The following is a 72,089-nucleotide window of genomic DNA, read 5'->3' as shown; positions in this document are numbered from 1 at the left end:
ACATTTTTACTCTTGCAACGAAACCCAAAAGGTGGTTTTTTGTTTTTTCCTTCTTTGGTTGAAGAGTGGCTCTTTGGTAAGATACTAAATGATGACAACCTTATGACGCTGGGTTTCAAGATGGTGAATTGATGGTGTTTGTGTAGGCATGCTTTGCTTCTGTGCTACCATATCATTTTGGATACACATAGGAGTAAAAGTCTATAAAATTAAGTCGTACTTGTATATAACAACTCCTTTTTAAATTTTCAATATGGATAGGTTGTCCTCGGTAATAATGATACGTTCACATTTCTGGAAATCTCAGGTTGCTAAAGAGACTGGATTTTCCAGAGATGAAGTTCAGCCTGTATTTTTTGGGCTATGAGGTAATTTAGATAGCAATGCATCTAAAAGAGCTAGTGTTATTTATGGGGTGTGTTTGAGTGTTAATATTTTGTGAATTTCACCACATTCCTTTCCTTCTTTTGGTGCCATATATTTAGCTAAAAAAAAAAAAAATCATTATGCTCTGCAGCTTTTACAGTGGACATATCTGTTTGATGTAGGATCATGCATCAGCTCCAGGCGACTCAGTTGAAAGAACAGTTTGGACTTTTGGTCGGAAGGCTACAATTGAATTAACACAGTTAGAATGATTGATGCACTTCTTTCTCTTTTTTCTTATCTCAAAACACAATGTTTTTTTTTTCTCCTTTCTGTTTTTCCTTATTAGTGTCCTGTGTTTGATATTTTCTGACAACTAAATGCTTCCAACAGTAATTGGGGCACTGAAAGTGATCCTGAGTTCAAATATCACAATGGAAATTCAGAACCGCGTGGCTTTGGTATGTAAGATCTTATGATTCAGGAGGATTTTGTCTAGATTCACCCTTTGTAGCAGTATGATAATTGTAATACATGTAACTTCCATGTAATTGTGGCATATATGAAGCGGTATCATATAGTCAAGAATGATGATTTTGATATGTTGATCTCTGGCACTGTGTACCACTTGAATGCAATTTGGCTGGCAAAACTTTCTAAAAAACACTTTTATTTTGGCCACTTTAGTGATATCATTTTAAACTAGAGGCATGCATATAATTAAATATGACATGCTATTATTGTGTAATCCATTAACTGTGTCTCTGTATATATTTTCATGATGCAAGACCAAATAGACTAGGGTATATGAGGTATGAGTTTTTCTCGAGGAAGGTATCAATGTAGTTTGGGGTCTGTGGGGCTGGTTTTTTGTGTTGTTGGTGGTTTATTAATAGGAATGGAACAGAAGCTGTGAACAAGATCTTTAGAGTTTTTTCAGTGGCGTATATGGTGTCTTTGAATCACAATGAAAAGTTGCTTTGAATCAAAATCAATAAGTTATTCTAGCAAAATGCTTCAAGTTGAATGAATATGTGTTTGGCAACGATGCTATAATATATGCTTTAAAATTCCCCTTTCCTTATGTCTCTTTTGATAAATGATTCTGTCAATTTTGAGTCAAAATCAATAATCACTTCAGCTTAAAGAAATGTTCAAACTTAAATTGAAAAACTTAAATGAAGAGTTGGTGAATGCAGTCTTGCACCCTAAAGCACCTCAATGAACCCTCGGAAAGGAAGGGTTACTTTCTTAATCCAGGCTGTCATAAGAGTTTTTGATTGCTTCACTTAACAGTTGCATTTTTACAAAACTTGCCATAAGAGTTTTTGATTGCATTAACAGTTGGCATGGCTCAAATCAACAGTCGCATTTTTACAGTTTAGTTTCTACCTGACATCAAACAAGGGGGGCTAAGTCATAATGCGCTGCTCTTTCATTGAAATTTTAATCTACATCTCCTGTTAACTAACATACAAGATCAGTTCCTTCTTTTTCTTTAGATTTATGGTACTTTATTTGTAAAGGATGATTATCCCAAGCAAGAAGTAATGTTGACGGTTTTTATTTGCATTTCAGGACATATTGGTGTTACTGTTGATGACACATACAAGGCATGTGAGAGATTTGAACGCCTAGGGGTGGAGTTTGTCAAAAAACCCGAGGATGGTAAGTCACCTCTTTTAGATGATAAAATAGTTTATCGTTAATTACATGAACATCTGATTTGCACTTTGTAGCTGGTAGTTTATATGTAATGTAGTGATCAGGTTAAATGGTTTGCTATTTGGCTAGATAAAACGGATGTTAATTTTGGGCATGGGTTCTGTCCTATACATGGCATCAATCAATGGTTTGACCTGCAAGTTGGTCTACATATTTTTTTTTAGTTTGAAATAAGAGGTAAATTTCTGGATGATGTACCCATCTGCTTCTTTTGTGCGCACGTGCACATGTCAAGAGGACGAGGGAAAGAAAACAGCCACATATAAATCCTGGAGCAGGATGGTACGGGAATGTCGATTCATCACTGGTCCATGAGTGGTGAGGATTTTGTATGGGTTAAGAATTAGGTTTAGATTTAGGACTTGAGACTGTTCTCAATAATCATGCTCTGGCAAGAAACTTCTAATTTAGCAAATTGAGGTGGTATATGTTTAGAGAATAAAGGAGGAGAATAGAATGTGTGCCATGGTTTCTTAAACAGTAATATGCTAGGTGATATGATATTGTGAGAATGAAACTTTCTGCATGAACTGAGAAATCATATTATCATATTAGCTAAGTTCACGATGCCATCAACAAATTCTGTGCTACTGATTCATGGACCATAAGTTTACATTGTGTCATAGAATCAATGGTACAAAGTGTGGTAATTTGCTGCAATGTTTGTGGTCAACCTATTTGACTATCTCAATGGACTTGATCATTGATGACTCTGCCCTCATCCTCTACAGTTGTCTTTATATGAATCTCTTGACTAATCCATAGTCCAAGGACGGGAATTGATATAAATTAGTTCTCTTTAATAAATTTAACCATTAAGTTATATGATTTCTTGGTTGGAGTAGTACCATCTCTCAAAAGCTTACCTTTATAGTAGTAAACATAGAATGTGTTTTGGTAATGTGGCTGGAAGTGCTTTCCAAAGTGCTTGTTGCTTGGTGCTTTTCGAAGGTCTTGACATACTTTATCTCAAAACCATTGAAAAGCACCTAAAAAAGCATTAATTTGGTGTCTTTTCTTTTCAACCTGAAAAGGACTTCCAATGGAATTACTGAAGACACATTTATTGACATTCAACCAAATTTATCTTTGCACTGTGTACTTGTCTTCTGTTTTCCTTTCTTATTGCAGGCGTAATGACTTAAGGAAAATAGTTGTTTTATTTGGGTTTATGGTGCAACAAAGGAATTTATTGCCATTGGTGCATCATTTATTTTATAGTTTATATTTACTTGGCTCAAATCTGTGAGTCTGGCTGCAGGAAAAATGAAAGGGATAGCATTCATTAAGGATCCTGATGGCTATTGGATAGAAATCTTCGATCTCAAAACTATTGGAAAAATAACTGAATCTGCTGCTTGATATCATGTGAGACACTATACAACTTTTTTTATTGTTTTTGTTGTTGCTATTGCTTTATTTTTATCTCTTCCATCTTTCATGGATTGGCAACAGAATCAACTTTATATTGTTACTGTTCATGATGCAAAATTGTTTTCACATGGTACGGACATCCATTTTTATTGTAGATGTATTTTTTTTTAACTGGGGAATACATGTTATTGTTAGTAAATAAGTTTCAGTTCAAGATTACATCACCTTTGGATTTTTTGACCTGTGAAGACTTGAGTGTGTCACTAGTTGATGGTGAAATGTTCTCTTAACTAATTGTCGAGGATATGAATGTTGCGGGTGTAGGAGCTTTTAAGGGTGCAAGTTTCTAGGGTGTTTGGTTGCATTACAAGTTATAACTTTATGAAATGTTATTGTGATGGTGCTGGTGGTGGTTGCTTTATTCATTTTAACCTCCAAATAACTTTACCCTGCTAGGCCAACATTTAACTCCTTTGGGGAATTAAGGATTAAACATGCCTAACAAAAAGATTGTCTAACATGGGTAAAAGCTATGTTGCTTGAATGACCACATTGACCATCCTTGACCATGCATGCATGCCTTTTGGCCTCTCCCATACCTCATTATTCTCTGAGATATGTTCACATGAGTTGCTTGAACATTAGTGGGTGTTCCTTTATCACGCTCCATATATTTTGCTAGGAAACTTGCAATTCTGGTGCATGCGATATCTGTCTTGTTCCATATATTATCGGGAGAGAGCCCCATGAGTGTATGATGAATTGCCCAGTCACGTGTGATCTCCAAAAATTAACACTCAACTCTGGTATCAAGCCTTGTATCTAAGTAGTGTGTAAAGCAGTGCATTCCGAACTGCCTCCTTTATGTCTACCCCATGCCCCAGCCCCCCAAGCAAGATCTTAGCTATGTTTAGCTGGAATCTCTACTGTGTGCACGAGGGAGCAAAGCAGAAGGGATGGGGTGTAAGGGTGGCCTGACTGCAGTTCATTTTGTTATCCATGCTTGTTCTAGGCATTGATCTTTTTGTCAATTTTGTGAGGTCAATGGTTTATTTGCTGGTCTTGATAATTTGAAACTCAAATGTCTTGATGCAGGAAAAGGGGCGTGTTGCAGTTTTGAAGGTTTCTTTCCTCTGAAGGATTCTCCAAAGTAGACTTGCAACGGTGACAAAATTATGATGGGAAAGTTGTTTTCAATGCATGCATTTCTTGTGTTTGTTAATGCACCTATAGTTTTATTTAACAAATAATTTTTTTATTGCTTACTCTTCCCCAAAAGGTACTGCGGATGATAAATGAATGACAACGTTTGTGTTGGTGTTAAATATTTTTCCAGCAAACGAGATCGACAGGGGAGAAATAGATGAGGAAACCCCCCCTCCCCCCCCCCCCTGTTTTCCTAGGAAAGAATGAGCTATTGCTATTGTAAAATAGCATTCTGTGTGTATAGATTAGAGGAGACGAAATTCGATCAGTGTGGAGTGGCATTCTCGACGAAATTTGTTGAGCAGGAAATTTAGGTGTCACGCCATTGTTTCAAGGGAGCTCTTGATGTTGGATGCAGGCTGCCCTTTATGGTGGAATTCATTCATACGATTGATGGCTTGGATTCTCATGGGCAATTGTTCGAAGTAAATATTTTGGATTAAGGTTATCAAGTATACAACTATTAGAACATATACAACTAGATTATGCTATTATTTTCATCGAAGAATGCTCAACCCAATTCTTCCAATTCTTGAACTAAAAACGAGAATGCTGCAGGTCTCCCATCTTTCTCCTATTTTTCTATCCAGTTTCGTTCTTCTCTCCACCCTTTTTAGTTTTAGCTTAAACTAGTTTGATTTCCTGTTGTGCAATGGGATGTAGCATTTGTTTTATCAAAGCAAAAAAGAAGAAAAGTTGCTGATGCTGTTAATGTTTTTTTTTTACTTTTAGGAAATTTTAACTGCAAACTGAAAAGCTATTATGTGCATTTAATAAAATAAATTAATAATTATGCGTTAATAAATGATAATAAATATATTGATTTTAATTAAGATAAAGATGCATGTTGCAAGTTAGAAAATTCATGATTGTCAATGCAAGTTAAAAAAACATATATCAACATAATATGTAGTATCTGATTGAATGTTAAGAAAATAAATGTGATGAAATCATGTAAAAGATCAATTTAAAAATATTAAAAATAAAAATTTGATTATAAGCGAATATTCATGAACAATTTATTATTACTATTATATTTTTACATATTAGGTACATAATTATTTAAGAATCATATCACAATTGAAGGGTATATGGATTGTCATGGCATGCATAACATTGAATGTTGGATCTGCCTTCTGGATTGATGAGAGTTTTGAATGTATTGGGATTAATTATAAAATCATGATTTAAAAGAGTCGTCACCTAGTATTATGGTTACTAGAAAACCTACAAGTATGCAAGAGTCTAGGCAAAAGGACTAGTTTTGCATGGAAAGACGCATCACTCTTGATGCACCATAGCTATGATAAAATGTATTATTGATTGATTTTTTTTTTTCTAAATCATGTTTATATTCATTGGTTTGTCTAAAGTTCAAGAAAAGATTATTCTCAGTAAGAAGATATCTATCTTATCATACTAAAACCTAACTATTCTAAGGCCCAAAAATTAATGGTGTTTTTGAAATTTCAGTCAAATCTTAATGGATAATCACAAACTTGTCATAATACCCATTAACTAATTTTTGTATTTTTCAAAGTATGAAAAAAAATGCAATTTTTTTTTTTATAAAATATGCATGAATTGTTTTTTTTCAAAATTTGGTTGTATGCACACAAATAAAAATATATTTTTGTATTTTTTAAATAAAGAATTTATTTTGATTTTTTCCTAAAATTTTGAAGAAAAATAGATAAATTTAATATCAAGTCAGTATCTTATTGTGTAAGTTCACATCCTAAACATTAAATGAAAAGATTAGAAAACATGCAAGACCCATAAATAATTTTAAAATGTTCACTAAATTTTTTTCTAAAGTTTTGGAAATAATTTAGGATTTATTTGGCAAAAGCATAAAAAAAGAGAGAAAAGAAACATTGTTGGAAAACTAGCAGGGTGCTTTTTCTAAACATGTCCTTAACTAAAAATCAGAAGCTTAGAAATTGTTTTATGACCACATTTGACAAACGTGCCCTAAGGATAAGAAAATGCATTTTTTTTCCTTTGATAAAAACTAGACATGTGAAACACATCTTTAAGTTTGGAAAGGGCTCAGCCCAACTACGTGGGCTGAGCTTCTTGGCCTAAAGCTCAAGCCCAAAAACACAATCCAAAAATAGAAACGAAGAAATGAAAATCAAATGAGGATTTTTGCTTGAAATTAATGAAGAACATGAAGAGTACGATGAAGAACCCATGAGTATGGATTCAATTTGGCCCTTAATTGATATCTAAACTTTGATTTTCTTGTAATTTCATCCATGATTCCATCTGATTAAACTTCTAAAAATTAAATTTGATCTTTCAAAATTTCAATCTCAATTAGACCCAAATTAAGTTTTCAAACTTAATTTTTCACCAATTAAGTCTTTAATAAAATTAATTTGACCCATTAAAAGTTTAATTAAGTTCTGCACTTAATTAATTTTTTTAAATTTTTGCCTAAATTAATCTTTAAACTTAATTAAATATTTAATTAAGCCCATGATTAAATCAAGCCAGCCTATTAAAAATATAATTAAGCCCTCAAACTTAATTTTTATGCAAATTCATCTAATGTTCATTTAAGTTAATCTTGAATTTGTATTGTCTTTCACATTTAGTTTCTTCAAGGGTACAATTGAGTTTCCAATATTGCAAAGATCTAGCTTGGTCTTTCCATCTCTCATTTATGCATTTAGATCCCTCTTCAGCCTATTCTTATCAACCAAATCGCTTGTACTTCTAGAATTTTTTTATTTTATAAAAGAAAAATGATGATTTTAGGAACCTAAAATTGAGTTATGACATGGATTATTATGTTAAAAAAAATTAAATTGAAAAAAATAAAGAAAAGGGCTAGACGTAACGTCTGAAAAAAAACAACGTCAAACACCCCTGGGTCTACAAGCTAGACCCACGCATTCGAGCTTTTTTTTAAGGGTGGATGACATATCATTTTCTTTTTTTTTCCTAAAAAAAATAAGAGCAAATAACTCGTCGTTTGCCAACCCATATTTTGGCCATCTAAGGGTGGCTGAAAAATTAGGTTATGGTGTTTTTGGATTTAAAATTCTATCTTTTAACCTATTTTGAAACAAAAACACATAAGAAATACCCTAAAAACCTCAATAAACTAATCTCTCAACTCAAAATACTCTTAAATTGATCAAAAAAGCACAAAAGCAAACGAAAAAAAATTCTCTCTCGAGCTCAATCTACTTTTGTAAAGCAAGAAGAAGGTTAAAAACAACCATCATCAAACTCCTCTCGTCAAATATAACCATTAGATACCAAGTTTGGCCATTTTGGTTGCCTAAATCGTGACAACCAATAACTTTTCGACGAGTTTCCTTCTTCTTTCTCAAATTTAGGGACTATAAAATGAACAAATTGAATTTTTGGATTAAAATGAAAATTATTATGAATTTGAGATTAGCCATATATTTTAATTGTATATTACAATTAAGTTTAGGTCTTTTAATTTGGTATTTTTTTTTACCATAAATGCACACCTAATTTCATCTAAATAGGCCATAAAAATATTCAATTGAAAGAGGAAAAAACTATGAAAAAGAAAAAAAGAAAAAAGAAAAGGGGCCAAGTGCTTTTTTATTTATATGAACAACATAGAAATTGAATTGACTCCTCAAATCTTTTAGTATATAGTATAATCATTTTTAAGAATCTTTTAGTATATACATTCTTAAGATTGTAGACATGGTGTCTTTTGCTTGGTATAATAAATTTTGAGATTTTGGCCTAATCTTCTTATAAGCATGGTATCTATACCAAGATTAGTTTAATATAAGTTAAAATGTGCTTTATGATTATCACTAAGCAGAGACATGGTTTGAGTTTCATGTTGAACTAGATTTAGAGCTAATCTGGTTAAATTCAATCAACCTGGCGAGTCAAACCAAAACCTAATCAAAATCAAGATGAGATCCAGTTTCATTTTTTATCTAATTGTTTTTTTCTAAAACGACTTGTTTAAATTGTTTTTCTTTAATATTAGTACGATGTTATTTTAGATTGACTCGTCCAACCTATGATTTAGATCTTAAATCTAATTGCAAACCAGACAAGATTTTACAACTACGGTCAAAGCGGATATTGGTTTTACCACATGTAAAGTTGGTAGCTTAAATAAATCCTTGTGCCAACTGTTCAAGTTTGATAATTGTGGGATACCCCTTCCATGGTCCATAATCGATCGAGGAAGAAAGTTTGGTATGGAAAAGACAATGTTATTAATACCCATCACTATGTGGGTGACCATTCTCAAGGCTTAGGCTTCGAAGTTTGGTAGACGAGGAATGGACTTAGTTAATATTTCATGAAATGGTTGAGATTTGGGAGGCTATCCCAAGGTGGGTCAGTCTACAAATTCAAAGACATAGCCCTTTATTGGGTTTTCAAAACACGAAAACACAATCATAGACATATGATTTTCTCTTCAAGACTTTGCATACATCTTTGGAGTGCCTTGGGCACGCCTTACTAGAGTAAAAAAAAATAGAAAGACCCGTGAGCAAAAAGCAGTCAAATTAGTAACCCTAAGTCCAACCTACCTCATAACCTCTAAATTCACACCTCATGAAGCTGTGATTGTGCATTGTTTATTGCCAAAATAAGAACTCTTCATGTGAATGGCATTAATCGCTAGTAGAAAATCTTGGGAGGTAGAAAATTTGTCTGTGTTGTCCTATGTGTGATTAGAGTGGTTTCTTCAGGTCATAAACAATAGTCAACCAAAGTCCCAAACAAGACTTTAGAGGTTCATATACAACGATGTCATACTCAAGTGTCTGTATCAAGTCATGAAAAGGGCCATTTACTTAATTCCTTGCCCTTCTCAAAATATATTAAATTTTCTGCTACAGTTATTTGCTCAAACTGCCAACATTTATCAATGTCCTTAAAAGGAATGGTTCCAAGTGTTGGTTTAACTGCCATGACTTCATGTGATCACCGTAACTTTAAAAATTGTTTTTTTTTTCATATTTTTTTTTATCTCATATTGTAGTCAAATCTAGCTATTTATAACTTTTTTTTTAAATCTATTTTTTTCAAAATAATAGTCGCAAAAACTATCATAATACTAAACATGCACTAGAGCTTTATTTAATAATGATTCTAAAATGCATTTCAAAGTATTTATCAAAATACATTTGAATTGAAAAAATAATAAATTAAATTATTTTTAATATTTTTGAATATGGTAAAATTGAAAACGTTAAAAAACATTTAAATTTTTCTTACAAAAATATTTACACTACATTGCCAATCACACTATATAAACATTCTTTTATATTAGTCTTGGCAATAAACATACAATATATATATATATACACACATTCCTAATGCGAGAGACTTGTCAGGAGGTGCCACTTGCCTTTTGACCTTTACACTTCACTAGAAAAGACATTCCTAGAAATAGATATCCGGAGCATGGCCATCTGCTTTCTAGCAATCAAAATTGGAAAACTTTTTTTATTATTAAAGAAAATCATATAGCTGGCAGCCTAGTTAATTTTTATTTAATGTTATATTTTTAATATTGCCAATCCGATCCATATATACAAGTAGAGGTGTACGAAACAAGGCCAGAGAGGCACATATATAGAAAAATGGCACTGCCTGACTGAGATCTTTGGGTCATGGTAATTTGGACCTGTTTGGAGTAATTCCCGATGGGGATTCCCTGTCGCTCTGTGTTTGCTTGCATAAAATTTACAAACCCAGATCAGGTCAGTCACTGGTGACCGAAAAAAAAAAGAAAAAAAATGATTATATTCATGTAATTCAGTTGCAGAAAATCAGTTTAATCTGACCAAAGTCATGAGAAAAATCCAAATCTTTACATTATAATTATAAGTATTTGGAATTTTGAAACATTGGTTTTGTAGGGATACTATTATTCGTAAGTATAGTAATTTGATCTACGTACCACGCTAGCTTTGATTTTTAATTTTATTCTTTATATTATGGAGAAATTCTTGTTGATGTTATGGGATATATAGTTATTTGAATCAATTAATTTATATATATGATCATATGGAAACAGCAGCTAGAGCATATTCTACAAGAAACTCCAACAACTATTCCTCAACATATACAGTGATCTCTACCTATATGCATTAATTAGAATATTAAATACATTTCTAGATATATATAACAAGTTGTAAGTGGTCGATATTTAGTATTTATTTTCTCCCCCCTCCCCAAATAAAATAAAATAATTGAATCCAGACCTCTTTTTTTGTAATAAAAAAACAAGATGTACATATGAACTTTGCGGGTGTGCATGCTTCAATTTCGTCCACTCTGGGGCCTGGAGAAAACATTAAATTGACACCGAGATGCTTTTAACTATCATATCAAGCCCATCTCTATTAGGTTAAAATAATAATTTATGAATTAATTAGTGGTGAGAATCAACTGGTTGTCAGCAATGATCATAGGCTTGGATTTTAAAAACAAGACGGTACACTTGTATGTAGAGTTACTATATACACGTACGTACTTGAGATTATATTGAAAAGAAATGCTAGCTAGCTATGTCTCATTACAATAAGTGTGTATAGAAATAAAAAGACGGGACCATGCAAAGATAAATAAACGGGGGGTTGTGTAAGGAAAGACTGAGTTCTTGATAATTTATTACTCCATTTTTAAAGCTTCTGCCTCCACAAAAATCCAAAATCTCCACCACCATCTTTCCTGTTTTAAAAAATTATAGTCAGACCTTAGCTAGCTCTTTAATACTATAAGATATTTGGGCTCTTCGATCAAAATCCCTGGCTAAAAGAAGTGCACAATCTATAGTGATCACCGCACTTACCCCTTCAGACACCATAAATGAAAATCACATTTTGAACGATAGAATTTGTTAAAAAATCATTTTAATTTAAAAGCTTAAGATGTTAATTAGGTGAGATTTTAAATAATTTATATTATTCTTTAACATACCCCATTAAATGAAAGCTTTTTGAACTTGAAATTTGCACAAACTCATCCTTATGTTTAATTTTTATCAAATAAATAAAAATAGTGAGATTTAAACTCGTGACCGTTTGATCATCAAGGTTCTGATACCATGTCAAAAAATTATCACTTAAATTATTAAATAAAATCTCAAAATATAATTTATATTATTTTCTAATATAATAGTCATAGCATTAGCACTGACGCATATAGAAATCAAAACTAGAGGGTGCTCAAAACTCACCGCCCATATTATTTGAAGTTGGATATTAAAACGAGATTAAGTTTTACAAAGGGAGAAGCGCAATGCATGGTTGGTTTACTGAAAAGGTTGCATTTTACTAGCGTGAAAAAATATTAAATTAATATTTTTCAATGGTTTCGAGTGAGTTACAGATATAAATAATTAAAAAAAAAATCTAAAAACTTATTATTTTAATATACTTTTTTTTTTTTGCTAGTTTTATAACTCTTAAATCTGACTGAGAGACCGTACAAATTAACACATAACTATGATCATCATCGTCAACTAGAAAGCTAGATCTATCACCCTACCATAAAAAGCACAAGGAAAAAATAGAAAGAAAAGGAAAGCTTTACAAAACAATGTACTGTCAAAAGAAGAAATGTTACATGTAATCATCAGAGGAAACAACACAATCCTCCAGGAACTCAAAGTCTTGTCTGAAATCTCTCCACCTTACCCCGTCAAATCTTTCTTGATTTTACTTCCAGTCAGTCCATACATATCATTTCATTCAGTAGTAGTACATGACCTTCTCTTGCGTCTTGTTTTCATCAATGAGCAGGCTGTCATTACACGGAATAATATTATTATTACTGCTGCTGCTAATCAGTTGCTTGACATCCTCAACGAGGTCATAGTCCGATGGGGTTTCTCCAGTATTTCCATTTGGCTTCTCTACCCATTGATTCAGATTTTCAACTCCGTGGTTGCCATAACTTAGCATGAACTTTTGGTTCTGATAATTTTCATACCCATTATTTGACATCAAGCTGTGAAATCCCATATCTTCTTGTTTGATCTCATATCTGCCATAGCTTATCTGGCTGCAACTCCCATCAGAATTAGAACTGCAACTTGCTTCACTACCAAACACCAAGAAATTATCTTTCACAGCTGGATGATAGTATTGCATGGGACTGAACAATCCCTCTTGGCTGGTGGGTTGGAAAAGTAAAGAGTTTGTGGCAAAAGAAACATTGTTGTTGCTTAAAAGACTGGATGGAATTTGTGAAATGGGATCAAAGCCAGTGAAAGATTTGTTCTGGGAGTAATAAGAGAAAGAGCCACCAGAGTCTTTATAGATTGATAACAGTGAATGAGATGGTAATGGTGGATCAGTTTGATCTGAAGATGGGAATGGTGGGGTTTTTCTTTGAGATTGAGGAGCCATGGCCATGAGTTTCTTCTTGAGCTTGGTGTTCCAGTAATTCTTGATATCATTATCGGTCCTTCCTGGTAGCTGAGCAGCTATTATTGACCATCTGCAAATTGCATGTTAAAGAAGAAGAGGTTGCATAAGAAGTGAAGTCTTAAGTATGCACTTCACAGCTCTAAGTAGGTATTGATTTTGGATCCAAACTTGGCATGCATGCACAGAAATTATCCAAAACAAGAAAATTATTCTTGATTTTTGCAAGATGGTTTTATTAATTGAAAAGGAAAAACAACCTATAATTTTCTCTGCGTTTCCTTTTCCTTCCCTAGCTATTTTTAGAAAAATGGCCTCAATATCATTTCATCACATGACAGATGATACTGATGGAAAAGAGAAAGAAAAAGAAAAAACACTCACATACGAAGAGATAAAAACAAATAATTTGTGTAATTAGAGTAGAAATTATGGATCAAACCAAAAGACAAACAAACAAAAAGAAATGTCAAGAAGCTGTTTTAAATGGAAACTAATGCACCTGCTTCCAATGTTTGCAAACAGGCTGCAGATCACCCTATCCTCCTCATCAGAGAATTCACCATGTTTAATGTTGGGCCTCAGATAGTTTAGCCATCTCAATCTACAACTCTTGCCACATCTCTTCAGCCCTGATCATCAAAATCACCAAAACCATGTCAAAGCAACACCATTAGAGAGAGAGATGAAATGGTTTGTTCCTAATTGTTCGAGTTTATCTTACCAGCTTTCTGAGGTAGAGCAATCCAATTGCCACCAGTCCCATATTTCTCTATGTACTCTTTAAGCTTCGAGTCTTCTTCTGGTGACCATGGTCCCTTCTTCACATTCGCCTTGTCACAACAAGGAGCCCTTCCCATCTCTCTCTCTCTCTCAAGATCTCCTGTCTTGGATATCCTCTCTACCGTAAGGAACCCCAAAAGGTCTCACTTCCTACAGAAACTGGGGGAGGTCTGCTTGTGCCTTTTAATAATAGACCTGGGGTGTAGACAGTAAAATAAAAATAATAATAAATAAGAGTCCTTATTCTCTTTCGGAAATATGTACACACACAAGTCAAAATGATAGACAAGTTCAATGAGTTTCTAACTAGTACACTGCCCGGTCTTAAATATTAGCAAAGCTAGATGGAACTTTCCATCTTCAAGTTTTTTTGATGCCCTAAATAAAAACTTCACCCTCTCCCTCTCTACATTTTTCAAAGGCATCCCTAAGTCTTCTGAAGAAGAAATTCAACAGGAGATGAGTTGATAGCTACAGGCCTTTAAATGGCGACATTTTCCAAACCATGGACTAAGTACTTGGTGTGTGTTTGTGTATAACTAACTGGCCTCAACTTTGGTAGTTAATAATTTTTTCAATCCAAGACAAGAAAAAGTCGTGCATGCACTCTTCCTCTCTGTATAATTTGAAATTATCAGGCTAAAGAACCTCCCTCCTGCATAAGCATTACTTTTATAATAGAAATTAATCACGACGAGAGTAAAACTTCAGATATGTTTGAATAATTCCTTTATATATATATACTCCTATCTAGTTTATCAGGCTAAAGAAATATTGCATGTGACGGAACACTTCTCGATTTTTAGGACTAATTAAGAAATAAAAATGAACCCCTAGCTCTAAAGTCCTCGATCACTACGAACTGGAAGAGTTCCTAAGCTTTTTGAAGACCTATCAAAAGGAGAAACGTTGCACGTTTATAATGAATAATTGGCACTAATATCACTCCTTTTTTCAAAGATTTCATCTTCGAGACTCTAAAGAAAAGACAAATAGTAAATATAAATTATCTTATTAAAACTCTTAATTCAAGTTATGAAATTTAAAAGGCAAGAAATCTCCTGAATATTAAAAAAATCTCATTATAAATTTTGAAACCAAACAGGTCTTAATTTCTCATATATATCTCTTTTTCCTTCACAACTATTACTGCTCTCTTTTTTATTTTTCCCTCTCTTACCAAGATAACCCAAAATTTTAAAGATCTTGTTTTTTTCATGCTAAAGATTATTTTCCATCATGAAAATATGCCTTACGTATGGTTGATTTACATATTAGATCTAAACAAGTGTTTTAAAAATTAAAATAAAAATAAAAGTAGAAATGATCATGATTTTCAAGTCAAAAATTTGAAACTCGATTTTCATGATTTTTATTATTATATAGAAAGAAAAAATAGTATTTTTATTTTTATGATAGTATTTGATATTATGGTAACGGTTATTTTTTAAATTATTTTTTATTTTTTAATATCAATATATCAAAACGATAAAACAATAATTTAAATATATAAAAAATTAACTTAAAACAAAAATAAATTAACTTTTTTAAAAAAAAAACACCACCACGTCATCACAATAACAGATTTCAAACTTAACATGGATTTTTTCAAATTCCAAGGCAACATGCAGCAATTAACACCGTTTGTGACATGATGATTCTAACACAAAATTGATGACATATTGATATCTGACTTTTATCTTAGATGTCACATATTTAATATGGTACTTGGATAATTGATGACAATTTTTCAACTTTAAAGGGAGCCAGACGGGATGAACGCACATTGGAAGCATCATCAGTCTTTGTTTTGTAAACATAGTTTCTTTTTTTTGTTGTCTTTAATATATATAGAGACGAGGGAGGAATGAACACAGATGATTCGGAGATAATTAAATATAATTATAACAAAGACTAAAGTGGCAAAGCCCACTACTACACTGGCTTGGAGTGGGATGATGATCTTTGCTTCGATTGTCTTACTGTAATAATCAGTGACCGGAGGGTGAATTGAATTATTGAGAGGTTCAAGATCAAAATAAGATAAAGTTTTAAGTGTGATTAATGTCATAGTAGCCCGCCCATGACAATAATTTAAACAGCATCGAACCAAATTAATTCATAGATGTTGTTGACATCATTAAACATATATCAATTTGCTTCCATAATATTGAGATCCTCAAGAAAGCGAAGCCTGTAAGAGATTGAGGAAAAACTAAGATAGTGATCGTAAGATGATTGATAATTAAATGTTCATATAAGGAGCCAATTGAATTAATTAATGGCAAGATATATTTCTGGTTGAGATTTCTGGCTTGCTACACGAAAAGGGTTGTATCTAAATTTATTTTTTTTAATAACGTACGAATACCTTTTTTAATCATTAAAATACATGAGGTCCGATTTGTTTTGTTTATGAAATTAATTGATTCGAGTCATCGCTCGCAAACGTGAAACAACATTTTCCTGAAACCATCAAGTAATTATAATTAATATCTCTGGTTGTCTTTGACTTTTTATAAGAGTTTTACTCTTACACATTCACATATAATTAATTTGCAGCTATCGAATCATAATGTATTAATTGGAGTTGAACCTTGTCGGGACGAAACTGATTAGAACGACTGAAATTCAAGATGGGATCTATTACTTTAAAGGTAAACGAATCCTTCTATTTACCTCAATTAGTCATTTGTCTTCTGTGTCAGTTTCAAATATATATAATTTGGATGTTCGGGTTAGTTTACGCACATCTCAACTAATATTTTGAGACCCTAAAGTTAACGACTAGATAATTTTTTAATGATTCTAAGATTTATAAAATTTAAATTAATAACATCTAGAAAATAAATACAGACCTGACGATCAATTTCAAATATCAAATATTATTTGCGAGAATTGATGTGTGAAAAAAAAAAAAGTTTTTCCTTCAAGTTCCGATCAATCTAAATTGCCTTTGAAATTTAGTTCATGTTGACATATGGGTTCTTTTAGTGGGTATCTTCACACACGAGGGCTAGATTTTCTTACCACAGCCATTTCGTTCTTTCTTATAAGCCACAAGTCAAAAGCAATCCATATTTTTATCTCTTTGTATACCATCGTTCAACAATGCTCTTACGTTGTGACAATCACGCTGCAGCTGCCAATCCCGTGTTTTATAAAAGAACGAGCCACATCGAGATTAAATGTCATTTTATACATGAATATACTTGAGTTTATTCTTTAATAATTATTATAACAAAAGTTAAATGGCATGAAAAATTTACTAAATCAAGAGATTTTTTATAATGGATTGTGATTATAATTTTACTTTTATTTTTTTATCTTTTTGTGAGCAAATAAAAGTTTTTTTGGCTTTATTCCATAAGAATATTCAAGTTTTTTCAATTTTCAAATACAGTCAAGTAATGTGTTTGGGTCAAAAAATTTAAATTTTTTCAAAAGTATGATTGGACTGCAAAAAAAAAAAATATCTTATTCAAATATGATTTTTCATTCATATGTAGTAGAACTTAACTGCAAATTCTTTTTTATTTATGCAATTTATTTTATAAATTTGTTATATTCAAAAAGGGCATAATGAAAAAAAAAATGTTGAGTTCTAAGTGATTTATTTCAAGTCTTCAAAAATAAATTTTCTTTTTTTTGTATGCATTGTGGATGAAAATATTAATTTTATGTTTCCATCCAAGTGTTGGACAGTTTTTTAAAGGGTTCATGCTTTTTTTAAATTTGAAATATTGTTGCATGATCTAATTGTCAAAGTTTGTTACAAAGAGAGTTTATTCTACATTATAACTATTAGTATATATGAAAATTTGAAATATTTGATCATAAAAGAGAAAACTTTTGAACTTTTGAATTGATACATTATATTGTAGGAAAAGAAAATATTGTACATGCAAAAAACTTATTATTCTTTTGACTATCTTAATTTGTGTAATTTTATAGATGATTTCTTCACTAACATTAGAGATAAAAAAAAAAATTAGAATGAATTTTAGGGATGCATGTGGTTAATATTTCAAAATAGAAAAAAAAAATATAGAAAAGATAAAAATATAGTTGATTAAAAAGACAAAGATGAAAATATGAAATAAATATGTTTTTAGAACAACCAAAGAAACAACAATAGAAGAATATTTGCCTTGAAGATTAAACCCAACAAAGCAATATTTGCCTTGAAGACAACAATTGAAGAATATATATTGGATCACATTCAAGATGTTACAATGCCAAAAGAAGCATAAGACACCATTGTTAGTCTTTTCTCAAAGAAGAATGATACGAGATTGCAACTTCTTGAGAACGAATTGTTGTCAATGATATAATGAGACATGATGATTCATTAATTCTTTAATAAGGTGAAATAACATGTCGTGAGATTTATAAATTAGAACTTGAAAAAACTATTAGTAATGAAAAGAATAATCATCCATTGTTTAAGACCTGAATATCAGAGTTTTGTTACTGCTGTAAACGGATGGCCTACTCAACCATCACTAGTTGAGTTTAAAAAACTACTTGATAGTTAAGAAAATATGGCTAATCATATGGAAGAATTTTTTTTCTAAAGGTGAGGAGGAAGCACTTTACACCAACAATGACAAAAGTAGCGGCATACTTGCAAGTACTGAATCCATAGTTAGAACATTAATAGTGAATTCAATAAGGATGGCGATAAGGAAAAAAGTTATCAAAGAAAGGGAGGCTTTCATCAAGGGGGAGTTTTAAAGAATTACAACAATATTAAAAGATTTGAAGGCATATATCATAATTATGGGAAGAGTGGTCACATAAAGAAAGACTATTGGTTCAACAAAAAACCTACAAAAAGCAATGCTGTTATTTCAAGTCCAGAAAGATAGGCAAAAGATAAATGAGATGATGAAACTAAAGAAATGAATTCGACTGACAATGAGGGAGAATAAAAATTAGACAAGTTCTCTTAGAACTTACAAGAATTTTATATATGTCATTAATATACTTGTGCCAATACATTACAATAAAATAAAGTGGTAAGAGAAAAAATTAACATCTTGTAGAAATTTGTCAAAATATGTTACATGCAAAGAATGTACTAGGAAGATTTTAGGTTGAAGCAATGAGAATGAGAATTGTTGCTTATGTAATTAATACACCCCTTAAAAGATGTTAAAGTTTATATCATCACATGAGAGACCATGGAATACAAAGACTACAAATAACAAAGTTTATATCATCCCATGAGGTCCAAGTATTATGCCTAGATCAAAATAATTTTTAGGCTGGGGCACACACCCCAAGCCTAACTTGTTCGAGCTCAACTCTCCCTTGAAAAATTTGTCAAGATCTCATACGAGTATTGTAATGATTCCTACCTAAATGACCTGCATTATTATCAACATGACTCTTCAGTTTGAATATTATCAAAGTATTGTTAGCAATATCCTTTTTATTGCAACCATATGTCACAATTTTATTGTAGATTGTTACAGTAAAATTATTTTTTGGCCATTAAATCGGAAAAATGATAGTCTTTGTTTTAAGGGTCTTTTAGTATTTTTCAGAGATCCATTGGACATTAGAAGATTGTTCAGGGGTATATTGATCTTTTCTTTATACAGTTAAAATACGTTTTGATCTCCTAAGACAACAAAAAAATAGAGTTGTTGACCAGGGTTTTCTTAGACTTTGCATAAGATTTTAAATAGTAAAAATACCTATTTACCCTCAAGGTTAATAAAATGTTGGGCAAGGGTTTTTTGGGCTTTTCCATTCTTCATGTACATTAAAAATACGAATTTGGCCTTAGAAGAAACAAAAAAAGAAAGGTTTGCATTCGAGGGTATTTATGCACTTTCATGTGGGTTTTTAGGTAATTACCAGGGTTATGAGGATGTTTTAATATTTTTACATAGGCTTTTTATTTTTTTAATAAAAAAAGTTGCTGACATGTGCTTAACACGCGCCAGTGAATGAGTGATGTCTACGCCATTTAGGCAGCGCGTGAGTCACCACCCAGTGTCCAAACCTAGTTGTTCGTTGTCTCTTTGGATGTGCCACTGTGTCCTCTTCTATATGGTGTGGCGCATGCCGGCATATGGTGGTTGGATTGTCACCGGTGGCCCCCCCCTTTTTTTGTCTCTCATGCAATATAAAATACATGATTGTCATATTTGTTTTTTGGTTTTTTAATTTTAGTCCTCATTCTTTTGATGTCTTATTTCATTCTTATTCCTTTCATATAAGTTTTTTTTTTTCAATTTAGTTCTTCAATTATAATTTTTCATATTTTTTTCATTTCAGTCCTTATTCTTTTGATTTTGAATTTTTTTCCTTGACCTTTTTGTTAATTGTTTTTGCTTTCAATTTCATCATTCAATCAAAGTTTTTGTTGTTTTACTTTTTTCAATTTGACTCTCATTCTTTCAATTTGTTTTTGTTTTATTTACATGGATGATTATCACTTTATTTGATTATATGCTTTCATAAGTTTTTAAATTTAATACTTTAATTTTTTTTTATATATAAGAAACATATTGAAATAACTTGTACACCCGGTATTTTTTCGAGAAATTTTTTTTACCACATGCGGTGGAGTGCAGTTAGATAGCTTGTATATATATAACTATTATAAAGCTTTTTAAGCTCGATCGATGGTATCTGAAAAATAGCATGGGGAAATATTTTGGAAAAACCAACTATTTATTTTTATATATTACATCATTTTCCAGTCACATTATTTTATAAAAAGAGTTAATCAATGATATTTTTTTTTGTTCTATCTCTATATATCAATTGATTTTGTTAAAATTGATGATTACGTCTATAGTACAAGGACAAAAATACTTATTTAAATCTATTGAATACAAAACAAATATATAGTACATGGTCAAATATTAAAAAAAATTAAATTTTTCTTTAAGGGATTTTTTTTTATTAACGTAAATGGATATTTTTATTAATTTATATATTTGAACTATGACGTGTGTGTTGGATCATTAATTTCAAAGAAGATAATTGGACTATATTAGAGAAGAACAACTAAAAGTTCAATTGATTGATTTTTTTTAAGGATATAAATAAACAGTGCAATAATAGTATATTAATATTTTTTAAAAAATATTTTTTTTTATTTTTGTTTATTGTGCTTGAAAATGTTAGGAGAATCCGGTAAACAAAATAACATTCAGCTAGGAAAAATCATCAAGAAAAAAAAATATACTTAAAGGAAAGAAAACAATCTTATTTCCAATATTAGTGAATCTATCTCATATTAATTAAATAAAATAATATAAAAAAGATGTTAAATAGTACAGATCTAAGAATGTGCTGCAAATAAAATGAAGTGTTAGCAAATATATAATATAATAAATAAATAAAATGGTATAAAAAATTCTAAATATATCATCCATCACAAGAATTTTTTTTTTTTTTTGATGTAACTCAATGTTACTATCAATTATCAAATCTAATAATTTCTAACAAAGGACTAACACTAATATTTAAACAAGGTTATGAATGAAGTTATGGATGCTTTTCTGCCATTAATTTATAATTAAAACTACAGTAAACGAACAATCAATCAATCAATTAATTAATTTTAAATATTAAAGAATGTAAAAGAGAAGTGTCGTCATCTACCTTGACTCTAACACAAGAAAGATTCTTTGATTGCTAGTGCTCTCCTGTATTTCTCAACGGTTGGCAAGCTAAGGTAGAAAAACCTTGCAGGCTGTGCCCTTTTCATAATTATTAAAACAAATTAGTATATTATTATTATTTCTAGGTTGTTAAAATGGAAAGGATTCGTTAAATTTCTTTATTGACTGCACTTGACTCTTCTGTTTTGACCTCTTCTTTCGTGCTTGCTTCTAATTACTATATTAACCTAAATACCGTGCTTAATTAATTTGAACAGACTGCCAAAGGATGGGACAAAAGAAAATGGCTAGCCATCCTAACATAAAACGCAGTTCATATAATTTACCGTGTGTGCTTGAATATAATGCAATGCATGATATTTTTATAAAAGTATTATTCAATTAAAAATACTTTAGAATAATATTGTTAGCAAAGTACCAAAATCATTTTTTTTTCTATTTTCACATTTTTTTTCTAAATTTTCAGGAAAAAGAAGAAGAAGTGTATTAAAGAACCATCTCAACCTAATAACTTAAGTTGTTAGGCAAGGTTTCAAGATATGATTTATATTATTTTCTAACACACCACCTTAAATAAAAGCCCTTTGGACTTGAAACTTGCACAGACATACATTATCTTGTAGTTAATTTCTATCAAATAAATAGAAATGGTGAGATTTGAACTCGTGACCACTTAGTCATCAAAGTTCTGATATCAACCTAATAATTTATATTATTAGATAAAATTTTAAGATATAATTTATATTATTTTAAAGTTTTAGATTTCAAGTTTTTTCGAATAAACTGGTAGGCATGGTTTAACAACTTTGTATCTACTAACACTTAATACTGTGACTTCAATTTCACTAGAGTGTGATCGAATAAAAACAATTTGTTTAGACAAGGTAGTGGCAAGCATTGAGAAAACCAAAACAGTTGAGGACCAAAAGGCAATTTGAGAAAATCGAAGGGGCTTTAAATATAAGAAACAAGAACAAAAGTCAAACAAGTCTCAACTAGGATTCGATGGACAAAAGACGGAGCCTCGCTGTCACGATGATGCAACAGATTGCGCACGTATACTCTCTCACCCATTTATAGACTCCCACGTGTATCAGACAAAACACCAAGACAATCAGTCTAAAGATTCGTGCTTTATTTCTCGTATTTATTACTTTACATGTACCTGTGTTTTCGACACGTGTCTGTCTTGCCATGGACGTTCGCATACAAGACATGACGGTCCCCTAAGCGTCCTCTAGGTGGTTTGACTTTTTGACCAAAAACCCAACTTAATTACCATTTGTACTCTTGACTCTGCGAGGCCCGTCCACCTCCATTTATTGAAATGAAAGTAGACATGGTAGAATTTTTATCCATTACAAGTGTAATTTCATCAACTTATATATTTAAATAATTTATTATATATAGAATATTTTTAATATATATTGAAAATAATTAATGTTGCTTTTATAATACTATATATATATATATTAACTTTGTTTAATATGTGTAAAATAGTCTATTTATTTTAATGAATTACGTGTCTTATGTAATAATAAATGGTCACGAAACTTTCATGTGGTCCCCTACTAATTGAGACCCAATGTAGAGGATTGGAAATTGCTTTTGATAAAAATGGAGTTGGACATGGAGAAGAGAAGGGTTTTTTTCTTTTTCTTTTTCCTTTTCTTTTTCTAGAAAGTGGATCATCTGTCTTCATTAACCTACATTAACATTTCTCGTATATGGATTCTTGAATATTCTTATAGAATGTGATTATTGAAAATATAGTTGCTAGAAATATGACTATTTGTGTTTGATTGAAAATAATAATTGTAATTTGTATTTATTGTGTTTAATTCATATTGAGAATTCATAATAAATTTAAACAAATTCACTATTATAATTAAAACTAAAGTATTTAGTTTAACAATATAATATTTACTTTTTTTTTCTAAATAATTAAACAATGCATATTATATTAATTATATTAACAAATGAAATAATGTATTAAAATGTGATAGAAGTTGCGTTTCGAAGTGTTTTTTACTTGAAAATATATTAAATTAATATTTTTTATTTTTTAAAATTTATTTTTGAATTCAGCATATTAAAACTATAAAAAAATATTAAAAAATTAATTTTAAGCAAAAACAAATTTAAATTTTAGAAAAACAACATTTTGGCCTCACTCCAAGGGCCATCAAAATTTAAGTGAGTTTTTTTTTCCTGAAGAAGCTATATATATATATATATATATATATATATATATATATATATATATTAAATCTAGCTTTTCAAAATTTTATAGGTTTTATTTTCATATTGTTAGTTGTTTCTATTTTAACAATTGTTTTAAAACTCAACTTGATATAACGGGTTGACTCGTATTGTCCGAAACCTAACTGGTTTCAATAAAAATAATGAAAAAATTGATTCGGTATAACCCGATAAAAAACTTGAGTTCAATCATAACCCGATCAACTTGGAAAAAACCTAATCAAAGCCCATTGAGTTTTTAATTTTTTTTTTCAAAATGATATATTTTTAGTTATTTATAAAATAAAAAATTAAATTAATGAGAATTATTCTGGCTCAATCCAACTAATCTGTTATCTATGTAAACTATATGTTTATTTTTTTTTTTTGTTTCTTTTAAAGCTCTCATCATAATTACAGCTGCAACCACAGTTAGGATAGAGTTGCAATCATAGCCACCACACAACCTTTACAAGAAACATATTCATATTAAAAAAAAGAAAAAAAAAAGAAACATATTCATATTAATCTTGTTGGTGTGTACATGTGCTTGCAGGTGATGAACAAACATTGAATATTGAAGATTTGTTGGCTATGATGTTCAAAAGAGAAGAACATACCAATCAATCAATCAACTCACACTAGTCTTTTTCAAACCCATCTTCTTCTTCTTCTTCTAAGCTGCAATTTGTAATCTTAAGCTATCATCTCAATCTCATGGGATGTAGTTGGTAAGATTAGTTTCATGCGGGTTCCACTCCCTCTCATTTTTTATCAATATAAAATTAAAATTGTTAAAATATTGTCAAAGAAATAGAGTATTCACTTGGGCCTCAATTAATCTCTGATTACATATTATTTTCTATTTAAATATATTGGTACACAAGTTATTCAAGATATATCTATCCCCTTATGTTCTATCCTTTTCTTGTAACATCATTTATGTCATTATAATTTTTTATATTTTTCTAATATAAACTCTTTCTATGATTACATCAATGTTTTTTTTTAAGAAGTATTAATTATTTTTGGGAAATTTTTAGCAATGTTATCATTAAATACCATTAATTTTTATTTCTTTTACATGAATATTTGAAAGTACTTAGAATATTTTTGCGCTCGAGAGTGAGAAACTCCAAATTAATGCTATATTTTTGTGAAAGAAGAAAGAAGGTGAATTTAGCATAGATTGTACGTTAAATTAGATTGAAGGAAGACGTAATGGATGGATCTAATTTCTGAAATTTGGCAAGGATGGTGGGATATTTGAAATGTACATTATGCTAGGGAAGAAACCTCTAAATTTATTTTATGTGTTTGTATCAATTTGTAAGTAGAAAAACAAGTTTTTTGAGTTAAGAGTTCAACCTAATTTTCCATCCGAGATTGTTGTAATCCTACTAGTAAACATGGTGTTGTTTGTTAGTACAAAAAAACATATTGTTTGATTTATTTATTTTAAATTACTAAACTATGTATTATTTGTTTTTTAAATAAAAATATAACTAGATTTGCTATTATGATTTTTTTTATGGGCTAGGTGCCTTGGCCCATCCAGACCTAGGTGCTTGATCTCTTTTTTATTAAGGTTTTTATTTTTTTATTTTTCTTTAATTTTACTAAACTTAAATAATTTAAAATATATTTTGAAATGTTATTTTATTAAATATCATTTAATTATTGCTTCGTTTTTTTAATAAAATTATAGCATTATTTTTATAATATCAACAATCAATCTTTTTCTATACAACCCTTCATTATCTTTTTCTTAAATACTGTTTGATATACTTAATGTGCATGTTTATTTGTATTATTGTATAATTCAATAAAATATATATTCCAAAGAGTTCTATGCAACAATGTATGAATAATATGTTGTTTTTATATATTTTTAATACATTCACGTCAAAGTTATTACAACATTTTTTTTATTATTAGAACTTGTTATTATGATTCTTATAAGTTATTGTTTAAAAAAACAAATATTCTAGTAAAGACAAATATCTAAAAAAGAATGCATTAATAAGATAAAGGGGTTTTTAATTAAAGTGGTGCATCTTTCATCCTTATTTCAAATCGTTCAAATTGCTTTAATATTTATTCTAATTGCTTTTGATTTTAATCAAATAAATAACATGACACAAATATATATATTGTGAAAAAAAATTAACAAGAAAATAGAAATTATACTAGAAAATTATTTTGTTTTATTTTTAATATATATTCATATATATAATTATCTATTGTTTTTAAAACACAATTTTTTTTGGGTGCAGTAGAATAGAAAGAACCAAAGCTAAGAAATTCTAGAGAAAGAGTGTCCCATCGAATCCGCTAGAGGAGGAGACTCCGAGATTGATAACTCAGAAGAACCATTAGTAGCTAGCTTGACCATAAAATCTGCACATGTATGTTCTATTCTGACTTCCCACGCCCGAGACAAGAGGTTCCTGATGTCCAAAATGAGAGCTTAATTTATATCTATGGAATTCCACTTGAGCTTCAAATGTCAGTCTAATAGCTTTCTTAGAGTCCGAATTACAGAATACCTATCCCAAGCAAGTCTAAGATCATTCTTCAAAGCCAACAATTCAGGGAGAAGATATGAATCAACGCCTGCAAACCCTAGTGAAACTAATAATAAAAGACCTAACACAAGACCTGATTAAGCCATCAAACCCAACTCTACCTGGATTGCCCAAAGAGCTTCCATCCATATCCAATTTCACTCATAATCCACTTGTGGTCTTTGCCAAGTGAGATACATCGAGTGATAGGAGTACTACACCACGCCAACATATTGTCCTCAACCATATTTTGTGTGTGTGTGTGTGTGTGTGTGTGTGAGAGAGAGAGAGAGAGAGAGAGAGAGAGAGAGAGAGAGAGAGAGAGAGAGAGAGTATTTCTATGAAGCCAGTAGTCACCTTCACACATGTCGTCAAAAGCCATAAACAATATGTTGGAGCCATACCCACCATAACAAAGCCAGAAACAAGCAGGCTTTGTTAGAGGAAGCTATAATCATGACCTAATCCTTCACCGTCTCACAATCAAACCCTGCCGCTTGAGTAAGATCAACTTCATTCCATATTTTTTAAGCCCACTTACAATCTCTCAAACAACGAAAAATATCTTTCTCTCACAAGTTACATCTATTATATATGGCATTGGTAGAGAGCCCACGATGGTACATGAGTAACTTAGTGGGAAGCCGATCGTGGAAAGCTAACCAGATCAATAATTTAATCTTCTCTTCTGTTTGTAAGTTCATCAACCATTTCCATTTAACCTCGTAGGCTAGAGTCTTGGATTGAGACGGAAGCCACGAGTAAGTTGACTTGGAATTATAAACACTCGATGCCGAGTTACTCTATGAAACATAATCATCCAAATCAGCAGTATTAGCTATAAGAATAGCCTTAATCTTGTAACAAATATCCTCTGGAAAAATAGCAGATAATCCATCAAAGTTCTAGCAGCTTTGATCTCATACTTCCTTTACTCTAATATTTGTATCCATTATATTCACCAGTGGCATTAGGGATGCAAAAATCCCTCCTCCAATTAATGATCATACTAGAATGAAAGCTCTTTTTTTACCAATTCTATAAATAAATCCCTCATTCAAGTGTGTGCAAAGGCTTTACTTATAGAATGCCAAGAATGTGAGCATGATCCCGTCTAAATCCTCTGCTGAAATAGATTGTTATGTCGTGGGTATTTATGATGAAGAATTTTCACCCATAATTTGCTAGGGCTAATTATGATATGCCATACAAGTTTCTCTAAGAAAGCTATATTGGCAAGCCTGGCTTCCCTCACACCAACACCCCCACATCTTTGAGGGTAAGTAATTGTTTCCCATCTAGCTAGATGAAGCCCTCTACCTGAATCCTTAGTATTATAGATAAAAGCCTTCGTTCGTCCTGTTAATGCCGTCACAAATTGCTTGTGTTTGCAAGCAACATTGCATTGTATAGATGAGAATTGCAGGTACTACTGACTTCGCAAGTGTTATTCACCCTGCTCTATTCGGTAACTTCCTTTTCCAATCTGCTAGCTGTCTCCCAATATTTTCCATGACAAAACTGAAATTTGCCTTCTTCGCCCGACCTTAGATGAGAGGGAACCTTTGATACTCTACATTCTCCAAGGTCATTAGCCACCTTGATCGAGGAGATTTGAGAGATCTTAGATTTTTCTCTTCTGCTCACCAGCTTTGAGCACATAACTCTTGATCACTTATCATGATTAACTTTAAGTCCAAAGGCTTTAACTGAGGATCAAAACTGCCATTATGAAAGGCTTCCTTAACCAGCCTCCAAACATCATCCCCAGTAAGATGCCAATATATAGGTCTTTAAGAAGAAAGGCTGAAAAGCAACCACTCCAGGAGATTTAAAGGAGTCCATGATCATAAAAGCTTCATGGACCTCTTTCTTTATCGCTACATTAATCAGTGCAGCTCTCCCTTCTGTCGACAACATTAGGAAATTGTCAATTCCCAAGTCCTATTGAACCCAGTCTTTACTAAAAGAGAGAAGAGACTTGTAAAACTGCAAGGGCTTCTCTTTAAAAATATGATCCTCGGTGCACTATTCACCGTTCGGGAGATAAAATCCATGAACACAATTTTTCTTTTTGCTTACTGTCATTAATGTATGGATGAATTTTGTGTTTTTATCCCTATACTTTACCCATTTATCCCTAGAATTTTGATACCATGATAATTCTTCCTGATGTAACACTCTATTATACTCTGTCTGTAAGCTTCGTTTTAAAGATGCTAATGCATCCGAGGGACTACACTCCAGGCTTTTCTGAATACCATAAAAACGCTGCTCCAACCGTCTCATTCTTCGAAATATATTCCCAAAGGTGTTTCTGTTAAACATGATAGAGTCATCTCTCACACTTCTAGCCCCTTTAGTACATTACAATTACCCCTCTGCCAAGCATTTGGCACTACTGCATAATAGTCTTCATGAGTTATCCAAGCAGCTTCAAACCTGAACGGTCTCTCTCGAGCAGCTGGAGATAGGACCCTACACCTTAGACGAATAGGATTATGATCAGAGTGATTACGGTATAGATTTTCCATGTAGGCTTTAGGAAATTCTACTTGCCAATCATGATTAGCAAGATCCGGCCTATCCAATCGTTTCGCTAAATGCTGAACCCCATATATGTTTGTGCCATGTAAATTGCTGACCTTGAGAACCCAGGTCAGCAAGCCACATTCCTTCATCACCTCTTGTAACTTAGCCGCCCTAGTCATCAGAAATTACCCCCAAGAGTTTCTGAAGGGAGAAGTATTTTGTTAAAGTCTCCGATGAGTAGTCAAGGCTCTTTTATTGAAGGAGTTAACGAAAGCAAATAATCTCATTGTTGCATCCGAATATTGGGAAATGAGGAAGCGTATATAGCTGATAACTTCCAACACTGATTCCTAACATTAATTTTCAACACCACACATTAAGACCTAACATCCATAATGTCCACAATGAAACTTCCTCCTGATGATAATGTTAAAAAAGAAGAATAAGATGTGATAGCTAATTTATAAAAACAAAGATAAAAAAATTAAAAAACAAGAAGAAAAATGAGAGGAATGGTGTTTTTTATTAAGAGTTTTTTTAAAAGATATATTTTTTTAGCTTTTTTTTGTATCTTTCTATACTTATGTATTATGTTTCTAATTACAAGTCTATTTAAAGACCTCAAGTTCTAGATAATCAAGACATTAAATTACTCAAAGGAAATCCTAATCTAATAAGAAATCTAACATTCTAATTAAACAATGATTCTAATAAACTAGTTTATTACAAATCCTTCTTCATCAAGGATTCCTATATTAACTAGGATTTCTCATTTAGCTAATATTAAAACTCTTATAAACTCTAAATCCTATTAGCCTAAATCCTAGTTGATATTGAACTTCAACAAATAATACCTAGATAATCATTTACCTATAAGCCATTAGAAGCTTGGTTAATCATACACTAGTTCACCTCATCCTTTTGTCCTTTTACTCTAGGGTTCAATATATTATCTTCTCTACTTCGTAGATGCTGCAACAAGAAAGTGTCTCTCTGAACCTTCGAGCTAGTTGTTTTTTTTTTGCGTCTCTTTTTTTATAGTTTGTTGGCCTTTATTACCTTATATGAACCTCATTGTGTCTACTCTTTAACTCTCAACCATAAACACTCTCAAACCTGAGTTCGTATTCCACGCACTTGTTGAGGGGAATATATTTTGTGACTTCTCTTTAATGTTGCTGCAGGTGATTTCCTATGAACATTCTTCTCTTCCATGCTGCTTAAAACCCTTATTTTATCAACCCCGGGTCTTTTTGCGTGCCCTTTTATTCTAAGTTCAGTCCTTAGCTAAACTTGTATTTAGGCCTCCAACCTTTTTTGTTTCACTAAACTCACCTATAACAAACATTGTTTTACCACTTTACATAAAAACTTTCACTTACTACATGCCTTAATAGCCCATTAACCTTATTCTTCCCATCCTCCCTCTTCTATCCCCTGTCCAATATAACATATTGGTTATATGCAGATGGATCTCCATTCCCTTTATTCTTCGGGCCCATGTTGCTCTCATCCATTACTTACTATTATGTGATATTACCAGTAGCTCTCCATGAACAATGTGATTATCTAATTGTGTGGCTGATTGCACAGATTTGGCTGGGTATGAATCTTGCTAGGGTTTCCACCTCCAACTGTTGCACCGATACTATTTTGGGAATTCTTTAGCGAATTAGTACAATAATTCATCTCCACAAGACATTTTCTTCCAACATGACCACTGCATCCACACTTCTCACAAATGATATGCAGCCTCTCATACTCAGCTTTATACCAATGTTCATGAATTGATACCTTCCTTATAACAAGTTGGTTTAAATCTATCTCAATATAGATTCTCGTAAATTTCTTTTATTCCACATTTAGCATATTCATGTTAACCTTGACTGGAGATCCTAATATAGAGGCTAAAGCTAGCAAGAAGCTTTCATCATAGCAAACCACATTAAGATCAAGAGTTCGTACCCACACTAGAGTACGATCTATTTTTGTTGTAGATGAAACAAAACTTGGTAACCATGTTCTCACCGTTAAGTAGTGACAAAAAATCATCTAGGTATCCCCGTTCACCATATTCAGTTTGTCGTCCTATAGATCAAACTTTACCATGAAATACATGTGTCCTACATCAATGAGGTCAAACCCTCTATGAAGTTTCCAGAGGAATTTTAATCGGGTATTCATTTGGATGTATCCAATATTCTTGCCTAAAAGTTTAAGGATTAATGAGTCTCATCAGGGGTAACATAACTTGTTAAAGGTATTATCATCAAGAAAAGCCTTCAGCAATAGATAATTTCCATTTTTGTACTCAATATGGACCAATTCTTACCCTAGCATGTCGATATTTCCTCTCAAGCATGGGGAGCTTTTTGATCAAATGACTTGATCCTTAAATGACACCTCGCTACCCTGCACTTCCTGTGTTTTTCCCCTACTCTAATTTCCACCTTCGTTGTTTGGTGGTTTGTGTAGTATCGCACGTGGATGCGCGATGTTAGGGGGTCATGGAGTCATTACATAGTTGTTTGGTTCAAGGTCGCTAGGAAACCTGGATGTATAAGTTTTATAAAAAAATACAAGGGTAAAGGACTGGTTGTGACTAGGAAAGATATTAGCACCCCTAGCGTACCTTACATGAGGTAAACTGTATTATATGGTCTGAATGTGGTTTGATGGGTTCTAATCGGTAAAGTCTATGGCTCGGGGAAAAGATTCACTCATGTGAACAAATCTGGTATGTCGAATTTATTATGGGCTCGTGTGCTCAAATAAATTCTAATGGAAAGGGTCATGTAGGTACATTGACAGGGTTCACTTATCATGGAAGGCATAAGGGTTTGACAATGGCTAAGAAGAAAAAGGTGTTGTTGTTACTAGTGGAGGTGGGTCATGATTTGAAGATGGGCTCGAGTTTCAGGGATTAATGCCTGTTAGTTGCAATTGTGAGTATATGTAGGTTTTGTGATGAGAGTTTTAGTGGCTATGGGTCTATTGGTTACTGGTGTTTGGTGGTATTGGGAGTCTCTGGTAAAAATAGAAAGGAAAAGGATAGTGGCAGAAAGAATTGTGGTTGCTATTTTGATCTAGGTGTTTACTTGATATCGATTTCGGCTTATCTGAGGGCATGTGATGGTTGATTGATGGGTGGTGCTTTGGTGAGTTAAAGAGAAGAGGTTGGACAAGGGAAGAGTTTCTCACGATGATAAGGTTGGGTTACGGTGGAGCTGTGGTGTCGTTCTTATGCTTTTGAATCGGCAATTGGTGGTGTTGGTTTCAGTAGCTGCAATGGTTGTCGGTGGAGGAGTTCTGGAAAGGATAGACACAGAGGCTTTCACGGTGTTAATGGATTGATTTGTGGTGGTTTCGGGTGGATGGGTGAGAGGAGAAGATGATGGGTCATGGCTGGTTATTTGTTGAGGCTGTCATGATGGGATGTGCTACTATTTTAGCGAGAGGGATGTACAGTAGACCAATTTTGGTCTGCTTGTGGGGAGGAGAAATTGGACTCTCGGCCAAGATAGGTTTCTCTTTGACAATGAAGGTAAATGGGAGATGAATAATTCCTTATTGGTGTTGAAAAAAAATGGGGAGCTAACCAAGAAGGGGGGTTACGTGTTTGTGACTTTTTTTGTTTGTTTTTAGTATAATTTTTTGGCTAATACTCTCATTAATTCTCCCCTAAGATATCTTCCCAAATTCCTCTCCCTTTCAAGTGTTTGTGTGTGTAACTACCTCTTTATAGGTAAAATTTTCTTTGGCTTAAAGGCAAAGCAAACCTAAATCAATCACTAGATTTTAAAAATAAATCTCTACCACTTATTTAATATTGGAGGCAAATCAAAGAAAAATTGACCTTTGGATTAAGAGAATTAATTATGGATCATTTGATTAAAAATTGGGTTGCTTAGTGAGAGGGTTTTCAATTTTCAAATTGGTCCTTTCTTTTCTACAATTACAATTAGATTACTAAAAGAATAAACATTGTTTTTTTTAATTTTAAATTCTTTAAAAAAGACGCTGCAAATGATGCAAATACATCAAAAACATATTTTTTAGGTTTTTATTGTTTTTTTTGCTATTTTTGGTTTTTTTTTCAAAAACATTTCAAAAAAGAGGTAAAAAATTGGGTAACAACGGATGCCCTCTCTTTACAATATTTACAAAGTAAGAACTTGTTTAGTGCTTGGCATAGTAAGTTTGTAAAGACAAACAAACTATTATTCCAAAATTAATCTTTTCAAATCTTTTAGTTCGGTTGACCTGAAACTCTGTCTTCGCAGCAATCCCCTTCAACCGAAACTATAATTAAACTGTTTATAGCTCGATTCCCTTTAACCAGAACCAAAATATTTTTCAAAAGGTCGATCAATCTGAAATCTCAATCTAGTGATCTCCTTTAACCAGAACCAAAATTTAAAAAACAGCTCAGCTAACCTGAAATCCCAATCTGGCGATCCTCTTTAAACATAACCAAATTCTGAAAAATAGCTTGGCTAACCTAAAATCTCGATTTGGTGATTCCCTTTAACCAGAACAAAGAGCTCGGTCAACTTGAGATCCCAATCTGACAATCCTCTTTAACTAGAATCAAAATTTGAAAAACAGCTCGGTTAACCTAAAATTTCAATCCGGCGATTCCCTTTAACTAGAATCAAAATCTGAAAACAGCTCAGCTAACCTGAATTCCCAATCTAGCAATCCTATTTAAACAGAACCAAATTCTAAAAAATAGCTTGGCTAACCTAAAATCTCAATTTGGTGATTCCCTTTAACCGGAACCAAAAGCTCGGTCAACTTGAGATCGTAATCTGGCAATCCTCTTTAACTAGAATCAAAATATGAAAAATAGCTCGGCTAACCTAAAATTTCAATTTGATGATTCTCTTTAACCAGAACCAAAAGTTATCTTCAGCTCGATTAACATAAAATCTCAATCTAGAGACCCCCTTTAACCAAAACCTTTGTCTTTGTTATTAGCTTAGTCAACTTGAAATCTCAATCTAGAGACCTCTTATAACCAGAACCAAAATGTTGCCTTCAACTCGGTTAACCTGAAATCTCAATTTAGAGACCCCTTTAACCAGAACCTTGGTATTTGTCTTCAGCTTGGTCAACTTAAAATTATAATCCGACAATTCTTTTTAACCAGAACCAAAATGTTGCCTTCAGCTCGGTTAACCTAAAATCTCAATTTAGAGACCCCTTTTAACCTGAACCTTGGTCTGTATCTTTAGCTCGATCAACCTGAAATCCTAATACAGTGATTTCCTTTAACCATGACCAATAGCTCGATCAACCTTAGATGTCAATCTGGTGATCCCCTTTAACCAGAACTAAAATCCAAACCAATAGCTCGGTCACTTCCCAATCGTAGGGTTTGAAAACTCGGTGTTTCCTGATTGTAGGGTTGACCTGAAGATTCTTCCTGATGACACGGTTGATCTTTTTCTTTTCTTGAAAATTTCCTAATAGTAGGGTTCTCCTCAATTTTCTTCCTGATTGAAGGTTTAACTGATATTTCCTAATCATGGGGTTTGAACTTGGTGCTTTCTGATTGCAGGATTTATAAAATTAATGCTTCTTGATTATAGGGTTGGCCTGATACTTCTCGATCGAGGGGTTTGAAAACTAATACTTCCTGATTATAGGTTGACTTGAACACTCTTCTTGATGACATGGTTGATCTTTTTTTTTTTTTTAGAATTTCCTAATAGTAGGGTTCTTCTCACTTTTCTTCTTGATTGCAGGGTTTAACTAATATTTCCTGATCGCGGGGTTTGAACTTGATGCTTCTTGATTGCAGGGTTGATCTGATACCTCCCGATCATAGGGTTTGAAAACCCAATCATTCCTGATTGTAGGGTTGATCTTATTTTTTTTTTTAAGAATTTTCTAATATTAGGGTTCTTCTCACTTTTCTTCCTAATTGCAAGGTTTAACTAATATTTCTCGATCATGAGATTTCAACTTGGATTCCTTGCTATCAAAGCTCAAGGATTCTATCTCTGTCAACTCTGATTCATCAAAATATTGCTGTATTTCCATGAGGATCTTCCTGAAAAATTCAAAAATATATATGCAATGCTTTAGAATTAGATGACATACATGCATTCTATCCTAGTTTAAATATAGGCTCCCCTCTTTGATGCTCCATCATCATATAGTGTATTTGTTTGCTATCTAAAGCCTTCTCAGTTTTTTTCTGATTCACCCGCTCATTTGAGTTTACCATATGTTAGTCCTTCACTCAAATGTAAGTGCAGTGCCCATCATGGGTAGTGTGTAATGATTTCTCCTTTCATTGTTTATCAAGCCTGAACATACCTCCATGTGTGGTATTGCTTGATTCATCATAAAGGAGTTTAACTAATCATTTTGCTTTTTGGATTCTCTTAAGAATTGTCCTCTGATTAGTTGTATGCATCTTGTCAATAATCATCAAAAGGTTTTTTAATGTTAACCTCATCTTATATTGTCAATTAGACATGATGTTGCCCCTAATTAAACCATATTCTTCAAGCATATGTTACCATCAACCTTCATAGAATTGTCAAGTCATCCAGATAAGCGATAAAGGCTCATTATTGTATGCTCGGTGTTTTTCTCAATAAATTCCTTTCAGCCCGTCTAATTAGATTGTGAAAAGAAATACATTGTCATCATCAATGATATTCCCTTTTATCATCTACATTCATGTGTTAAAATGCACCTTAAATCAATGGGCTTGAAAGAAGATTGTCCCACAGTCAGTCTTGGTAACGTGCATATTTCCAACATTTATCCAAATATACCCATGTGATAACATCTTTCAAGAGTCATGACCATATTTCATAGGGTAAACCAAGACTTCAGACATGAAGATCCCCTCAGGTGTAACGTTGCTCTCAACTGCTGTTGGGGTTCATTAAATCATATTACCCTTAATTGATATGAATGTGCTCATTCTTCTATTTATCATCAAGAGGCATTTGTCATTGCCATAACTTTGATAAGTTTTACTGAATCATCAACTAATCTAAATATTATTTGTTTTTCTTCTCAGGGTTCACTGCATTGCCCCTGTCTGCTCGACTTTTCAAGGGTGATTAAGGAGTGTTAATGTCATTTCTGTTAAGGATTTTGTAAACTCGGTCCATGCTCTTTTATTCAAGAATTTTTCTTAGCACGCATAATAACTAGTAGCTTAGTTCATGAAGCCGCGACCCTTATGAAAAAACTCTTCAAGTTTTGAGAGTGTCATTTATTGATGTGAATTGCTTGTTTGATTAAAAAGAGTTTTTAAAAGCACGTAATGTAAGCTATGATTCATGTTTATGAAAGAAAGGAAAATTCATCGACTCAAAATGTATTTCAGGGTTTCAAAGACCTAGGATCACTTTTCTTCTGCCTTTTTCTCTTGTAAAGTCATCTCATGAACTTTGTTTAGATAGACTCTCTTTCTTAATGAAGATTCTTGCCATGAGATCTTTGCCTCAGTGTTAGAGCGTCTCAAACCATTATTTTCTTTTTCTTTTTCTTTCTTTAACCTTTTTTATTATTATTTTCTTACTTCATCTTTCTTGTCCTTCCCTTTATATGATGATGCCCTATATTGTTGGGTTCTGATTTTCATAGATCCATATATGCATTTCTATAGTTTGCTCATTTTTTTTTATTCCCTAATGTGGAGTGTGATCCTAGTCAGGGTTTTTATGAAGAAAACTTTTTTAGGCTCAAATACGAACCACAAACAAAGACGACATTTTTTCATTTCAAGCAAGGTAAGTTAGAACTAATAAATTTTGACCTTGTCCAGCATAATAATTTGGACTTGCAAAAAACTATTATTTACGAGTCCATAACTACCAAATCCACTACAAGGAATTATACATACTATTAAAGCTCAGATCCATGATGTGTGGTTCAATTTTGTATGTGAGTTTAAAATTTGTTTGGTCATCCCATATTGTTTATCATGCTATTTTAACAAACGTTGAGTCATTTCTGCAATCAAAATACTTTTATCTTTCAAGATTGATTTAGCCTTAATTTCATATGTTCGAGTTTGATTAAAATATTTTATCAAAATGAAATGCTAAACATCTCTTAACTTCAGAATAACAAAGAGATAAAAAAATAACATATTTCATTAAAATATGATTAGATGTGATCCTAAAACAAAGTAATGAACAACAAAATTCCATAACAAAACTGTTGACAATGCGACACCCTAATTAGGTCAACTTCTTTAGCAATATTTGTGTTTAGCCATCATTTTCGATCACTTGTTATGCTGAGGATGTTCTGGTGTACCACCTAGAGGATGGTGGCTTTGAAGATCAGGCAATTCCAATGTTGTGTTCAATTGTGTTTTTTCCTCGGTAATAAAGATGAATCAAAATAGGAAGCATCCATAGAGTAAACCCCTCCCTAATCGCACCATATCAATGCTTCTAGTCTTGAGGTTGAAGAATGTCACGTTAGGAAAATATTTTCCCATCAGTATAATGTCAGCATTGTAGAAGGCCGAATGACTTACATTGGGTTCTTTCCTTGTTAAAACCCAAATGTTTATTGAATGCTTTTTATTCAATTGTCTTTCATTATAATCCTTCATGATCCATACTTCCATGAAATCATTCTCCCTATCAATGCAGGTCATGACAAGTTTTCCTTCGTATTCGACAATCCCAATATCTTTGTTATTATTGCCTTCATAGACTAGCGATGGAAGTGAAAACATGCACTAGCTCTCCCTTCTCACATCAAATGTAAATATGTTTCTTTTCCAAGTAAGACAATGAAGTGAACCATTCAAGGATACTTTTGTCATAAGACAAATAGATTCCTATTGTGACAACTTTACTTCATCCAACAACTTTCATCTCCAAGTCTTTGAGTCAAACAACTCAGCTCTAATGTAATGATACAAATAGAATTGTTTTATCACGTGGGCGATATTTGGGCTTCGAGAATCTCACAATCTTGTAGTGTAAAGGCTTTAATCTTTCAACCATCATGCCAAATTCTGTAGTATCATATTGTGTTTTTGGATTCAAGATCTTTTGCCATTGTTTTGTAGTAGGGTTGTACTCATAATAATATGATCCATTGTGTGAGTGACAGAGTAACACTCTTTGATTTATTGATGCCACAATCTCCATATTGTTAGGAAGAAAATCAAATGATATTTCAGGAAAGGGCTTCGAAGTGTTAGTTAAAACAAAGAAAATATGATATTCATTTCTGATCATGTTTTGTATAAACAAATCAGAGACAATGTTGGTTTTTTAGTTGTGTGGCTTTGTGAAAGTGGATTTATATGTGAACTTGTTGCATTCCTTAGAAAGAAGCCTAAATTTCCCTATAGTCTTTATTGATGAATGTGTTAGAACTTCATAGATGACATCCGAACATAGGTCACAAGCTGAGTTCATGGTAGAGCAGAGGTTCTTATTACTAGCTTGTAGAAAACCACAAATGATGCTTTGGGATGAAAATATGAGCAAAATCTCTTTACCACCATCAGAAGTTGATGACTCTTGACTCGTCAGGGGAAAAACCATATTTGGGGGACCTATATTTCAAACTATGAACATGCATATTAAATGTATGAGCAAGTTTTTATATGATGAACTCGCCCTTTAAAAAGTGACACACGGTCATAACTCTTGCATGATAAACAAGAATTTTGATTCTGACCCAAACTCTACAATGAAAATTTTATGAGTGATGACCATTGTGTCACTCATAAGTCCTGAACTCAAGATGCCTTATGAAGGGTTTGCCTTGATGTAAAACATGTATAGAGAGTATACACCCTAAAGACAGGTTTTAATCCTTTTATATGAGACAGGGGGTAAGTTTACTACTTGGTCTATAAAAAAGGTCTCTCGTTGTTTTAATGATCACCCTTATGAAGGAAATATGAGGGCTCGGTAGGTAATGAGATGGCACGTATACCAATCATTACCAGTCCAAATACTTAGTAAAGAGTTGGATGGTTTCACAAACTTAAACCCTAACTGGAAGTCATTAGGTAAGTCGTTACTCCTCCACCTAACCTGAAGTTTCCATGTGCGTGCATTCCAAAACAATATATCACAAATAAACTACTGATGCATGGAGATATTCATCCATATCCAACATACATATATGAGCACAATAAAATATGTTAAAGCATAAATAAAATAAAATAAAATATATAGAGAAATAAGCCTAAAGCAAAAATTTAAACGTATCAAATCAAATAAAACACATCAAACACACAAAGCTTAGTCTAATACTGTCAGAAACAATATCTTCTTTAATGGAGTCGTCATTTTGTCTCACGTGGGCGTGCGACGTCGGAGGGTCAGGAAATCATCACCTGGTTGTTTAGTTCAGGGTCGTTAAAAAACCTAGATGTACTAGTCTTATTAGAAATTTCAAGGGTAAGGGATTAACTGTGGCTAGGGAAGGTATTAACACCCCTAACGCACCTTACTTAAGGTAAGCTACATTATGTGGTCTGAATGTGGTTTAAAGGGTTTGATGGATTTCTAACCATTAAAGTCTATGACTTGGGGTAAAGATTCACTCATGTGAATAAATCTAGTATTTCAAATTTATTATAGGCTTGTGTGCCTTAATAAATTCTTATACAAATGGTCCATATAGGTGCCCTAACAGACTTCACCTATCCTGGAAGGCGGAAGGGTTTTCCACATCTCATATGTTGTGGTGAAAAATACTCTCAATTAAAATTTATGAATATTCAGAATAATTTTGAGAATTTTCTAGTCAATTCCTGATATTTAAAAACTAACCTACTTGTGGGTCCAATATTTTTGCCACAATATTGACCATTAATTCTCATGAATTAAAATTTTAAAGGTTATTAAATCCAAAATCCATGCAAATATATATTTTATAAAAAAAATGCGAAAACACATGTGTGTGTGTGTGTGTGTGTATTAAGTAAAATCATGATTTTTGTATTTTTTAGAGACATGGTCGTATACAACTTAAAGTGGAAATTTTATTTTTGAAAGAGATTTTTTTTATTGTTTTTGTGAAATGGAAAATGATTTGTTTAATATCTAAAAGGTGCCTCGTGTATAGGTCACAATTCCAAATATTAAATATGTGAGAGTAAAAAAAAGTAGGGAATTCAAAATTAATTGCAAGTTAGGCAAAACACAAATAAATTATTTTTATCAAGGCTATTTTAACTACAATATTAAGTCAAAGAAAATTGTCATTCATCAACTCAAAACCGAACAACGCAAAACATCCACATAAATCTTGTCACACGTGTGTGGTGTCGCGGCGATCGCCCACCAGCCTCATCATCAGATGTGGAGTGTCTATCTTGGCAAATATGGAAAGACAAGGAATTCTTGTCTTTTATCAGTGGAAAAAATGGAATGGGAGTCACCACCTAGTATTCTGGTCACTAGGAATCCTAACTGGTCTTAGAGATCAGGTACGGAGATTGATTGTGTAAAGGGAAGGTATTAGCACCCCAAATACACCCTACCTAAGGTAAGCTGCATTGTTTTATTGTCTGATAAAAATCTAAGGTCTTGTCATGTTTTTTAATTATTGGTCCGTCTATGGTTCAAGAAAAGCCCTCCTCAGTAAGGAGGTTCTTATCTTATGGGGTAAAACCTAACTATGCTAACGTCAAATAAAAAAATTACCTTTTTAATATCGGGAGTATGTTTTAAGTATAAATTTATAATCCCGGATATTAAAAGAAAATAAAATATTTTTTTGGGTGTTTTTTGAAATATTGGCCTAGTTCTCGTGACTTTAATAAACTGGTTATTAAAGCTCAGATGCATGCTAAAACATATATATATTTTTTGAAGTTTTCTTTGTTGTATGAAAATAAAATATGATTTTTTTTTCTTTTTAGAGACTTGGCCGTATGCATGAAAACAAAGACATTCTTTTTTTTATGCTTTGACGAAAACCGGGTATTTTAATACCAGATTTGTATTTTTACGGTATAAAAATACAAACCAATACTAAGCAAAATGGATAGAAAAACACAAGAGAAAAACACAAATTTTCAAAAAATATTTTTGATTTTTGATTTTTTTTTCTTTTACTAGGCCAGACCCGGAATAAAATTGGGTTGGGACCGACCCCAAATAAAATACCAACTATCTTATATTGGGTTGGACTCAGCCCAGTCGCGTGGACTGGGTTGATGATCCAACCCGGACTGGTTACTGTGCCATTCATAGTAACCAGTTAATTATAATTACCCGGTTATTGTGCTCATGCACAGTAACCGGGTAATTATTTTCTTGCTTGCAGAACGTGCACAGTGCATGTTCTGCATGCAAGAAGAAAACCCAGAAACAAAGATGAAGGGGAGAGAATTACCTGGCGGTGGCGCTGTTGTCGCGGTGGACAGCGGCTGTGTTGTGGTGGCAGGAAGTGTTTCCAGCAACGGAGAGAAAGGACTAGAGAGATGTTACAGTGTTTATCTTCTTCCTTGTCTATCTTCTATTTTTCAGCTCTCTTCTATTTTGTCCTTCCGTTCTTTGGCTCTTTTTTTTTGTTCTGGTTGCGGCGATACTGGTGGTAGCTCACGGTGCTGGTGGTGGTGGAAAACTGGGGAGAGCTGAGGGTGGCCGGGAAACAGGTGGCAGCTGCTGTGATGGTGGTTCTGCAGCGATTCTTCTTCTCTGTTTTGTGTTCCTCCCTATGTCTGTCTCTGTTTTTGCTTCTTCTTTCGTTTCTCACGGTGCAGGTGCTATTATCGACGACTGGGAGGACGGTGGCAGCTGGTGGTGGCTCTGGTGGTTGTGGCAGGAGACCACGGTGGAGAGAGAAACAAAGAGGAAAATGTTGGCTGGAACCGAAATGGCTGGTTTTTTTGCTGACTTTAGACCAAATTTTCTCCACCTGGAGCATGAAGATCACATTTATTTATAGGTGGTGGAAGAGGGACACTTTGTCTCTTCTGGTGCAAAATCTTAGCCCTTGGTTCGACCCGAAAGCATCCTAATCATTGGCTCAAAGTAGCAATAATGAACTGTGAGTTTTGCAGGAAAAATGGCTGGTCGGGTTGGCCATTTTGGGGCGGTGCCACCGCCTCTGTAGCCTCGATCAGCCTGAATGGCTTACACTAGCGTGTAGTCAGGTATCACAGGATTGTTTGTGTGTACGTTTCATCCAATTTGGTGAAGAAATGAGGCGCCAAATGCCTTGGGAAGGTGGCCACCCAACCAGCCTTACTGGAGAAAAAGATGAATAGTATCTTACGATTTAGTCCTTTAATTTGTGATTTATTTCTATCTGCACCCCTGATTGGATTCAAACTTTTAATTTTGTTCAATTTAAACCCTAGATTTCGGTGCATTTTTCCCTTCGGTCATTGGTTTTGGATTTATGCAGTTTGACCCTTAATTGATTAATAAACTTTCAATTTCTTCAATTTGACCCCTGATTTGGCCAAATTCAGTCCCTTTATTTACGCGCCTTTTCCAATTTGGTCATTGGTTTTGGATTTCTTTAATCAGGTCCCTAATTGGCCATTAAACTTCAATATCTATGCAATTAAGCCCCTGATTTGACCAAATCAACTCTAAAAAATTGTACTTTGACTCCAGAACTTTAATTTCTTCTAATTAAAGCTTAAATTGACTTAAAAATCAATTTTCATGTAATCAAACCATATATAAATTCAATTAAACCTCCAATAAAATTTAATTGAGTCTATAAACATCTGATTTTAGACTTTTTTTCTCAAATTGAATTTTTCTTTGTCAACAGGGCTCTTCATCTGTAAAATATACTGTCAAATTTTAATCTTTGAATTTTTTAGCCTCCTCAACCAATTTTTAGCTATTTTCTAAGCGCTCTGACATCCTCTTCTCATTGTTATTATTTTTGGATTTTGTTTTTCTTTTTTTCTTTTTTTTTTAAGAGAAAAAGTGAATTTGGGGAATAACTAAAAAATGGGTTATGACAAATCTTATTAATTTCACAAACTTATATTCAAATTTCATGCTAGTTAAAATAAATCAACATCAATCCAAACGCAACCCATGAATCAAGATTTAATGTTCAAATCAACATAAACTCAACCTTAAAAATAAAATTACAATTCAGCGCAAATTATTGAACCAAAAACACAAATGAATTCAAAACAAATAATTTGTCCAAACATTCCTAAAATATGCACAATAATGAGATTTTATCCAAAAATTCATAATTTATAGTCAATTTGTCCAAAAACTAATTTAAGGTTATGGATCGACCTTCTAAGGTGTTTGATGTGTCCAGGGTATACTAAAATCAAAGCTGGAAGGATAGGAATAGTGACGACATGTGGACTCCACATGCCGCCACTATTGGAGGAGCTTACGCTAGTGGATTGGATGCTCCTTTGTCTCCTCTTCAACACTAGATCGGTGGTGATGTCCAACACTGCTCAAAGAAGGAGACCTGGCTTTCCAATGCTTTAGTTTTCTCTATCTTCCTCCTTCTCTCTTTCAGCTCTCTCTATCTACTATAACTTTTCTTTCTCTTTAATTTTGTTCTCCATTGTTGTCGTTGTTGGTAGAGGCAGGTCATGATTTGAAGATGGGCTCAAGTTTCGGGGATTAATGGCTATGAGTTGCAATTATGAGTATATGTGGGTTTTGTGACGAGCGTTTCAATGGCTATAGGTCTGTTGGTTACTATTTTTTGGTGGTACTTGGAGTCTCGTGTAAAAATAGAAAGGAAGAGGATGGTGACAGAAAGGACTGTGGTTGCTGTTTTGATCTAGGTGTTTTAGTTGATATCGATTTCGGCTTATGTGAGGGTAGTGAAGGCTAATTGATGGGTGGTGCTTTGGCGAGTTAAAGAGAAGAGGTTGGACAAGGGAAAAGCTTATCACGATGACGAGGTTGGGTTACGGTGGAGCTGTGGTACTGTTCTTGGGCTTTTAAAAGGGCAATTGGTGATGTTGATTTCAGTAGCTGCAATAGCTATCAGTGGAGGAGTTCTGGGAAGGATAGACACATAGGATTTCACGGTGTTGATAGATCGATTTGTGGTGGTTTCAAGTGGATAGGTGAGACGAGGAGGTGATGGGTTATGGCCAGTTATTTGTTGAGGTTGCTATGATGGGATGTGCTACTGTTTTTGCGAGAGGAATGGACAGTATGTTAGTTTTGGGTCTGCTTGTGGGGAGGAGAAACTGGACTCTCGACTAAGGTAGGTTTCTCTTTGGTAGTGAACATGAAGGTGAATATGAATAGTTTCTGGTTGGTGTTGAAAAAAAAAAAACAGGAAGCTAGTTGAGAGGGAGGGGTAACATGTTTGCGACTTTTTTTGTTTGTTTTTGGTATATTTGTTTTGGCTAATACTCTCATTAATTCTCCCCTAAAATCTCCCCAAATCCTCTCCTTAAATTCCTCTTCCCCACAAGTATGTGTGTGTAACTATCTATTTATAGGTAAAAAAAATTTTGGCTTGAAGACAAAGCAAACCACAATTACAATTAAATCACTAAAAAATAAATATTTTTTTTCTCTATTTTTTTTATTTTAAATGTTTTAGAAAAGACGCTGCAAATGACTCAAATATGTTAACATATTTTTTGGTTTTTATTTTATTTTATTGTTTTTAAAAATATTTTAAAAATAGGATAAAAAATTAGATAGCAACATCTACTATGGACTTTCCCCTCAATTCTCTCTCAGCAACGTCGATCTCCAAAGCCATCAGATTTTTTAAGCAACAATCCATATTGCTAGTTCTTTAAGCAGTTATCTCAAGCAATCGTTAATCCTTCAGTCATTAAAGCACACATCTAAAAACAAGTTAACAATATATATAAAAAAATTAACTTTTGATCTGATTCATAGCAGTCCATTTAATTTAACAAATAACTTGAATACACCTTGCTGTACATAACAACCTTTAGCTTATAATTAGACACTTGACTCGTGTTTCACCGCCGGTTAGATTTTTTCAACAAAACATTTTATACAAAGGCTTTTTTGACATATTTTTGTGTACATAACAACCTTTAGCTTATAATTAGACACTTGACTCGTGTTTCACCGCCGGTTAGATTTTTTCAACAAAACATTTTATACAAAGGCTTTTTTGACATATTTTTGTAGTTAAAAAACTTCCAAGTGAAAAATTAAAAAGTTTATGCATAAATGCAATTAAAAAAATTAAGAATTATGTGTGTTAATAAATAAATAAAAAATCACAAACGATAACTAAAAATAAAACTGGAAAAATCAAGAGATGGGTATAGATCAAAATATTTAATCTTGTAAGATGATACATTTATCCGGTTGTGTTTTCTAAATTTTTTTTGTTAAAATAATTCTTTTATTCAATCAAACAATAATAGAAATAGACACGCACATTAAATTAATTGAATAAAATAAATGGAAAAAATATTATGCAAGGCTACACATATTATAAATATTATTTGAAAATAAATAAAAAAATTATTTTCAAAAATAAAATTCATCTATACAAAAGATAAAAAAAATAATTATGGATGAATGAGAAAAACCTCTTAAAAAATTAAATGCATAACAAAAAAAATAATCATAATTTAAAAGAATTTTTCTAAACAAAAAAAAAGGGGTATTAATCTACGTATAATTAAAAATAAAAAAAACAAATAAAAAGAAGCTTTAATAAAAAAAATTACAAAAATAAAAGAAAATGTCAGACATTATTGGGCCTAGTAAATTGAGCTAGGCTAACCCAATTGGCCCCATTTTGTTAGGGCCTTTGCAAGGCAGTGTTCTGGGCTCTCTTTTTTTGCTGCATCTGGAGTGGATGACATGTTGTCCGCCTTGATTCGTTTTTAAAAGAAACTCAAACGATGCGTCGTCTGAATTTGTCTAGATTCCGGCCACCACAATGACTAAAAAATCGGGGCTTAAAGTTTTTTAGACCCGAAAACTCATTTTTCAAATTATGTTTTACCCAAAGCACCTTAGGAACCATGATACACCTATCCATGGCCTAAAAAACCCAAAAACCCGTCCCAAAAATTGAAATCAACTTGAAATAAAAAATCTACATGAGCTCATATATAACATAAACTTTAAAAGTGAAAAAACACATAATATAAACTCCCATAATCAAATGAACCCATTTGACACAAACATCGACCGTTTTGGTGGCCTAAATCGATGTTAACAACGATATTTTTCTTTCTCTACCGGTGGAATCCTGTGACCCCCCTCTCTCTTCTCTCAACTAGGGACTAAAAATAACAGAAATGAACTTTTATATCAAAATTGAATTGAAAAAATATTGAGCTACCGAAATTATATAATATGCGTTATTTTTAAAGTTTGAGCACCAAAGTATATCTTTCCCGAAACTTCTGGCATGCCATTCATGTTTGATGCCTTTTTTCATTCTGATCCCTCTTCTTTTAGTTTCACCATTAACTAAGAAATTAAAAGCAATTGGTCTTCAATTATGATGAAATCATATAAAATAAAACTTTGAGGACTAAAATGAATTATGAAAAAAATACACAGTGCTATCCATAGTTTTGTGTGTAGGTAAACAATGCCAACTCTTATAGTAACCATCCCATGCAATTTAGTTTTTAGGTAATTACAAATAAAACTAAAACTCACCTGTGTTTTATTGTGGATTGTGCATAGTGCAATCCACAGTAAAACAACTGATAAGCCCTTAAATGAACATTCACTTAGGGGTAAAATCATATTTTAATATATTTATTGCATAATGTAATTACTCTCATGCCATTGAAAAAAAAACACAGCTAATGTCTGAGGGCGTTTTCATATTTTTATACAGTGTAATTACCATATAACCTTTGGGGTCAACTTTTTTTTTTTTACCTAAGATTAAGGGGCATTTTAGGTTTTTTAACCTTGTTTTTCTTGGAATTACCCCATGGGGGTCACGAATGTTCTGATCTTTCTATAATAAAAAAGGTGGCATATGCCAGTAAGTAGGAGGCGCCCTTGCCTTTTGGGTGGAGCGTGCGGCACCCCTCAATGATTGTTGATAGCCTTCCACAATGGCAACCGAAGCATCACGCCACCCTCTATACAATGAGCCGATGTGCGTTGGCCTCCATGGCACGAAAGAGCTCTAGTGACAATTTTTCTCCTCCCCCATCTTTTCTCTCTCCTTCACCTTAAAAGGTGTACTGGCCTTGCAAAGTTGCAAAGTGGTCATCAATCATTTAATTGTATCGAATTTAATTTATTTATTTTTCAATTTTATCCCTTGAAAATTGATTTTTTATGTTTTTTTTTTATCAAATTTGATCCTCATTTTGATTCCTAATTATTTTGCTTTTAATATTTTTTATTGGATTTTATTTCTCGATTTAATCCCTAATCATTTGATCTTAAATCTTTTTTTTTTGTTGAATTTGATCTTCATTCTTATAATTGCAATTCCTTTTATTTTGAGTTCTCTTTTTGATTAATTTCTTTTTTTTTTGTAATTCCATCCCATACTATTTAATTTTACTGAATTTTCATATCATATTTGATACTTATTTTTTTATTATGCTTTTAAAACCTGGGAGTCGACCCCATCATGTCCTGGGTCAAGGGTTGAGTCGAATAACTAGGGCTATCAGAGTCAATCAAATTTTTTATTATGCAAAAAGTAAAAATAACATTATTTTGATAAAAAAATGGAAAAAAATCAACGGGTGTTGACATGATTTTTCCCTAGCTAATCATTCGATTTTTTATTTAGCTAAAAAGTAAAAATGGTATTATTTTGATAAAAAAAATTATGGAGAAAAAATTCAATTAGGATCCTTTTTTTATTAGTCTTTCTTTATTTTGAATTCTTTTTTGGATTCTTTTTCTAGTTAAATTTGATTTTATTTTGTTTTTATATTAAATATGGCACTCATTTTCTTAATTGTTGGTTTTTTTTTTTTACTTTTTCTTGATTTTTTTCTTTCAATTTTCCCCCTTAATATTTTATTTCAATTCTTTTTTTTCCTGATTTAGTTCTTATTTTTTTATTTGCTCATTTTTTATTCTTTTCTTAATTTGTTTTATCTTTCAATTTTGTCCCTCGATATTTTATTTCATTTGTTTTTTTATTTAATTTTGGTTCTCATTCTTTTAATTGCTCTTTTTTTATTTTATTTTTCGATTAAGTTTCTGATTATTTTTTTATTAGTTTTTATATCAGATTTAGTTATCATTATTTTAATTACTATTTATTTTCTTTTTAATCTTTTAATGGTTAAGAATTTCGTTGAAGATTTTTTTGGATCTTCTGTATGTTCATCTTAGTCTCATGACCAGAATTGTTAGTTTTAAAGATTAGTTCGATTTAACTTCGATCTTTTCTTTTCAAAGTTTTTAATTTCATTACGAGCATTAGATTATTAAGCTTTAAATTTTCTATTTTATTTTCTCTGGAGTCATTCCAGACAGTGAGTTAATCAATTTAACCTAAATTCATTCAGTTATCACTATTTAAATGTTTTTTAATGTTTGAAAAAATTTAACTTGTCCTGTAATGTCGCACGCAAGAAAAAAATAATCTAGTATAATATATTAGGCGTTTGGCCAAAGCATGGTTAAAGATAAGGAAGTAATAATCTCCAAGTTAATCAAAATCCACTCAAATTATCACTGTTTAAATGTTTTTTCATGCTAGAAAAAATTCAACCAGCTCTACAACATAGCACGAACAGATAAAAAAACAGAAAATCTAGTTTAATATATTAGGCGTTTGGCCAAAGCATGATTAAGGCCATGTTTGTTTCCCGGAATTCACTTTCCGGGAAACCACTTTCCAAACTTTCCTGTGTTTGTTTGCCATTAGAAAAGTTGGTCAACGGAAAACACTTTCTGGTCAACGGAAAACACTTTCCAGTCAACGGAAACACTTTTCGGTCAACGGAAAACACTTTCCAGTCAAAGAAAAATTTGGTTTAGTTTCCAGGAAAGTGTTTTCCCTTTTGACTGTGTTTGTTTTCCGGAAAGTGGTTTCCTGGAAACCACTTTCCAAACTTTCCTGTGTTTGTTTGTCATTAGAAAAGTTGGTCAACGGAAAACACTTTCCAGTCAAAGGAAAATTTGGCTTGGTTTTCAGGAAAGTGTTTTCCTGGAAAATTTGGGCGGAAAACACTTTCCGGAAGTTGTGAAAAATTTAGAAATGTCATTATTTGCTGATTATTTCAAATTTGATCCTCAAACTTTTGATTGCTATATATAATTTGTTTTGTATATTTATTTTTCAATTTCATCTCTTAAAATTTAATTTTTATATTAATTTTGGTTTTTATTTTTATAATTGCTATTTGCTTTTTCCTTATCATTTTTTATTGAAATTTTTTATCTATTAAATTTGGTCCTTATTCTTTTGATTGTTACTTATTTTATTTGAAATAATTTATGAAATGTTAATTATTATTATTTTAATTTATTCACCTTTCATTTTTTTTTAATTTTTTAGATTTGATCTCTATTATTTTGATTATTATTTATTTTATTTGAGATAATTTATGAAATTATATTTTTTTTCAATTTCATTCTCATTCAACTTTTTAATTTGTAAGATTTGTTTCTCATTATTTTAATAAACTTGAGAAAAATAAAACATTAATAAGTTATTTTCCAGCTCATTTTCCATGACATAACCAAACACTGGAAAGTGTTTTCCAATTTATTTTTCATTATACTACCAAATATCAGAAAATACTTTTCTGGAATTCACTTTCTCGAAATTCACTTTCTCTGAAATTTACTTTTCAAAAAAAACTATTTTCCAGTAAACAAACGGGTTCTAAAGATAAGGAAGTAACAACCTCCACTTTGCGTGATCAGTGTTCTAAAACATCACTTCACAAATGTCTCACTTTAAAAGCCAAGTCTTTTGACCTCTTAATACTTCCTGTTGTCTTCCATTATGAGGAGAACCACCAAACTCCAGAGCCCAGAACAATGAATCTGATCCTCTTATGTCTCTCATTCTCTTTGATATTTCCCATTTCCCACTGTGCCCTCCAAAAGCCACCCCCACTTCCCATTTTACCCATCCCAACAGCTTCTCAATTCCAATGGCAACTCTCATCAATGGCACTCTTCTTTCACTTTGGAACCAATACCTTTACAGACTCAGAGTGGGGTACTGGCCAGGTTGACCCTTCTGTGTTCAACCCGACCCGTCTCAATACCACCCAGTGGGTCCAGGTTGCTAAAGACTCTGGCTTTAACCGTGTGATCCTCACTGCAAAGCATCATGATGGGTTCTGTTTATGGCCTAGTGAGTACACAGACTACTCTGTGAAGTCAACTTCTTGGAGAAATGGAAGTGGGGATGTTGTAAAGGAGCTTTCTTTGGCTGCTAAAGAGGCTGGTGTTGATTTGGGTCTTTATCTTTCACCATGGGATAGGCATGAGGGGTGTTATGGAAAGACTTTGGAGTATAATGAGTTCTATTTAGGCCAAATGACTGAGTTGTTGACAAGGTGATTTTCTTTCTTGTCTTTGATCAATTGGGTTTTTTCCTTGACTTCTTTTATTAGGTTATTTTGTAATCTGTATTTCATTTGGTATTTGAGATGTTGGTTTTAATCATTGCATTTTGTTGTATCTAATTCTTGTTGTTAGTTCAACCTGAACAGTTGTGTTATCTGGGAAATAACATCTGTCTTTGATTAGATTTATGTTTTGTGGTAATTAAGAACTATTCGTGTTGTGTTTTGTTTTTGCAGGTATGGAGAGATAAAGGAGGTATGGTTGGATGGTGCGAAAGGAGAGGGAGAGAAGGACATGGAGTATTTTTTCGATAGTTGGTTTAGTCTCATTCATCAACATCAGCCTGGGGCTATCATCTTTTCTGATGCAGGTCCTGATACAAGGTGGATTGGGGATGAGGCTGGTGTCGCTGGGTCTACTTGCTGGTCTCTTTTTAATCGGAGTTCTGCCCAGATTGGAAACACTGATCCTATGTGAGTTAACTTTCTAACCTTCTCTTCCATGCCTTTTTTTTTCCTTACCTTGTACTTTTGGTTGGTAATTCATGGTCTGCACTTTTTAAGAGTTCATGCTTGTTTACAATGCTATGGATTCCATGTCTGCCTAAAGATGACTTGTTTAGTTAGAACTTGACAGCACTGCCCTATTCAACCGAACACAAACAAATGAGTGAGTATTTTTCAAGATGTTGGGGAAAGTGAAAGAAGAGAATTCAGACTCTTATCTCTAGTCTGAATGTCAATCCCCTGCTGATCATGTTAAGAGGACTTCATAGCAACCTAAAACTTTTCATCCTGCACGCAAGCATGATGTAAATTGAGGGCTAGATTTTGTTTGTGAATTTTGGCAAGGTATCTTTGAAATGTACATTATGCTAGGAAATGGTAATGTTAGTTTTGCCAAATCACAACTCTTGTTCATGGCTGGCCTGCTTAATAAATTGAAACCATGAGTATAGTCAACATACGCATGATCCAGGGTTCCATCCTACAAGGATCCAATTATGGTAATGCACTTTCATGCATTTCCTTATATCTTGAAGTGCTTATTATTTTGTGATGCTATTGACTTCTGAAGAATTCCCTGGTTTTCAAATTACAGTGGAGACATTTTCATGTTCTAGATTTTTGTCCTTGACTAATTGTAGCATTAATTGAATAACAAATTTTGAAGAACTTGATGTCCAATACAATATGCTTATGAATTATTGCCATAAAACTAAAAGCTAGTTTTTTCCCCTTCGTAGAACTGCAGAAAAATTGGCTCTCTTTTTTTGTGGGAGTGCACTGATTTTTTCCCCTGCACTTTCTGCCCCTCCAGTTTTTCTTGCATACAGAATCAAATATTCAGATTTTTGTTTCACTTTTTATTGTCTATTCAACAGATACTCGCAGGGAGGAGACCCATCAGGTCATGACTGGGTGCCTGCTGAGTGTGATGTATCCATTCGACCTGGTTGGTTTTGGCATGCTTCGGAAGTTCCAAAATCTGCAATAAAGCTTCTCGACATATACTACAAATCTGTTGGCAGAAACTGTCTCTTGTTACTAAATGTGCCCCCAAACTCTTCAGGTCTTATATCAGATGAAGACATACAAGTACTTAAAGAATTTTCTGAACTCCGAAGGTCCATATTTTCTGATAATCTAGCTGGGAATGCCATTCTTAATGCAAGCAGCACACGAGGCAGCATTGGTGATTCTCGCTTTGATCCCTATAACATCTTCAAAGAAGGCATTTACACCTATTGGGCACCCGAGGAGAATGTATCTGATTGGGCATTACACTTAAACCTTCAAGAGTCGGTATCTTTCAATGTTTTGCAAGTACAAGAACCAATTCACATGGGACAGCGAATTATGGCATTCCATCTTGAGGTCTTGAATGAAGACGGGGACTGGAGGATGGTGATTAATGGCACTACAGTTGGATATCAAAGGCTGTTGCATTTTCCTAATGTAGAATCTCAACACCTGAAATTTGTTATAGACAAGAGTCGGGCAGACCCACTCATTTCATACTTGGGAATCTACATGGATCAGTTTTCCATTGTGAATTCTGCATTTCATAGAAGCTCGCCAACAAACAACTACAGCAGTCAAGTTCTTCGGCAAGCAATACACAACCATTCTACAACAGCCTCTATTTAATATGAATTCCTACTACATTGTGCAGGTTCATTTTCATTTTCCAAATCACTGTAAAACATTTCTTGCATACCAATACGATACTATCCCATTCTTGTTCCCTTTTGTGTGTATGTTACAAGTCCATCTCCAGGCAAGGAAAAGTTCAGCATATGTTATGTGATTTGATTCTCTTTGAAAGATCCAGGCAGCTTTGGACAGCATTACTATAATATTTATTACACTGTAATCTGTATATCTCAATGATGCACAGCTTGACTCTAGGCTGAGGACAGCTGAATTTGGTTTTTGTTAGCTAGTCACTCAACTGCCTTTCATCAACCAAAAGTAGTGAGCTTTGCTTAGCCCAACACACAGATCGAAAGGAGGCGGCTACAAAGCCTTATCTACCCCAAAAGAAGTTGATTTGGAAAAATTTCTGAGTTTGGAAATGCGGGTTGAAGTGGAAGCCTCCAATTTAAACAAATGACCACCTTTCTTTGTGTGTGCAAATTGCTTTGCTTTAGCATCCACCCTCGGTGATTATAATTCTAAATGTAATCCTGCTACTCTTGCTAATGAAAAGAAAAATGTGTAAAGGTCGAGCATATTCTTAAATAATCAGGCTAAAATGCAAATCTTGATTGTAATTCATATGCCAAAAGTGTTTAGGGCATTCAATATCCCTCCCTGCGTTTCCTTGGACCCCCGACTTGATGAGTGGTCAAATGAGGAACAGAAAAAAAAAAAAAAGTCAGTCAACTCCAGAGACGAAGGAATGGATCATCATAGTGTGGACAACAGATCCAGTTCCACAGCGAGAAACCAAGGAAAACAGTGTGAGCAGCCGCAAATTCATTGGATGCAATTTTGAGGCAAGGTTAAATCATTTGGATGACAGATTTGTGTCCAAATGACTACATTGATGACCTAAAAGGCTATAACATATATATGTTTCTCAAATCCTCTTCATATTCTTAGATTATTACAATATCTTCAAAACAGCTTTAAAAATTGAAATACACTTTATTTTATTCTCAGAAAAGGTCACTACTCAGGATGAAGCACTGCACATCCCGACTCATCCAACATATAATGCAATGATTGCAGCTTCAGAATACTGACACGAAGCTCTTAACTCTACTTTTCCAAATCTTATTTCCCACCACCCCAGATGGCACCATGTGTCGTGATCAAAAAGCAAATTACGGCAACAAATCCACCGGTTTCAAGAGGTCAACATTTCTATTGATTTTGGCAATGCTATGCCATATCATTTGCTGCACCTTACTTCCTAAGCATTCCACAACCATTCCATGAAATTAGACAACAATGAGACTCAAATAATGTGAGACATGGGGCAGATCCATTGCAAACAAGCATTGAGAGTACAAAAGGTAGGTTGCAAATTCCAAGCTGAATGCTTCATGTTATCTTGACATCTTGAAGAAGTCGAGCGGTCATTGAGCCTAATCTTCTTGCTTCCCAATCAGTAAGTTTTCCATTTGGAATTTTCATCGCTAGCTCACAATCTTCATGAACCTTTTCACTGCTGCAATCTTCCAACCTTTTCTTGGTATTACTACTCCCACCATTCTCATCATCTTTCAGTACCTCATCTACCATTTCAACCTCATCAGTTTGTTGCTCAAGCTCCGAAATCCTGTTTCCTATGATCCCAGCTGGAGGCTTCAATCCCATGATGTAAAGTTGAATACTGGGATGTTGGTAATTACTGTCCATCTGCATGGGACAAAGTGGTTACAACGACTTCAAAGGGTGAAGGCATTAATTATGAAGGTCCAATGACAATGCGTTGACTAATACCCCAGCTAAAGCATGTATTTATGATGCAGGTCCAATGACTAAGCTGGCATCTTAGATTGTTAACAACCAGTGCACGGAATAATATGTTATAAGATTGTGTTTCTTAAATATTTACACTTATGAACACTTATGGAAAGTAGCAGGTGAGAAATAGTTAAAGGATCACATAAAGTCCTAATTTTTACCAGATTTTGTCTCCAGTTTGGTAACCATTCATACTTCAGTCCAGGAATTTTATTTGGAAATGTCATGTACAGCATATGAATATCTCATTAAGCCACAAGTATTTATTACCATAATGAACATACCTTTGCTTTTGGAACAGTTTTCACCTCAAAGTTTTTTTTCCACATGTCGAGCATTCGGTCATGGACGTTGGTAGAACGGATCTCATACCCCAACTACATGGAAGTATAGTAATAAGTAAAAGCATCACAGTCAAGTTTCCAAAGGAAAAACAAAAAACAAAACTTTCAAGCTTTAAAGCAACACACCAAAATAGTGGTTTTCGGTCCTGATAAAGCAAGTAGTGTCTGCAACAGTGGTTCCAAGAGATGCTCTGCATAAACCTTAAATGCAAAGAAGCTGAAAATCAAACACTTCACTGAAGCAGGTTCAAGTATAGAGCTACAGATCCATAACATCATAAGAATAACAAATTAAACATCTTAGCATAAGATGGATAAGAAAATGGATTTACTAATTTATTTTATTTTTCAATAGCAACAGAAAAAACTATCTCATTACTTGAGGCTTTTTTATGCATTCTATCATATTCACGATTTGGGAAATTTATCAAGTGGTAAAAGTGACACAGATTGAAAAAAGCTTTCATTCAATTATTCAATGAAGTATTAAAAACAGTGTTTAAGCCTTTGGAGCATTGAGCAGGAGCATGGGTTGGTCTTTGCTATCCCTGTGCTAATGCTGCAACTAGTTGCAGCACGTTCACTGACATATCAAATCAAAAGTTAGAGGAAACAGTGACAACCCTCCTAGGAGTCCATTATACATCATGAAACTAAGACTATTTCAAGTAAATGGCTTGAAGCATTTGGAAACAAATAAAACTGAAATTAACATAGCACCAAAATCATGGGGTCAAGCTTGCTCATGAATTTTCCAATTTCTTTGAAATGTTGACCTGAGGTCAGACTCTAGAAGCCATAAATCAGAAAGTCAAATGGGGTGGTCATGAGAAATTAAGTGTGGGTTCCAGGAAGAGACAAAACTATGAAAGTAAAGATAATTAGCAATATATTGTTTCCCATTATGGGTTCAGCAAAATGTAATCACCAAACAAACTTACAACATCAGTGCCAATGATGTAGTCAAATGGTGGATCAACAGCCCTTATATGATCTTCGTTCCCCCAGTCCAATTCTGCAACCTGGATAGATCCAAATGAATCTGCAACGAGCATAAAAACATGTAAGGTACATGCTACATGTAATGGAGGTCCAAGCACACCCTCTATCTGATAGTTAAAGAAACTCCATGCTGATTAGGGCATTTTCCCATCAAATTTAATTGCACGCAGAAAAATATCTTAAAATGCAGTTGGCTATTCAGTAATAAAAAATCTTTTTAATAAATATAAGAAAAATAAAAGTGTATGACCACGACCAGTCAAAATGTATCCAAGCACACCTGAATTGGAATCTTTCTGCGTTATTCTTGAAGTATTGCGTTCAGCATTTCTCATTAGCAGTGGCAAAACCTCTATTTGGTCAGTTGCAATTACATCACATCCCAGTAGTGCCATCCCTGGAAAGAGCAGCTTAAATCAAACTATGAGGCAAAAGACCTTTTAGAGTTGGATAAAACTGGATCTATATCGAATTGACGAGCCAAGTAAAGTGACATGTTGGAAACACTATTTCACTAGCTAAAAATAAAAAAGGGGGAAAGAAAAGAAACCCACCAAATCCAGCTACTCCACATCCTGCTCCAAGTTCAATAACGCGTTTTCCTTTCAGTTTAGATGGACAAAACCTTCCCCTTCTGCAATTCCTTTCCTGAAACAACCAATGAAGAGCGGATTCATGTCTTTAGATCTAAAATATTTATTAATCTATGTCACAGGTAATGTATGAGTGGCCTTTCAAATCTGATAAGCATAATGTTCTAGTGAGGTGAGCTTTCAATCAAGTGTTCATTAACATATTCACAAGTTAAAGAGCCAGCCACTATCTTTAGTGAACTCTCTCTCTCACTCTCTCTCTCTCTCTCTCTCACACACACACACACATCTTGTTCTTATCTTGCAGTTTTCCAATGACATTAGATCCATCTTTAAATTTATAGAAATAAATTGGAAGATAATGGGAAGATTTGTTCCACGGTTTTGCTGGTACTAACCATCATCTCTCGTTTTCTTCTCTTTATGCAGAACAAAATGAGATAAAAAATCAAGATGATCAAATCCCTCAAACAACCCATCAGGGATCTTCAGAAAGAATCCAGGCAAAATACAACTGAAATTGAAAAAGATTTATCCCAGTAACAAGAAATGCCTAAATAAGATCAACTTAAATTTATAAGGGTTAGTAAGCTATGCTGCACTAAGAACCATAGCACTGAAATTAAAATGATTATGAGAAAAGCAGGGGAGGAAAATGCTTCCTGCATGATAAGCTTTTTAGCTGCTTTACTGCATTGAAATGATGAATTTTCTTAGAAGCAAACTCTTTACAGAAACAACCTACTCTTTAAAGTTCGCTAAAAGCTGTTTGACTATTGAGCACGTCATGGTGAAACAGACCCTGAATCCTGAGTCCAACATCCAAGAATCAAACAATACCACCAGGGAGAGCGTGCTCTACAGTTTCAAGTACATGAAGAAATACAAATTTAAACTTACCAGAAATTTAACCAACACCATTGATGCATCCCAAACAGTGGTTCCTAAATGCTTGGAATTTGGATCCTATCACCATGACCAGAAATTCATTTGTTAGGTAAACATCACGAGATACTAAATGCAACATAACATGTGAAAAATTTGCAACAGGAAATGATGCTGTGAAACCGAAAATTAACGGCAACCAAACTTGTAGGATGGAGGAATTACAAACAGGCAATTAATCGCAGACGCAACAAAATTTTCTTTCATGATTATTTCATATTTATACAGGCCACCTAAACTTTGTTGCTGCACATCACTTTCCATTGAAAAGACTATATTTTTATTCAAAATATCACGAAATGTCCATTTTTTATTTTAAGAAAAAAAAACAGACTATTTCACTTTGATCCAGAATTTGATGTCCTTCCCCAACATCACAGTAGCTATTACATAACCAACACAACATGCAGACAGGTCACCTTTTCCAGTCGTGAGTGGTTAAACATTGTCCAAAAAGTGTACAACTCACACTAAATTTCCAAATTTATAGCAACCGATACAAACTACAAGAAACAATAACAACGTTTGCAATATGGGAAAAGAACAATAAAAAAACATACTTGAGAGAACTGCAGTTGATGGCCCAAAACTTCAAATGTAATAGCAGAGGTGCTTGGATAATTTAACCTGGCAAAAAAACAAATAAAACCTTGTATACATATAAATATATAAAAATTCAATAGAAAAACTAAAGGGAACGGATTGTAGACAAAAGGGCACCCTACTGAGAGCCAACTAAAGCATTTCGAAAGCCCAAAACACCATTTTAAATACCTGTCAGGCTCCATTGAATTTTTTGGAAGAAAATCGAAATCTTTTACTGCTGGAGGCTGAGCAACAAAAATATATTGATGAGGTTTTCGGTTGAGGTTAGGAGAACCTCAGATAAGTCCTCCTCTATATTGTATTCAAAGATAGGTCCTCAAATTATTAATATTTGTAATTGGACCATAAAAGTATTAGGCGTTCCTCGATTGATGCTAGATAATGTTTTTCTGTCTAAACTGCATGTATTGTATAATAAAGCAACTTCCTTTGAAGCAAGCCTGTCCTTTTTCGTCAACAAAAATTAAAATTAATAGATGAGAATATTTATTTTAAAATTATCACTGTTATTAGAATAGACACGTGTAAATCATATATTGGTTTGGTTTTGTTGACTAGTGGTCAATTTTGAAGGAGGGGCCGCATCATGACATCGTATAACTACTCAATAAAAACATTCAAAGATTACTTGGATTAATTAATTGGTAAAAAAAATTTAATACTACCTTTGTGATTTTTGAAAAAAACAACATAATTTTAAAAAATATTTTCAATAAAACAAAATAATCATTCCTCGAATAATTTTATAAGGTTGTCTTAAGGAAAAATTAAAACATTTCAAGATTTTAAAAGAAACATTGACCAATAACAAAATATTAAAAAAAAATTACAAAAATAAAATAAAATTAGATCCATATATTTTGTGAAATTATTAAATAGACGTAGTCCACCACATTACCTATAAATTAAACTAATAAATATAAAACAAGTAGATAAAATCATATGAAATACTTACGTCATCAAAAGTTATATCATTATAGTTTATTTACATGACTTGTAAATATTGATCTTGTAGTAAAATAAATCTATGTAACAATTTCTACATGTTTGGGCTTGTTAGACTAGGCCTTGTCATTCTTTCCTTTCTCTCTCACTTTCCCTGATCATTAATGTAAAAGATCAAACGTATGAAACCATAGTGGAAATCAGGCAAAAGTACTATACTTTTGGCCAAACGACGTCATTTTTGCTCTCCAAAGCAGCGTCTCATTTTTGCAAAGCAGCTGCTTACTGGGACATTTTTTTTTTTAATTAATAAGACTTTAGTAGTCAAATTGTAAATTAGAAAAAAAATTACAAAAAACCACTTAAAATTTTTAGGAAAACTTGTATCTTGCTATGCAAATCTTTGATTATTCTCTCAAAACTAACTCTTTCGTCAATATATAAAAATAATAAATTTAATAAAGTTAAAGAATTACAACCATACATAATTTTAAAAGAAAAAAACTTTGTTGTAGAAAACACACTTCTATTATATGCAAACTCAATGAATGACAAACAATCTTTTTAATTTTTAAGATTTTTTTGGTCTCAACAATTAAGTTAAATTCCTATTTACCACCTTTATTTAGTTATTTGTCTATGGATGACAAATAGTAGAAAATAACAATTTTATTCCTAACTCACCCCACAAAACTTTTCAAAAGTAACTTAAAAATTTAACATTTCTATCAGTCACAATGCTCTTTAGAACACCATGTAACCGAACTATTTTCTTGAGAAAAGAACCACTATATTTGTTGCATCATCAATTTTATGATATGATATAAAATGCGTCATCTTATAAAATCTATCTACAACAAATATTGAATCTCTATCCCTTTCAGATCTAGGTAACCCTAAAACAAAATCCATGAATATAACAACCCAAGATTCTTTAGGTACTAGTAAAGGTGTATATAAATTATGAGGCATGATTTTAGACTTGACTTGTTTACATGTTATGCATCTATCACATTCTTTTTGAAAATCCACTTTCATGTTAAGCCAGTAAAAATGCTCATGTGACATACCAAAGTCTTAGCTACCCCAAAATGTTCCATTAAATTGCTCTCATGAGCTTCCCTCATAAGAAATTCACACAATAAACATTTAGGCACACACAATCTCTTATCTTTAAATAAAAATTCATCATGCATAAAATAATTATCAAATGAATGCTCATATTGTCCATAAACTTGACCAAAGTCATCATCATCCACATATAATTTTTTTATATGTTCAAATCCTAAAAATTTAGTGTTCAAGGTATTAAAAAGAATATACCTTCAAGATAATGCATCTACAACAATGTTTTCCTTACATTGCTTGTATTTAATAATATATAGGAATGTCTTAATGAATTCGATCCACTTTGCATGTCGTCTATTCAACTTACCTTGGCTCTTTAAATGTTTTAAAGATTGATGGTCCGTATGTAATTACAAACTCCTTAGGCTAAAGATAATGTTGTCAAGTCTCCAAGGTTCTCATTAATGCATACAACTCGTTATCATATGTTGGATAATTAAAAGTTGCTTTATTAAGCTTCTCACTAAAATAGGTTATGAGCCATTTTTCCTGCATTAAAATTGCTCCGATACTTATACCTGAGGCATCAGACTTAATTTCAAAAGTTTTTGCAAAGTCAGGTAAAGCAAGCAATGAGGTCAAAATCAATCTTTCTTTTAACAAGTTTAAAGTCTTTTCTTGATCATCATCTCATTTAAATTCTACTATTTTCTTTACCATTTCAGTCAATGGTACAACTACAATACTAAAATCTTTGACAAATCTTATATAAAAACTAGTTAAACCATTAAGAAGTAAAACTTCTTACCACACTTACCGTCTTAAGTGTAGGTCATTTTTGAATGACCTTGATCTCTGCCTCATTCATCTCAATCCCTTTTGCACTAACAACATAACCTAAAAACACAATTATTTCCATGTAATTAATATACTCATCTAATCCTTTGCTATAAATCAAAATATCATCAAAATAATAATAAAAATTCTTCAATGAAAGATCTTAACACATGATTCATTAACCTTATGAATGTATTAGGGGCATTAGTCAAACCAAAAAGAATTACTAACCATTCATACAATTCATTTTTAGTTTTGAATGTTGTCTTCCATTCATCTCTTTTTTTAATTCTAATTTGATGATAACAACTTTTCAAATCAATTTTAGAAAACACAGAAGAACCATGTAACTCATTAAGCATATCGTCTAATCTATGGATAAAATATCTATACTATAATGTAATGTTGTTAATGGCTCTACAATCAGCGCACATACACCAAATATTGTCCTTTTTAGGCACAAGTAACACTGGAACTGCACAAGGACTCATACTTTCTCAAATATACCCTATTCAACATCAACTCCTCTATTTGTCTTTGAAGCTCCTTAGTCTTCTCGAGATTACTTCTATAGACTAGCTGGTTTGGAATTGATGCTTCTAGCACAAAATCAATTTAATATTCAATCCCTCGAATTGGTGGCAAACCACTATTGATCTCTTCAAGAAAGATATCTTCAAATTCCTACAAAAGAACTTTAACAACACTAGAAACATAAGAATTTAAATCATCAAAATTAAAATATACCTCGTTATATAAAAATAAAATCATAAGCATATTGGAATGATAGGCATGAGTAAGGTCACTTTGTTTTGTATAAAAATTAAATTGTTTCCCTAATTTTTCTACAAACTTTTCTTTTCTCACCATTACTTTCTTTTCTCTACTCACTTTCTCCACTTTCGGCCTTCCCTACATTTTTTTTTGTTAAAATCTTCAAACCTATTTCTAATAGTTGAAACTCCCCCTTTTTAATAGCTGAAACTCCCCCCCCCCTAAATTGTCTCATGCTCATGACTCACCTTACGTGTAAATATTTCCATTTTTTCCCATAATATACCTATTTCTGAACCCATCATGCTTGACCTTCCTATCAAATTCTCAAGGTCTCCCCAATAATAGGTGTGTAGCATACATAGAAAAAACATCAAATATAACATCATCCTTAAAATTTCCTAGTGTGAATGAAACCAAAACCTTAAGTCACCTTAACTTCTCCATGTTCATTCATTCACTAAAGCATATATAGCTTAGAATGCTTAGATGTATTCATGTTCAACTTTCTAACCAAAGTTGAGATAGCAATAATAGTACAACTACTATTATCAATTATCATATTACATACCTAATTATCAATGTAGCACCTAGTATGAGAGATATTCTTTCTTTGTTGCTCTACTCCCTCTTCAGAAACCTGAACACTCAAAGATCTCTTTATAACCAAGGATTTTCCTTGCACAACATACTCTAAATCACTACAATCATCTAGCTTTGGAATCCCCTTCAAATCATCCTTACTAGCCTATTCCACTTCACCATCATCTTTTATAACTATAATTCTCTTATTTGGACATTCATGTGCATAATACCCAAGCTCTTGAAATCAAGAACACCTAAACTCTCGCCTATCCTTCAGCTGAGCAATATTTTTCCCTTTTTCTTCCAAAGTCACAACTTGCTTCCTAATAAAAGAAGGTTCAATTACTTTAGATGTAGTCATTGGTTTCACCTACGCATTACCCTCTCGCCTAAAATTTCACTTCCAACTCGAGAAGGAGCCCGAATGTCCACCAAGTTTTGCATTACCTTTTCTCATCAACTATCTTCACTTATACAATCATGTGTACCATATCATGAATCTCTATATATTGTTGCAATTCCATCACATTAGCAATATCTTTATTCAATCTATTCAAAAACCTAGTTATTATGGCTTTTCCATCCTCAGAAATATTAGCTTTAATCATAACTACTTTCATCTCTTTAAACTACTTATCCACACTCATAAAACCCTAAGATAAAGTTTGCAATTTATTATAGATCTCCCTATAATAGTGAGTAGGTACAAATGTTTTTCTCATGATTGTATTAATTTCCTCCCAAGTTTTTATTGGTCTTTCTCCATTATGTCTTTTACTTTTAACAAGTTGATCCAATCAATTAATTACATAATCAATGAATTCAACCACAATCAATTTAACCTATTTTTTTTTCTTTTGAATACCTATGGAAATCAAACACAAACTCCACTTTCTTTTCCTAGTTCAAGTAAGCCTCTATATCACTCTTTCCTAGAAACCCTGAAATTTTGAGTTTAATTCCACCCAAATTATGACATAAACCATCATGCTCCTTAGAAGTCTTATTCTTCTCCTAGGTTATGACTCATACACAAGACTTTATTGCATTTGAAACTTTTTACTATAATCAACTACATCATCCTTCTCCTTTTCTTCTTCAGAATTATCATCGACACTCTCATCATTCACTATAACCCTAATGGTAAGCATTTTGACTTTTTTTTTCTTATGACTAGGAACTCCTAGTCTATTAATCATCACATCAAACTTATTTATTAACGCCTCTATCATAGCTTCCATTCCATCTTGCCTTTCCTCTACAATTCTTACCTTTTTTTGTTCAACACTTTTTGAAGACATTGCTTATACTTGAAATAAAGGTTAGTAGTAAAGAAATTTTTTCCTCACACAAATCTCATGTGTTTACTCTCATAATAAAATTCACTCTCATAATAAAATTCATTTATCTCATGTTTCATATAATTTATTAGGTTTTTCACTCTAATAGTCTCGCAACGCCTTTTACCACTCTATTCTTGTACTTTGGTTCTTAAAAGTATGCAACTTATCAAATAATTAACCAAATTACGCAATGATTTATTTTTTGTTTAAAGGCTCAAGAATCAACAATTATTAAAACTTTTCAAAACATAAATTGAGGATAAACTTAGGAGTAACAATGTAAATTTGTATGAATATAATGATGAAAATGAAGACATGAAATAAAAGCAAGAGTTATTATTAAGAAACAACAAAAACTATGAAATTTAAGAAAATAAAGAAAAATGGTGTAAGAAATTAAAAAGCTAAAGAAATTTATGCAAGATAATTCTATTATACCTAAATTTGCAAGAAATCAATCAAGATCACTAAGAATTTCCAAGACAAGTTTTGGTTCAACCCTAGTTCATGCAAGATCCAAAAATTTTGAATTTCTTCTCTAATAATCCTTTCAAGATTGTGATTTTGATTCTTCTTTCTTTTGTTCTTCTCTCTCTGTGTGTGTGTGTGTGTGTGTTGAATTTCTCAAGTCACAAAGATGAACACAATTTGTTGTTTTGTATGCAATTTTTCAGCAACTTCAAGACTTTTTCCTATCAAAACTGATTTTCTTCTTCCTTTTTTTTAAATCAAACACATAACTAAGATTAATCAAGAATCAACATTTTCTTACTTTTTTTATAAGCCAAAACCCTAGAGAGAGAAAAACCAAAAAATCAAATCATAACATCGCATCAAAATTCACTTTGTAGCTCTTGTTATGGCCAAAACAATAGCGAAAGGTCAAAACTGGCATATTTGAATCTTTTTATTCTAATTTTTCTATAATGTTTGGATGCTCCTCTACAAGCTCATCTTGAACATGAATCAAATTAATCGAGGCTCATTCTTTATTATTTGATACCCTCTCAATTCCACCTTAGCCATGATGATGAGGTAGAGTGTCTAATTAGGGGTGAATCACTTTTGATTAGGCAAGCATTAAGTGTTCAAGTCAATGAGTATGATAAGGAGCAATAGAAGAATAATATTTTCCACATGAAATGTCAAATTAGTAATTAAATATGTAGTATTATTATATATAGTGAAAGTTGTAATAATATTTTCCACATTGAGTGTTCACTACACTTGTTGAAAAGTTGAATTGGAATGCTACGAAACATCATAAACCCTATAAGTTTCAGTGGTTGAATGAATATATAGCAGTAAGAGTGAACAAACAGGTTTTGGTCTCATTTTTTATATATTGGGAATTATAGTGATGAGGGTTTATATGATATTATTCCTATGCATATGAGACATTTACTTTTAGGGAGATTGTGGCAGTTTGATAGAAAAGTTATACAAAATGGGTTTAAGAATAGGTATTTATTTATAAAAGATGAAAAATATATCACCTGTGTACTATTATCACCAAAACAAGTTTATAAGGATCAATTGAAATTGAAAACAAATAGTGAGGTTGATGGGAGTGCAAATGGTTTTTTTGGTCAATATCCTTAAAAAGAGAGAAAAAATATATTTAGCTATAAGGAAGAGAAAAGTCAAATTCAATCAAGAGATGGAAAAATAAAGAGTTATCTGAGATAATAGAGAAAAAATAAGAAGAAGAGAAAAAAGAGTGTTAAGAAAAAAAAAAAGGAAATAAGTGAGTTTTTATGCAAAAGAAAGTGAGATCAAATGTTCTTTTAAAACTAACTAGCCTATGTTTGTACTAGGCATGTTCAAAAAACCCGAACAACCGAGAAAACCAAAAAAATCAAAGAAACATTAACCGAGAAAACCGAACCGAGATGAAAACCCGATTAAATTGATTTTCAAAACCATAAAATCTTGCCATTTCGGTTTCGGTTTTAAAACTAAAACCGATGAACCGAACCGAACCAACTGAAAAACAAGAGGGCTATAAATACTACAGTTAACCTAACCCTAACAATAACATAACATCTTCATCTTTTCTGCACAACATCTCCAAAAAGCCACCGCCCTCCACTCTCCATCTCAAAACTCCAAAGCTAAGCCATCCACCCACAAATAAGTCCCGAACAAAAACTCACATCTCCATCACCTTGTCTTCTCTTTTTAATTATGCGCAACATCTCCATCTTTTCTGCGCAAGCCGAACAAAAACCCACATCTCCATCTCCTTGGCTCTTCTCTTTATTTATGCGTAAGCTGTCGGGAAGATTTGATTTGTCTTCTTGTTAAAGGGGTAACTTCTGTAGCAAAAACTGATGATATATTGGTGGCCTAGTGAAAAGTGCGATTACAACCAGTGCCCATGGGAGAAGGCTGGCCTCCTCAATCTAGTTTGTCTTTTTCTTTCGTTTTGTAAATTGTTTTACCAACAAATATTCTTATTTATCGGGATGCTAAAACTTTTGGGGCTTTGCCATATTTGCGGGATTTGAACAACAAGATTCTGGCTAAACCGAAATATAATTGCATGCAATTGTCCTAATAATTCTAAAATAAAGATGACAATTGTAATCGTCTATATAGAAAGCAGATATGAAGAGTTTTCTATTCTTATAGGATAGGATTAAATTTCCCGCTTTTATGGCAAAAAAACCGAATTTCACCAAACCGAACTGGCCCGGTTTGAACCGGTTTTCGGTCTAGTTTGGTTTAAATTTTTCAAACTTTAAGTTACTCGGTTCAGTTGGTTTTTATAGTCCAAACCGAACCGAACCGAACCGTGAACAACCCTAGTTTGTACTTTTACACAAAGAGACATGTTTTAATACTAATAACTTTGATCCTTTTATTCTTAGTATTGTTGTTTCTTTGTTGCGTGAATTTGAGGGTATGTTTTCCAGAGATGTTCCTAGTGGTTTGTCACTAATAAAAGAAATAGAACATCAAATTAATCTTGAACTTGAAGCTGTGATTCCTAATCATCCATCCTATAGAAATATTCACAAGGAGATAAATGAGCTTCAAAGTTAAGTTGAGGAGTTGATGGCTAAAAGGTACATAAAGGATGTCGCACGTGTGCGGCGTCGCGGCAAAAACTTCCACCCTCAAATTCTGTATTATCTAAAAATGTGGCAAATGTGGGGAGACAAGGAATTCTTGTCTTTTATTAGTGGGAAAATAGAATGGTAGTCGCCACCTAGTATTTTGGTCACTAGGAATCCTAACTGGTCTCAGAGATCGGGTACGGGGACTGGTTGCGTAAAAGGAAGGTATTAGCACCCCAAATACGCCCTACCTAAGGTAAGCTGCATTGTTTTATTGTCTGATAAAATCTAAAGTCTTGTCGTGTTTTCTAGTTATTGGTTCGTCTGTGATTTAAGAAAAGTTCTACTCGGTAAGGAGATCCTTATCTTATTTTACCTAACCGTTCTAACCTCAACAAAAAAATTTAATAACCGGAATACATCTTACGTATAAGATCATAACCCTAGATATTAAAAGAAGACAACATAATTTTTTTTGAATTTTTGAAATGTTGGCCTAGTTCTCGTGACTTTAATAAACTGGTTATTAAAGCCAAAATACATGCTAATACCTATTTTTTTAAATTTTTGTTCTATGAAAATATGATATGATTTTTTTTAGAGACTTGGCCGTATGCATGAAAACAAAACATTTTTTTTATGTTTTGACGAAAACCAGGTATTTTAATACCGGATTTGTATCTTTACAGTATAAAAATACAAACTAATATTGATCAAAATACAGTAAAAAATACGCGGGGAAATCACAAATTTTCCAAAAATATTTTTTTGATTTTTTGTTGGCTGGGCCGGCATTGCCCGGCCCAGTAAATAAAAATAAGTAGTGGAGAACTCTCCACTGTTCACATGCAACGTGAACAGTGGAGTAGCCCGGGCGAGGAAGAAGAAGAAGAAGAATAAGAGAAATGGAGGCTTACCTGGCGGTCGTCTGTTCTTGCGGGAGCTGAAGCTGTCGGTTATATGCTGTTGGACGGTGGTTCTGTTCCTTCTCTGTTCTATTTTTTCTGTGTTCCTTCTTCTCCCCGCTTCTATCTCCTGTTTCTCCTTTTCTTCTTCTACTTCTAGTGGTGGTGATGTCGTTGTTGATGGTGGTTTAAGGTGGCACTGGTGGCTGCAGACGGTGGCTCTTCTTTGCGGTGGCGGGCAGTGTTTGCTGCTGTTCGATCTTCCCGTCTGTGGAGAGGCGCAGGCTTCTTCTTCTTCACGAGTGTTGCAGTAGGGGGAGGAAGATGGTGAGAAGCTGACGGTGGTGCTGGTGACCGGTTGGGCAGTGGTGTTGCTGCGACCGCTCTTCCTCTTCTCTTCTATTTCTGCGTTGCTTCTTATCTTTGTTTCTGTCACCTTGCTTCTCTCATTTTTTTCTGCCTCTTCTCCACCCACGGTCACTCTCTCTGTTTCTCTCCTTTCTTTCTCTTCTTCCCCTTCCTGTTCTCTGTGTTTCCCTCCTTTCCTCCTCTCTCGTTCTCCTCACTGTCTCGTTCTTTTTTTGCTGTGTTTCTGCCTTGTTCTTTTTTCTTTCCCTCTCTATGTCGTCCTTTCTCTCCCCTTTGGCGACGGTTCCTCCTCTGGCTTTTATAGCCCAAGGAAAGCACTGTGGTGGTAATGGTCGTCGGGATAGCAGCCATAAAACGTGCCTCATAATTGGAGCAATTTGCTGCAAAACATATCCCTGTTTTAATGCTTAAAACGACTTTCTTTGAATGAGACAATGAATAGTGGAAACGACGCCGTTTCAAAATTTCAAAATGAATATTTTTGATTTGGTCCTTGGCTGTTTTGACAATTTTGTAATCAAGCCCCCCGTATGAATTGTAATTGGATCCCTTGATTTTAGCGCCTTTTCTGGTTTGGTCCTTGGTTTCGTATTGTTTCAATTAAGTCCCTAATTGGCCATCAAACTTCAATAATTATGCAATTAAGCCCCTGATTTGACCAAATCAACTTTTTTAAATTATAATTGGACCCCATAACTTTAATTTCATCCAATAAAAGCCTAAATTGACTTAAAAATCAATTTTTCTTGCAATCAAACCCTCCATAAATTCAATTAAACCTTAGATAAAATTTAATTGAGTCTATAAACATTTGATTTTAGACTTTTCTTCCTCAACTTGAATTTTCTTTGTCAACAGGGCTCTCATCAGTCAAAAATATACTGTCAAATTTCAACATTTTGCATTTTTAACCTCCTCAACCAATTTTGTCCTTTTTTCAGCATTTTAGCATCCTTTTCTCGCTCATATTATTTTTTGGATTTCTTTCGAATATTTTTTGATATATTTTTTTGTATTTTCTCATTTTCATTTTTTTTTGTTTTGTGGGAACCCAAAAATGGGTAACAACAAGGGAGAACATAAGTTCATGTGCGATTCTTGTATTACTTGTGTTGAAAGATGATGGGTCTTGAAGGATGTGTGTTGTCGAGTTGTCAATAACATTACGGTAAAGTATAGACATCAAATTCTTAGACTAGATGACATGCTAGATGGATTGCTTGGTTCATGTATCTTTTTCAAAAATTGATTTGAAAAGTTGTTATAATAAAATTAGAATGAAAGAAGTGATTAATGGAAAACTCCTTTTAATATTAAGGATGGGTTATATGAATGATTGGTTATGTCGTTTAGTCTCATTAATACACTGATAACATTTAGAGATTGATGAACATGTATTGTGTGCTTTTATAGGCATGCTTGTGATATTCTATTTTGATGATATCTTGGTTTACAATAAAAGCTTAGATAAGCATGTTAATCATTTGCTTTGTGTGACTGAAATTTTGAGGAATGAAATGTCAACTTAAAGAAGTGTACTTTTTACATGGATAAGTTATTTTTCTTCGCCATGTTATTTGTGAAAAATGGATAACGATGGATAAACGAATGGTGAAGAAACTCGATGAGAGTGTTTGATAACAAATGTTGTAACCCAATTTTGGCTCATTGGCTTTTTAATTTAATTTTACAGGGTTTAAAATGTAAAATTAAAATATTAGAGATTTATTTCGATGAAAAGTGTAATTTGTCAACTTGCGTGAAAACTAAGGACTACAATGTGCTTTTGTCATTCTATCATTATCTTCAAGATAATCCATATCTTCAAGATAATCCTTGTCTTTAAGATAATGATAGTTATCCGCTTTCAAATTTGATTCTTAATCAAATTCAAACTTTAAAGAAGAGAATGAGTTTGATTGAAATTTTGTTTCTACACGCGAAGGGACTCTAGCACTATAAATACAGATCTTAGTGTATGCACAAAAGGGGGGAGATGATATAGAGTAAAAAATAGAGAAAAAAAAAACAAAGGAAAAAAATAGAGAAATAAACAAATGAGAAAAACAGGGGAGACGACAGAAGTGAGAAAACAGAGGAGAGAACCCAAAAAAAAAAACCGAGAACAGAGGGAGGAGAGACTAAAAGAGGAGGAGAAGGGGAGCATTCTCCAGCCGGTGCCTGCACTGTTACCTTCGCCTTCGCCTTTGGCTTCACCAGGTAAAGTCATCTTCTTCTCTTTGTTTTTGTGTAATTGTTGCAAGAAAACAGTGCGAAGGTAATTTAATTACCTTCGCACTGCGCAGTGCACTCGTGGGTTAAGCCACGCGTGCCTGCTGCCCAGCTGGGTCTAGCCCAGCCCATGTTGGTTGGGCTAGACCCAGCCCAAAAAAAAGAAAAAAAGAAAAGAAAAGAGAGTGGGCCGGATCTGGGCTTTAGGCCCAGCCAGCCTAAATTATGTTTATTAAGGGTGTGTTTGGCCAAACACACCCTATTGCCTTAGCCATAATTTTATGCCCATTTTAGTTTGATATTTGGTCAAACGAGCCCCTTTTTTATATCAGAAAATTCCAAAAATATTTGGGGATCTTTGTTGATTTATTTGTGGGCCCCTCGCACTTTAATTTATTTTTTTTCTTTTCATTTTGTATTTTTTTAAGTTATGTGCTCAATTTGTGGCCTATTATTGTTAAATGCAAATCTGCCGTGCAATGTTTTTTTTATTTTCATCTAAAAAGGGCAAATAATAATAAAGGATAAATAAGAAAAAAAATAACATAGAAAATTTCTTCTTTAAATTCATTTTTTGTGAAAATATTCACTGACGCTAGAGTCAGGAGTATTGTATTTTTTTGGATTTGTGCGATATTTACCAACGCCAGAGTTGGAATTATTCGTAGGAATTGTTCACTGATGCCAGAGTCAGGAACATGAAAGGAAGAATAAAAAAGGGAAAAAGAAGAACAAATTCTTAAGCAATTTTAGACAAAACCAGCAATGCAGCCTGCCTCAGGTAGGACGCTTAGGGGATGATAGCATCTTTTCTTTTGTGTAACCAGTCCCATACCATAAAATCTCTGTTGACCAATTAGGGTTCCTAGTGACCATAATACTAGGTGGCGACTCCTTGAACAAGACATTTTCCCCTAAAAGAACAAGATGCCAGATATCTTTTTTTTTTTCCAATCGAGTGATAATTTTTAATCGGTCGCCGCGATGTCCAGGTGTGACAACAAATATAAAAGAAGAATGAACAATATGCATCTAAAGCCAACAATGATCATAAGTGTATTATATTTGGACCTAGAGATTGAGTTTAGGTACAAATAAGGAAGGAAAGATTTATAGCCTATAGGCAATCTAAGTTTCATATAAGAGAGGATGGTTCATTCCAACTCCCTTAAACAAATTAATGATAATGCATATAAGTGGAACTTCCAGGTGAGTACATTTAATAATTATTATATTTCTCTATTTTATTTAGGTGATGATTTGATGTTGTATTCTTTTAAGGGGAAGAGGAATCATGAGCAACGCCACATAATCCAGTGCATGTGTCATTTGGAATAATTATAAGGGCAAGAGCCAAGAAGATCAAAAAGGTATTCAATTGGTTGATTCATGACATTTGGGTCAAGCAAGCTTGATAATTCTTTCTAATATGGCATCAAGCATGAAGTTTTTTTTTTTTTTTCAATCAAGCATGAAGTTGAGTTCAAAGAAAGATCAAGTCTTGATCAATGTGATACATTCAAGTTATAGGGTTGTTTAACATGTATTAGAGCTTTACTACACAAATTTATGTTCATAGTTATAACTTTTAATTTAACAGTTGAATCGAGATAAAAACTTTTCATGATACTTTAAAGGCCTTGTTTCCTATTGAGTTAAAACTTCACAATGATCAAATATATATATAAAGGCTTTGCGATAAGGGTCAAAATCAGTATACAAATTAGGCTTTATTTAGTAAGACTTGGGTTTTGTTATTTTATTTTAAAATACTCTTAAACTATTATATATTTGGGTTTTAATTTCAGCTTAATATTCCAATAGGGTTTATTTTGTTGAACTATAAATACTTTATTTGATTTGTAAGTTACGAGAACTCATTAATTTTCAGAAATAATATTGAAGAGGATTTCTCTTGCTCTTGGTTGTTCATTGAACAATTCAAAAGTTTTCAAATATTCATTCTTTATGGTGTGCAATCTTTATAACTTTGATTTTTTGGTTCAAGTAATCACTTGATCGGTTTCATCAAATTTAATTTTAGCTTTCTTGGGTTAGGATTTGATCTTGATTATAGTTTCTAGGATTTTTACCCTCTAAACATGTTTGAAACCCTCTGGATTGAATTCAATTCAGAGCTTAATGAAATCTCATATTTGAATCCATTTTAAATATCAATAATTGAATTTCAAATGAAAT

At 32.9% G+C, this 72,089-nt stretch overlaps 4 protein-coding genes across 5 annotated transcripts in view; 2 read left to right on the top strand and 2 right to left on the bottom strand.

Moving 5' to 3' along the window:
* The window catches only part of LOC7491165 (lactoylglutathione lyase), a 5,810-nt gene extending 1,020 nt beyond the window's left edge, over positions 1 to 4,790 (top strand). For both annotated transcript variants that reach the window (XM_024608063.2, XM_002313496.4), the window contains exons 4-9: positions 308 to 368; positions 549 to 628; positions 760 to 827; positions 1,945 to 2,034; positions 3,353 to 3,459; positions 4,561 to 4,790. In XM_024608063.2, coding sequence (XP_024463831.1) covers positions 308 to 368; positions 549 to 628; positions 760 to 827; positions 1,945 to 2,034; positions 3,353 to 3,453 — 400 coding nt within the window. In that variant the 3' untranslated portion in view covers positions 3,454 to 3,459; positions 4,561 to 4,790. The remainder of the gene's footprint in view (positions 1 to 307; positions 369 to 548; positions 629 to 759; positions 828 to 1,944; positions 2,035 to 3,352; positions 3,460 to 4,560) is intronic.
* Positions 4,791 to 12,067: 7,277 nt separating this feature from the next.
* On the bottom strand, positions 12,068 to 14,149 carry LOC7463313 (transcription factor RAX2). Its single transcript, XM_002314263.3, has 3 exons — positions 13,801 to 14,149; positions 13,579 to 13,708; positions 12,068 to 13,149 (listed from the first exon to the last, which is right to left on the bottom strand). Exons 1-3 carry the CDS (start codon positions 13,934 to 13,936, stop codon positions 12,399 to 12,401), a joined length of 1,017 nt encoding a protein of 338 aa, XP_002314299.1. The 5' UTR covers positions 13,937 to 14,149; the 3' UTR covers positions 12,068 to 12,398.
* Positions 14,150 to 49,615: 35,466 nt separating this feature from the next.
* Positions 49,616 to 52,551, top strand: LOC7491167 (alpha-L-fucosidase 1). Its single transcript, XM_002313497.4, has 3 exons — positions 49,616 to 50,293; positions 50,540 to 50,776; positions 51,688 to 52,551. Exons 1-3 carry the CDS (start codon positions 49,767 to 49,769, stop codon positions 52,451 to 52,453), a joined length of 1,530 nt encoding a protein of 509 aa, XP_002313533.2. The 5' UTR covers positions 49,616 to 49,766; the 3' UTR covers positions 52,454 to 52,551.
* An 804-nt stretch (positions 52,552 to 53,355) lies between these two features.
* On the bottom strand, positions 53,356 to 58,111 carry LOC7463314 (uncharacterized). Its single transcript, XM_002314265.4, has 9 exons — positions 57,939 to 58,111; positions 57,725 to 57,791; positions 57,120 to 57,185; positions 56,181 to 56,274; positions 55,907 to 56,023; positions 55,566 to 55,666; positions 54,751 to 54,825; positions 54,565 to 54,657; positions 53,356 to 54,172 (listed from the first exon to the last, which is right to left on the bottom strand). The coding sequence occupies exons 1-9, from the start codon at positions 57,950 to 57,952 to the stop codon at positions 53,855 to 53,857; spliced, it is 945 nt and encodes a 314-aa protein (XP_002314301.2). The 5' UTR covers positions 57,953 to 58,111; the 3' UTR covers positions 53,356 to 53,854.
* Between the last annotated feature and the right edge of the window lie 13,978 nt (positions 58,112 to 72,089).

Source organism: Populus trichocarpa, chromosome 9, assembly GCF_000002775.5.
Source record: "Populus trichocarpa isolate Nisqually-1 chromosome 9, P.trichocarpa_v4.1, whole genome shotgun sequence".
Taxonomy (NCBI): Eukaryota; Viridiplantae; Streptophyta; class Magnoliopsida; order Malpighiales; family Salicaceae; genus Populus; species Populus trichocarpa.
Note: the sequence above shows the minus strand (reverse complement) of the source record. Positions and strands in the feature narration are given on the sequence as shown.

Coding starts and splice junctions, on each gene's coding strand:
- LOC7491167 (XM_002313497.4), top strand. CDS start 49,767: ATGAATCTGATCCTCTTATGTCTCTCATTCTCTTTGATATTTCCCATT. Junction 50,294..50,539: donor ATGACTGAGTTGTTGACAAG/GTGATTTTCTTT, acceptor TTGTTTTTGCAG/GTATGGAGAGATAAAGGAGG. Junction 50,777..51,687: donor ATTGGAAACACTGATCCTAT/GTGAGTTAACTT, acceptor TCTATTCAACAG/ATACTCGCAGGGAGGAGACC.
- LOC7463313 (XM_002314263.3), bottom strand. CDS start 13,936: ATGGGAAGGGCTCCTTGTTGTGACAAGGCGAATGTGAAGAAGGGACCA. Junction 13,709..13,800: donor TGCTCTACCTCAGAAAGCTG/GTAAGATAAACT, acceptor TTTGATGATCAG/GGCTGAAGAGATGTGGCAAG. Junction 13,150..13,578: donor TTTGCAAACATTGGAAGCAG/GTGCATTAGTTT, acceptor TGCAATTTGCAG/ATGGTCAATAATAGCTGCTC.
- LOC7463314 (XM_002314265.4), bottom strand. Junction 54,826..55,565: donor ACATCATTGGCACTGATGTT/GTAAGTTTGTTT, acceptor TTTGCATTTAAG/GTTTATGCAGAGCATCTCTT. Junction 54,173..54,564: donor AAACTGTTCCAAAAGCAAAG/GTATGTTCATTA, acceptor TGTCCCATGCAG/ATGGACAGTAATTACCAACA.